The 59332-nt window shown below is 33.8% G+C and overlaps 3 protein-coding genes and 2 pseudogenes across 4 annotated transcripts; 2 read left to right on the top strand and 3 right to left on the bottom strand.

Annotated features, from left to right (window-relative positions):
- The first annotated feature begins 14833 nt into the window (after positions 1–14833).
- Positions 14834–16631, top strand: LOC120204857 (annotated as a pseudogene).
- A 15150-nt stretch (positions 16632–31781) lies between these two features.
- LOC120204805 (glycine-rich RNA-binding protein 2, mitochondrial-like) lies at positions 31782–33270 on the bottom strand. Its single transcript, XM_039204818.1, has 5 exons — positions 33181–33270; positions 32794–32926; positions 32636–32704; positions 32165–32271; positions 31782–32083 (listed from the first exon to the last, which is right to left on the bottom strand). Exons 2-5 carry the CDS (start codon positions 32912–32914, stop codon positions 31955–31957), a joined length of 426 nt encoding a protein of 141 aa, XP_039060749.1. The 5' UTR covers positions 32915–32926; positions 33181–33270; the 3' UTR covers positions 31782–31954.
- Positions 33271–39571: 6301 nt separating this feature from the next.
- On the top strand, positions 39572–44789 carry LOC120204856. 2 transcript variants are annotated; one of them, XM_039204867.1, is made up of 5 exons: positions 39572–39699; positions 40008–40916; positions 42513–42563; positions 43381–43564; positions 43803–44789. In XM_039204867.1, the coding sequence occupies exons 2-5, from the start codon at positions 40839–40841 to the stop codon at positions 44285–44287; spliced, it is 798 nt and encodes a 265-aa protein (XP_039060798.1). In that variant the 5' UTR covers positions 39572–39699; positions 40008–40838; the 3' UTR covers positions 44288–44789. The 2 variants fall into 2 exon arrangements, with proteins under 2 accessions (XP_039060798.1, XP_039060799.1); XM_039204868.1 differs by lacking the exon at positions 39572–39699 and having other exon boundaries at positions 39848–40916.
- Positions 44790–45700: 911 nt separating this feature from the next.
- On the bottom strand, positions 45701–47765 carry LOC120204855 (chaperone protein dnaJ 20, chloroplastic-like). Its single transcript, XM_039204866.1, has 2 exons — positions 47300–47765; positions 45701–45851 (listed from the first exon to the last, which is right to left on the bottom strand). Exons 1-2 carry the CDS (start codon positions 47717–47719, stop codon positions 45702–45704), a joined length of 570 nt encoding a protein of 189 aa, XP_039060797.1. The 5' UTR covers positions 47720–47765; the 3' UTR covers position 45701.
- An 8475-nt stretch (positions 47766–56240) lies between these two features.
- On the bottom strand, positions 56241–58439 carry LOC120204852 (annotated as a pseudogene).
- Positions 58440–59332: the final 893 nt, after the last annotated feature.

Here is a 59332-nt window from a genome sequence, read left to right as displayed (position 1 = left end):
TTTTTAAATAAAATTTTTAAAATTACCAGAACATGACACGTGTCACATAAATATAGAATTTAATGGATGTTACAGTTCATTCACCTAAAGTAATAACGTTTGTAACATTAGACACCTGGATGATTCAAAAAAAAAGTTTGGGTACCTTTTTGGGAAAATAATATGGTTTGGGCACTTATTTTATAATTAATCCAAATAGAACACCTATCTTTAAAATAAATAAATTCATACAAATTCTGATAATTTTAATTTTTACTTTCGCATTACATAAATATAAAAGGCAAGGTTCTGGAGTTCTGTGCTCTGCCGACAATTTGTGTGGAGGCAGAGGAAGCAAGAAATAGAAAGAATTTCAACATAATTGCGTGTCTTTTTCATAAATAAATAAAAAACTAAGGTTATAATTAAAATATAATTTTGAAAATTAATATATATATATATTATTTTTGTTAAAATTATACTGTACGAACCAAACGACTCCAGTGGTAATGAAATTATTGTTACTTTTTAAGGTCTTAAGTTCGAACATCAGGAATATCAGGGTATGAGCGTTTAATGTTAACTGATTGAGTGTTATCTTTGAACAGTTATTGTATTGTACTTACTCAAATTAATAAAAAGTAATTAAAATTATATAATTTTTAAGAAAGTTGAATTGAAATTTTATTATTTTTAAGATTAAAATGTGATTTTATCACAATTTAAATTTTATCTCTTTAAATTTTGAAGGGTTTAAATTGAAAATTCAACCATTTCAGAGGGGGAAAACACTATTAGCCCCTAGTTAAAACCAAACTAAAGCTGCTCCAAAGAAAAACAACCTAAAGTTTTAAAACATTTGAGCTAACTTTAATTTGAGGGGTATTTATGTTGTACGGCAGTTTTAATATTCGGTTAAAGAAATGAGTTACCAGAAATATTAATATTTTTTTAATATTTCTGGTAAAGTCCTACCTAAAACATTATTTTTTTACCAGAAATGTTAATTTCGCAACCTAATTTCCAGTAGAAAAAAATAATATTTTATGTAACGTTCAATATTAACATTTATGGTAAAAAAATAATGTTTTAGGCAGCGTTTTACCATAAATGTTAAACATCTTAGGTAGCGCCTATTATTAACATTTCCGGTAAAAAAATAATATTTTAGGTAGTGTTTTACTAAAAATATTAAAAAAAATATTAATATTTCATATAACACATTTCCTTAACTGTATATTAAAGTTGTCGTACCTATGTCCCGGGAAATGGAACTCACTCATTAAACTATATTGAGTTCGCTTATTAAAATAATTTTATATTATATGAATAAAATATCTTTTAATATTAATTAACCTAAAATTAATATTTCTTTTTGAGACAGTGATTGAATTTTTTGTACAATTAATCTAAAATTGACATCAATCATTATCTTGCTTTGTTGTTTTAAAAATATCTCTACGCAACTGAATTTGAAGAAAAGATGTCATGATTCGTTGGTAATGAAAAGTTTTCTCAAAATTAATTATTTTTATTAGAAAAATTTTACAAGCATCGTTGAATATCAATAATGATGAACATCGTTAAATACTATTAATTTAATTTATTAAAATTTTAAATTTTAAGAGATTTAACGTATAATTATAAATTAATTAAAAATTTATAGGTAAACTATTTAAAATAAAATATTAATTACATTATTTTTCTTAATATTTTTAACAATAATTGGATCGAATACCCACCCCTAAATTAAAAAACCTTAAACATTTTTCCTTGCCAATTATTGTTAAAAATTTATGGGAAATAATGTAATTAATATTTTACCTAATTCCAATCATTCCTTTTTAGCCATGAATCTTAACTGATCATTAATGTAAAATATTAATCATAGCTATAAATAGGAATATCATGTGAATGCATCTTAGTGTTGATGATATTTGTTGGTAGAAATTTTTCACTTGACTTTATCCATTCTTACTTAAACACAACATTAAAGAAAAGTTGAAGTTAGGTAATATATTGTCAATATCAATAAAGAGGGAAAAGGCTAGGTTTTTTTTTTTATTATTTCTTATTTACTTTTTCAAATGGAATTAAAATGACTTCACTAATTAATTATATATTTAGTATTAAATTACTGTTTCTATGAATTTTTTTTATAGAAAGTAGTTAGTTTTATTAAAAATAGAAAATATTCAGAATTACAATAAAGATTTATGAGCATAATCGTAAACTAAAATATAATTATGATATTTTCTTATAACCATTAATACAAAAATCTAACAACATAGATCACACAATGACTAAAAGAATGAAAGGTTAAAAAACCTAACCAAAAAGGTAGAGGCCCACCAACCGAAGTGGCAGAAGCTGTCGGGAGGGTGCTAGAGAGGAAAGTAGTAGAGGTAGAGGCTACTTCGAGACAAAGCAAAGAAGTGGCAGGGTCATTCGGATCTTCCCAGCAGCCGAAGAGGGGAGAGAGATTCTCAGGGGTTTTGGTGATCGATCTAGCCATCGTAGGAGACTGTTGGCCACTATATCAGTTACGAGTTCTAGAGGTTCTTCAAGGTCGTTGTCTAATATCAGTTGATTTATATGTGGTAAGAGGTATTCAGGGTTTATCGACAGGGGTCCAAGGGTTGCTATCGATGTGGTTCCCTGGACCACTTCGTTAGAGATTGCCCTGAGGCACAGGAGGTGACCCCAGCTTCGACCCAGAGATCAATATCATCGACTCAGAGGGGTAGAAGACCTCAGAGAAGTGAAAGTTTTACATCCAGTTAGACTAGTATGGGTGCAGCCCGATCTAGGGCCAGTTTTGAGCCAGAGTTATCGCTCGCCAGTATGTAGTCTGAGCTCGGGAGGATTGTGATGTCGATAACGTGATTTTAGGTACCTTTACTGTGTTTTTCCTTATGGTTACTCCTTTGATCAACCCCAGATATACTCACTCCTATATTTTCTATAACCTAGTCCAAGAAAGAAATATCCCAGTTGATAACCTTAAGATAGAAATTCGAGTGTCTAGACCCTAGGATTAGATGTCCTAGTAGATAAAGTTCAACGTAGAATCCCTATTGAAATTTAAGGTAAAACTTTCTCTGTCGATCTTATGGAGATTCCCTTTAGAGAGTTTGATCTAATTTTGGGCATGGACTGGTTGTTGGAGCACGATACTAGTTTGAGGTGCAAGTTTTGATGACTTAAAACCAGGAAGGAATATGGGACTAAGATCGTATTGCTTGACGAGAAATCCAAGGGTACAACAGTGGTGTCGATCCTTAAAGCGCAGTGAATGTTAGTTCAAGTTTGTAAAGCCTTCTTAGATCACATAGTCGATACCAGAGTTGTAGTTTCGAAGATTGAGGACATTCGAGCCGTCAAAGATTTTCCAGATGTATTTTAGGAGGAGTTGTTGGGTTTACCGCCAGACAGAGAGCTAGAATTTGGCATAAAAGTAATGTCAGAGTTCGCTCCGATGTATGTTGCTCCCTATCGTATAACATCGATGAAACTAAAAGAGTTGAAGTTGTAACTTAAGAGTTGCTTGAGAAGGGGTTTATCAGGCTAAGTATTTATCATTGGGAAGCGTCAATTATTTTTGTTAAAAAATAAGGGCGAGTTAATGAGGTTTTGCATCCATTATCGTCAGTTGAATAAATGGACAATCAATAATTGTTATCCCTTCCAATAATCGATTACCTCTTTGATTAGTTTAAAGGAACTTGTGCTTTATCCAAGATAGATATAAGATTCGGCTATTACCAGCTAAAGGTCAAAGGGGCATATATCACAAAGACGACGTTAGAAAAATATATGATCATTATGAGTTCCTTGTAGTTTGGACTCACTAATGCCCTGGAAGCATGCATGGATCTCATGAACTGAGTTTTCCACCCGTACTTAGACCAGTTCGTTGTGGTTTTCATTGATGATATATTGGTATACTCGAGATCAGAGGACGAGCATGACCAGTATCTTCATATAGTTCTTCAGACCCTTCGATATCGTCAGCTTTTCTCTAAGTTTAGAAAGTACGAGTTTTGGTTGTCTGAAGTTTCATTTTTAGAACATGTTATACTGGTAGATAGTATTCGAGTCAATCCTTAGAAAATTCGGGCGGTTCTCAAATGGAAGCCACCAAAGAGTATAACTGAAGTAAAAAGTTTCTTAGGACTTGCAGACTACTACCGTCGATTTGTAAAAGGTTTTTCGATTATAGCATCCCCAATAATTAACTTACTTCAAAATGGAGTGTCGTTTGTATGGGGTGAAAAATAACAAATCAGTTTTGAATAGTTAAAAACCTTTTAACTGAAGCCCATTTCTAACTCAACCTAAGTCAGGAAAAGAATATATTGTGTATAGCGTTACGTCGCTAAATGGCATTAGTTGTGTGTTGATGTAAGAGGGAAAGGTGGTCGCATATGCTTCTTGTTGGATTAAGCCTCACGAACGAAATTATCCTACCCATGACCTAGAGCTCGTGGTAGTAGTCTTTGCACTCAATATATAGAGACATTATCTTTATGGAGAGAAATGTCACGTTTTCACCGACCACAATAGTTTGAAGTATATGTTTACCCAGAAGGAGTTAAACCTAACGCAATGTAGATGAGTTGAGACGTTAAAGGATTATGATTGTATTATCGATTAACACCCAGGAAAAGTGAACGTTGTAGCCGATGCACTGAGCCAGAAGTCAATATCCGAGTTGAGAGCGTTCTTAGTACGAGCATATCTAATGATGGTGGACTGTTAGCGGAGGTTCGAGTAGAACTGAAAATAATAGGCAAAATCAAGAGACTATAAAGCTCAGATAGTCGTATAAGAGTTGGTGTAAAGCAAGATCACCAAGACGAGGCATCAAGGTTTGAGTTGTGCGAATGTAATGTGTTATATTTTAGAGGACAATTATGTGTGCCTAAAAAAGTGCAGTTGTGTAACAAAATTCTTCATTAGGCTCATTGTAGTCCACTTTTTGTTTACCCAAGAAGTAATAAGATATACAAAGAACTTCAACCGTTGTATTATTGGCCGAGAATGAAGAGAGATGTTTTCAAGTTTGTAATGAAGTGTCTGGTACGTCAGCAAGTTAAAGTGAAACATCATGTTCCTTCAGGGTTATCTAGCCGATCCAAATTTTGTAGTGAAAGTAATACAAAGTGATTATGGATTTCATGACCGATTCATCGATGACAAGACATAAGCATGACAAGATATGGGTGATAGTAGATAGGTTGACAAAGTTTTTACGCTTCTTACCAGATATGATGGATTTTACCTAGGAAATATTAGCACAGCTTTACATCTATGAGATAGTGAGATTGTACGAAGTCCCAAACTCAATTATATCAGACAGAGACCCTAGATTCATTTCTCGATTTTGGAAAACTCTTCACGATTCTCTAGGCACCAAGTTTCACTTTAGCATTACGTTTCGCACTCAGACATATGATCAATCAGAGTGGGTTATTCAAGTTCTTAAAGACATGCTTAGGTGCATGATTGTTGATTTTGAGGGTATTTGGGTGGATCATTTACCTTTGGTGGAGTTCTATATAATAATAGTTATTAGTCGAGTATTCATATAGCCCCGTACGAAGCTCTTTATGGATACAAGTATAGAACTCCTCTCTATTAGACCGAGCTTAGTGAAGAGAAGATAGTGGGACCAGATTTACTCCGAGAAACCAAATAAAAAGTCAAAATAATTCAGATTAGATTGAAAGAGACATCGGATAGAAAGAAATAGTATTCAGATTTGAAGCGCAAAGAAAATGAGTTTGATGTAGAAGAAAAAGAATTTCTTAAAGTGTCTCAGTGGAAGAAAGTACTTCAGTTTGGGCACAAAGGAAAGTTGACTCTACACTTCATCGGTCCTTATGAGGTACTTGAAAGAGTTGGGTAGGCAGCTTATCGAGTTTTCCGTGGGCGATAAATAATTTCTTAAAGTGTTCTTAAGGACATGTGGAACACATCCATAATGTATTCCACGTGTTCATGCTTCGATGGTATCGTTCAAACCCCTCACATGTCCTACCCTTAGAGCAAGTTGAGTTGATCCCCGATATGACCTATGAAGAGGAGCCGATCAGATATTGACTAGAGACGTAAAAGAATCGAGGAGCAAGAAGATTCCCTTAGTAAAGGTTCTTTGGAAGAATCATAGAGTCGAGGAAGCTACTTGAGAAATTGAAGAATATATGCAACTCCAGTATTCACATCATTTCTATCCAGGTAAAATTTTTGAGGATGAAATTTTTATTAGGAGAGGAGAGTTGTAACGCCCTGAAACCCAGGTCAATAGTTTGGGTTAACCCGAGACCCATTTTAGGATCCAAAAGATTTATTAAAATAGCTTGGACAAAGTTTATTTAGAATTGGGTTGTGTTGGGCCCAAAAGTTTTATGAGTGGTAATGATAATTTTATGAATTGGGAAGTGTAGGGACTTAAAGTGTAGTTTACTCATTATTTATTTTGAAAGCATCTTTTTCTTCTTCCTTATTTTTATGAATTGGGTTAACCCCTTATTTGTATGCTTTGTACGTGAACCAAACCCCATAATATTTTACCAAACATCTTCTTCTTGCTTCCATTTTATTCTCTTCCTCTTTCTTTCCAAAATCAAAACATCAAGCATATCAAATCTAGTGTGATCGATCTAAGGTAAGATTATTAATCATCATTCTTCTAGCTTCTATTTGAGGTCCATATTGTTATTTTCTCCTTCAAACCGAAAAATGGGTTTTTGGGATGTTTAATAGAATCCAAGGATTTTAGGTTATTTTTGTGAGATTCAAGTTATTTAAAGTGTTCTAATCATGATTCTCTTCATCACATGGTTAATTTAAAAACTCATTTATCTTAGCTTTGATTAGTGAAAGAAGTGGGTGAAAGCTCAAGGGTTAAGGGAAAAGAGAAAGCTTATATTGAGTGAGTTGGGATTTGCATTTAGCCAATAATCTTGAGGTAACCACACTCACAACTCTTTTATACTCTCTAGTGGGTCATTTTGGAAGTATAAATAACATAGAGACTCATATGAAAGCTTGATGAACATGATGATGGTATATGCTATGTTTTATGTTTTTAATACGTTATAAAGCCTTATTTATGACCCCTATTGATCACATAAGACATTAATAACAATTGAGAACATCATTGTAGCAATGAGGGTGAGATTAAGTGTGATATTTGAGCCTAAGTAAGGCCTTTTCGAGCAGGGTATCGATACTGTAAGAACAATAATGATATTATTCTTTAAGTAGAGTAAAATTTGGCTTAGTTTTAATTGGAATATCGATACTCCTTCAAGGGGTATTAATACTGGGGAATTTTTGAAAACATGAAAGCTAAATTTAGTATCGGTACTCATGAGAGTATCGATACCTAGGGCAGAAGTATCGATAATCCCTATAAGAGTATCGATACTGAGATTATTTTCAAAGCATTGAATCAAAATTTGGTCTCGATATCTCATTTATTATCGGTACCTTAGCTTGGAAGTATCGATACTAGATAGTGAGTATCGATACTAAAGGGTCAGTACCGATATTGAAATGTCAGTATCGATATTAAAATATCAGTATCGATACCAGCATAAACTTTAAGTTCAAGATTTTTAGGGGTTTGTAATAAGAAAATGAGGTTCCCCAAAACTCTATAATTACTCTCATATAAGACTACAAGTGGGAACAATAATAGCGCTTAATCAAACGTAGAAATGAGATAAAGTATAGACAAATAAGACTAACTTTGTTTTATACTCGGTAAACGATCCGGATACCTGAGTCCTTTTAGTTCAGGGTGTCGAAGTAGAGAATCAGTATGGATATCCTTAGGGAGTGCGCAAGGCACTTTAAACTGACTAGCTAGGGCGCAAGGTCCTACGCTCGTAAGGGGTGGGTTAGTCAGGGGTGTGGTGTTCGATATAGAGATTCATGGGGCCACATCCTCGGTAGACTAGAGGGGTGTGTGAGCTCTGAGACCCAGAGATCCCTCAGCCACACCATGATGTTTATCATAGAGTAGAGAGTGAGTATCTTAATGATTTGAGATTTGATAGATTTTTTATACCTTCTTATTAGTGGGTTGAACATGTTGTTAATAATTCATGTGAGTATGATTTAGTTGTTGGTGTGGCACTGGGCTAGTTGGCTTAACGTTTGGAATTTGTTTTCTTATTCAAATACATAGGTGAAGCACTTAAGAGTTTTGTGTTGAGTAAATCTAGACCTAGTATTTCAAAGCAAAGTATGTCTCGAATTCTTAAAGGGCATGTATATTTGAATTCCCTATTTTGTATATCGAGTCGTAACTTAGTTTAAATTATGGTCTGTATATTTTGAATTGTATTTTTGGAGCTCCCGATTGTAAACTGTTTTGTATGAATGTTATTGTATATTTTATCACAAGTAATTAATAATGAATGTTTTTTCCTTGTGTATAATAAGAAAAATTTTTTGTTAGCTACTTTGGTGGTTCTGTGTGGCGCTCTCATCGATCGACTGTATGTCGCACTATTGTAGGGTGTTACACAATGAATATGAGACTGTGCTTAAGCGATATCAAGTTGCTTACCACTTGAACCAATCCGTTTGTTTAAAATTTTATATAATAAAATAATATTAAATTGAATATTTTAATTTTTTATAAGTATTATAACGAATGTGTATACAAAATTATGGAGTAAAAAAATTAAATAATATAGAAAAGGATTTCATTTATATCTTCTCATGTGACGAAGAGACCGACGTTATCACACGGAATAAGAGGGGAGGGGTGTGACCCTAAAAAGATTTTAAGGTTGCCCTATGGATTAGGAACCTACCCATGCATATTCCCACTAGAGGGATAAGATAAGGACACTTTTGGTCTTGTTTGTAGGACCCATGGCCTACGTCAAACCTTACATTTATGACGTTTACTTTTATTTATAGGAATTAAACAATTGGAGTTATCCAAAAATAACATTTCTTTTTTATCATTTACTTAGTTCTCTCTCTTAAAACCCTACGTGAGGTAATAAGTAGGGCATATTGTCTTTTCAAATAAAGGTTTATCTAAAAAATAAGTTCGTAAATTATATTATTTGATTAAATTATTTATCTTATTTTTTATTAGATGCGATATTTGAACTATTAATTAAGAGTTATTTATGATTTAAATTTTATTTTTATTTTATTAAAAATTGGATCCCTCCATTATTAAAGAGAGATTAGATCCAGAACATTCATTAAGTTGTCAATTTCAAGCTAAGACTCAAATTATCAAATCTGTCCCCAAATATTCAAATCACAATCTAATATTAATTTATTAAAATTACATTGAATCTAGATCATGATTCACGATGAAGCCTAGGGTTTCCAAGCCACATTCATGCAGTAAATATGAAAATGAATTTAGGGTTTCAAAGTCAGTTTTATTATAATTTTTTTATTAATCTAAGGTGTTTACGAGTGGTAATACTTGTTCTAAAAAAATTTAATTGGTGTTTTAATATAATTTTCATTAATCAATTTCATATTCAATCCTATTTTAATTATTAAAGTTTTTTAAAAAAATATTTACTCATTCAACATACGATTTGTTCTTATTTTGGTCAACATACAATTAAATATTAAAGAGGTTATGACTAAACATTTTTCTTTTAAAACTCACGGGATGATCTCAATCTTTTCTTCATTTTTTGTTTGTGGAAAAATCATGCTGTTGAACTCGCCATTGATGATGAAGCATCTTCTTCCAAATCTCAATAGTGGAAAAGTGGTGAAAGAGAAAAAGAGTTGTATATCTTGATTCCATTATGATCGAATTGTGAATATTAAAATCATAGTGGTTTAAGGTTTCATGAGTTTTTAGTTCAAGGTTGAGTTTTTAAGTGATTTAGGATTTTCATGAGACGATGAGACAAGTTCATTGATATCTTGATCGGGCAGAGAATACACTGAAGAATGACTATTGTAGTGCCAACGTGACACAATGATGAAAACAACAAAAAATTTGTATACAGAGGGGAAGAAGACACATTAAAAGAGGATGAAAGAAAAAGATATCGAGGGTGATACATAGACTTCATGTCAATAAAAACAATCAATATCAACACGCGCAGAGGCGGATCCAGGACAAAAATTCAGGGGTGGCACTTTTGAGGGTGGCACTTGTATTAGGGGTAACACTTGTGGAGGGGTTGCCTGGGATACCCCGGGCACCACTGAGGTCCGCCCCTGGATGAGGGGTTGCCTAGGATACCTTGGGCACCATGGAGGTCCGCCCCTGAACACGCGCTACTTTCAACCATATTTTCATTTATGATTTAACGTTTGAGTAATCAAAATAGGAGCAAATCAAAAATTTAATAAATAAATTAAAATATTCAAACTTAGTAACGAAATTAAGAGTGACAAAAAATTGAATGATGAAAATTTTAATTTATCTTTTAATTAAATCAACAACATAAAATTAAAAATCCAACTATTTTAATAAATGAAAATTGGTCCCATCTCACCAAAAAAAGAAAAAAAAAGAAGAATAAGGGTATGTTTGTTTGGTTGTAATTGGTTTTTCGGAAAATAAATTACTGGAATTTGAATTAGTGGAACTGGAAAATGAATTACTAGAATTTGAATTCTGGAAAATGAATTACATTTCTGGAAAACGTTTTCCGGAAAATGTTTTCCGTAAAATGAATTACATTTTTCTGAAAAACATCTGGAAAAACATTTTATGATGTTTGAAATATGCTATTTAAACTTTTTTTTCACTAGTTGAAATTTTTTTAAAAATTATTTATTACAAATATTAAATATAATAAATAATATTATTATCATAAAATTTAATATTATTATTTTAAATATTAAAATAATTTATTTATTATTAAATATAATTTTTATAATTTTATTAATAAATAATAATTTTTGTATATTTTAGTGAAATAAAATATTATAAATTATATTAATTATTTATTAAAGTAATAGTGTTATATTATATTTTAAAAATATTAATTATTATATTTTAAATATCTTTATTAAAATATTATTTAAATATATAAATAAATATTCATTATTAAATATAAAAAATATTATATTATTAAAATAAAAAATATCTTATATTATTATAATATAATTGATTATTTTATAAAATATTAAAAATATATATTATATTATTATAAATATTAATAAATAAATAATATTTTGATTAAAATGATATTAAAATATTTTATTAATATTAAATTCATAAAATAAAATTATTTTGAGTATTTATTCTTTAAAGTGAAAAGTTCGAAAAATGACTTACGGAAAATGAATCCGTAAGTCATTTTACAGAAAACACAAAGGAAATTCTGTTACTAGGAAAATGAATTACATTCCGGAAAACGAATTACGTGAAACAAACACGGTAAAACATTTTTCGAAAAACGAATTACGTGAAACAAATATAAAAATTCGGAGAAAACCAATTCCGTAATTCCAATTACGACAAACAAACCCACCCTAAAACAGCATGAGTATGACCACCGACACGGCAAGTTTCTTGTCTAGCAGTAATAGAATTTAATTTATACACTTAAATTAAGGTAATTAATCAAATATAAAAATGGAATAATTAGTTTTTTTGCAAACAAAATACAAACCTTAAATTCTTGTCGGTCATAGGTTTACATCGAAAATGTAAGAAAAAAGAAAAATAAAACACAAGGGCTTTTACTAATATTTGACCAAATTTAAAAGAGGTAGACTCATGTGTCACATGATTTTAGGTAATTTTAATTATTTTTAAAATTGTAGGTTTAAATATAAACGTTCATTCACTCTACATACGTAACGCTCAACCTGTAATCTCAAGAAATAACAATAATCTTTTAACTACTAAATTCGCTTGGTTTATGTTAAAAATATATGTGATAATAAAAAAAATATCATAAACATGAATACAAACATACATATTTAAATTAAATATTCCTTACTAATTTGAGGTAATTATAATGTAATTTATGTTCATAAATTTTCTTAATAATTGACAATGTACATATATCATACATACGCAGTCGCTTAAACTTAGGACTTTAAGAAATAATAACATTCTTCTTCATAAAAAAAGTCGCTCAAATGAATTTCAAATTAAAATTTTTAAACAAAATCTAATTGTAATCAGGGATGGCAACCAATCAGGTTAGAGTTGGATTTTTGGTCAGTCCGACACGACTAAAAAAATATATATCATTCACTCAAATTTGATCCAAAAATTATATATCCTCCATCCGACCCGACCCGACAAATATATATCATCCACCATATTCTGGCCCGATCTAATTTTTTAAAGTATAAAACTGACCTGACCCGGTATAAAATAAGGACTTAATTTAAAATAATACATTTTTTTGAAAAAATTATATTATTATCCTTGGTTCAGGTCAGGTCGAAAATTTTTCACCCTCCCCACCTAACCCGTCCTTACACCTTAAAAAATCGACCCAACCCAAACACAAAATTTCTTTTTTAAAAAAAGCAACCCTATCAAATTGTGTCAGGTCAAAACCTGCCAATTTCGAATTAAATTACCATCTCTAATTAATTCTAACCAAACCATTGGACAAATCTAGCTACTAGGATATTCATATTATTATTACCGTCATTAATTTTACCGTTAGGTATGTTTTTAAACATGAAAACCCCATTCTGCTGTCGGTGGTAAAAATGAAACATTCATTTATGGTAAAAATGGATTTTCTTAAAAAATAAAGAAAAATGAAAACCATTGGTCCTGAAACGGCAACACGTATTGGGCACATGGTGAAATGGGGGGTTTTAGCTGGCAAAATGCATAAATCCCATTTGCGGGATGGGTATGAGACTCAAACTTGATAGGTTTTAATCTGACTTGGTCAAGTTGATTTTTTTTTAAAAAATTTAAGTTCAAGTCGTATCGGGTTCGGCTTAGGGTGAAAAAATGAAACCATTGATCTTGAAACGGAAACACGTATTGGGCACATGGGAAATGGGGGGTTTTAGTGGCAAAATGCACAAATCCTATTTGCACCCTGGGATGGGCATGAGACTCGAACCTGACAGGTTCTAATCTGACTTGGTCAAGTTGATTTTTTTTAAAAAAATTAAGTTCAAGTCGTATCGGGTTCGGTTTAGGGTGAAAAATGAAACCATTGGTCCTGAAACGGCAACACGTATTGAGCGCATGGGGAATGGGGGGTTTTAGCTGGCAAAATGCACAAATCCTATTTGCACCCCGGGATGGGCATGAGACTCGAACCTGACAGGTTCTAATCTGACTTGGTCAAGTTGATTTTTTTTTAAAAAAATTAAGTTCAAGTCGTATCGGGTTCGATTTAGGGTGAAAAAATGAAACCATTGGTCCTGAAACGACAACACGTGTTGGGCACATGGGAATGGGGGGTTTTAGCTGGCAAAATGCACAAATCCCATTTGCACCCTGGAATGGGTATGAGACTCGAACCTGACAGGTTCTAATCTGACTTGGTCAAGTTAATTTTTTTTTTAAAAATTTAAGTTAAAGTCGTATCAGATTCAGTTTAGGGTGAAAAAATGAAACCATTGGTCCTGAAACGGCAACACGTATTGGGCATATGGGGAATGGGGGGTTTTAGCTGGCAAAATGCACAAATCCCATTTGCACCATAAATATATGCATTTATTTATTACAAGTCATTGAAATCAAAATATACCCATTTTCATCACCTGATTTATTGCTCACTTTCCATTCCTAATTTAATGCTAGCAATTTGGTATTTATTTAGCTTAAACTTCAACCCATTTATATATTTATCTATTTGAGAATTCCGTTCCTTCACTTTACGAAAACTTTCAAGTTAGTCCCTTTGATATTTTAGAATTTAGGTGTTGTGTTTCAAGAAAATTGAAAAGTTGAATCTGGTTGTTAGTAGACACATGGACCGTTTCTAAAGATTTTGAGGGACTTGATTGCCAATTTAGCCTTTTCTTCGAGGATGGCAATGTCATTCCTTGCCCTTTAACTATTGCACCCCTATGTCCCAATTCGAAAATTGAAAACTTTCTTATAAATTTAACTCGCTCTATATTTGATAATACCCCTATGTCTCAATTTAAAAATTAAAGACTTTCATTTGGTTTTAACTCGCTCTATATTCAATAATATCTTTTTCTGGTTGCCTTCTCAAAAAAATTTAAGGGCTTTGCCCCGACTAATCCGGATCGACCTGCGTATACACTTGATTTTGATGGGTGAGTCTCCCAATGAAAATTTTATGCAGACACAATGACTCGAACTTGAGATCTTGCTTAGCCGATATCAAGCTGCTTATCACTTGAGATTTTGGATTCAGACATGACATTTACAGGAAGTGTATGAGTGTTTATTTTCAAATAATTGAGAATATGTAAAATATATATTACCTTATATTTACTCCGGATTAATAAAAAATAATGATTATTATTTAAATCAATTCAATATTTTTTATCCTAAATTAGAAATTATCCTAATCCAAGCTATTTCCTTCACGAAACTCATCTCGAACTCAAATTAAAAAATAATTTTATAAAATCAGTTCAGATCAAAATCCATCAAATCCGGGTTTTTATCACCCCTAATTTTTATATGGTACAATAACCAAAATCTAACAAACTAGAGTAACTAATTTCATAATTTTTATAAATTAGAGGGATGAAACTGAAAATTAGAAAGGGAAAGGGAAAATGATTAAAACAGCCCAAAAAAAAGGAAGTGGTTTCCAACCAATACCAACTTCCCCCCCCCCCCCCCCTTCTCTTTTTTTATTTATTTTCTCTCTTTATAATCTTCCACCCGACACTCTTTATAGTCTTCAGGGCTCACTGAAAAACAAGCTATCTTCATCCATTTTCCCTCTCAATTTTCTCCCCAGCCAAACAGCAAATTTTCTTCTGAAAGAAAAACCAAAATGCCAGTACCACCGGACACGAGCAAAACCATGAAACTGGAGAGATACAACAGCTACATCCGGAAACTCCATAGCACGAAGCTGTTGAATGCTTCGTCTAAATTCCTTTTCCGAGTGACCCTTCTCATTGCTTTAGTTTTGATCCTCTTTTTCACCATTAATTACCCTCCGCTTTCGGATAACACCCACCGTGTTCCGCCCCTCCACGGCCACAACCGCCATAGCTTCCTCTCCACTGCCCTTTTCTCCGGTAGTTCGCTCGTCGGCGGCGCTTCGTGGGAGAAGCAAGTCCGGCACTCTTCTACGCCACGTAGGCTCAATGGGTTCTCCGTTTTGGTCACCGGCGCCGCCGGGTTCGTGGGTCCCACTGTTCGCTCGCTTTGAAGAAACGCGGAGATGGGGTTCTGGGCCTTGACAACTTCAATGACTACTACGATCCTTCGTTGAAACGGGCGAGGCAGAATCTCTTGAGCAAGCACCAGATTTTCATCGTCGAGGGTGATTTGAACGACGCGCTGCTGTTGACGAAGCTGTTCGACGTCGTTCCGTTCACTCACGTTCTTCACTTGGCTGCTCAGGCCGGCGTTCGTTACGCCATGCAGAACCCACAGTCGTACGTGAGATCCAACATTGCCGGATTCGTCAACCTGCTCGAAGTAGCCAAAGCGGCGAATCCACAACCCGCCATTGTTTGGGCTTCGTCGAGCTCGGTTTACGGACTCAACACCGAAAACCCATTCTCCGAACGTGACCGTACCGACCAACCGGCGAGTCTTTACGCCGCCACCAAGAAAGCCGGCGAGGAAATCGCCCACACTTATAACCACATCTACGGCCTGTCCCTAACAGGGTTAAGATTCTTCACCGTTTACGGCCCATGGGGAAGACCCGACATGGCTTATTTCTTCTTCACCAAAGATATCCTCCAAGGCAAACCCATCGAAATCTACAAAACCCACGACCAGAAAGATGTGGCTCGTGACTTCACCTACATCGACGACGTCGTGAAGGGTTGTTTAGGCGCCTTAGACACGGCGGAGAAAAGCACCGGAAGCGGCGGAAAAAAGAAGGGACCGGCTCAATTGAGAGTTTACAACCTGGGAAACACATCCCCGGTCCCCGTCGGACGATTAGTATCGATCCTGGAAGGATTGCTCGGCACAAAAGCCAAGAAACACGTGATCACGATGCCCAGAAACGGCGACGTACCCTTCACGCACGCCAACGTAACCCTAGCTTACAAAGATTTCGGGTACAAACCCACAACCGATTTGGCTTCCGGGTTGAGAAAATTCGTGAAATGGTACGTCAATTACTTCGGGATCGAATCGAAATCGACGAAGGGAACCCAACATGCCGATGAATCCAGTTAAGAGCTTCGTGATTTTCATTTCCATGGCTGCCATTTTCTTCCTAAATTTTCTCTTCGATTTTTTTTGGTGTTTATTGTGGTGAATTATCGATGTAAAAAGAGAGAGAGAAGGGATCAAATCTGGTGCCGCTGTTGTTTTTATAGATTATTATAGAAATTTCATGAAATATAGGGGGGAAATGGTAAATTTGAAAAACTACGAGACAGGATTGAGAAAGCTGTAGATCTGTGGAGATGAGGTGTAATAATTTGGTGGGGTCTGCTAAAACAAGGACAGATCTTGACCGTTTATTTTATGAGAAGAATGAAAAAAGAAATGTTGTTATTGAACAACAATGATGACATTAAGATTCTTGTTTAATTATGAATATAGTATATATTTCAATTTATTTTTATTCATTATGATATTATTGTCGATCATCGATTCAAAAATTAAATTTTAATTTTATTTTGAAGAAAGTGTCACGTAAGACTTTCGTTAATGTCAATGTCAGTTAACGACTATATGTATGTGTAAAATCACTTTTAAACTTTAGTCCTATAAAAACAATAACGACCAGATGTATGTGTAAAATCACTTTTAGACTTTGGATCCTACAAGTACAGCGAAGTACCATGTAAAACTATCATTAACGGCTTAATAGACATTAACGATTGAGAGATTTAAACCAAATGAACCGATAATATATTGGATTAAACACGTTTAATTTCTTAATCGATGATCAAAATCGATTATATAGTAAACAAAGGGACTATTTGCATAATTTACCCTTAAAAAATTATACGTCAACCAAATATTTAACACTATTTTTATACATAAATCGAAACAATTTTGTCTAATCAAATATTTATGTGAGTGTATTTCTCATTTTTTTTTGTATTTTAATAAAAGATTAATGAAATAGATAATAATTTAAACTATTTAATAATTTAGATTTTAGTTAAATATAAAAGAATAAATTTCAATCATATTCAGTAGATTAACTAAAATAGTCACTTGATTTAAAATTATTTCGTAGTTTAAAATTATTTAAAAGCTTTCATAAATAATAATTAATCAAGAGTAATAATAAAATAAATAAAACCATATTTTTCTTTTAAAATTATAAAAATGAATTTGAATTTTTTAACTTTTATTCCTAAGTTCTTTCTTATTTCCTCATAAAATAAACTACGAACTATGAAATTTAACAAACTCTAAAAGAAAAAAATAACATCCATAAATTCCACGTCGATGAAGTTTAATGATCAAAATAAATGAAAAGAAAGTTACGTGATACAATTTGTAATTTACCCTTAATAATATCACATAAATTATTATTATTATTTAGATCCAAAATTAAAGAATCTGATAGGGTAATTATGTTGCATGACATCCTTAATATACATTTAAAGAAAGATTATTGAAAATGTTAATATTTTTTAACATTTCCTGTAAAACGCTACATAAAATATTATTTTTTACCAGAAATATTAATTTTGCTATCTAATTTCATTTAGAAAAAAATAATATTTTAGATAACGCTCAATATTAATATTTCATGTAGAAAAAATAATATTTTACGTAACAATTTACCTGAAATGTTAAACATTTTAGGTAACGCCCAATATTAACATTTTCGGTAAAAAAAATAATGTTTTAAGTAACGCTTTACCGAAAATATTAAAAAATATTAATATTTCCGATACAACTTTCATTAGCCGTATATTAAGATTACCGTACCTGAGACATCCACACTACGTTATGCTTTATTAAAAAGATATAAAGCCCCAAAAGAAGATAATAAAGCGACTTAATTAAAAGATTTTTGGAAGAACAATAATTGGATGAACTTTCCAGGGTAGAAGACTTCATGATCAAGCTCTTTACATAACTAATTTCAACCCACTTTCCCTCATTACCCTCCACACATCAAGCCATGATAATCTTGCACTGTTTTTGGATAAACGACTCGACTCGCCATCGAAGACCGAAACAGAATCATAATTTGCATCCTACAACAGGTATGTGACCGGTGATCTTACCTGTAACCGTGTTCGCGTTAACGATAAGGCAAGCAGACTCGATGAAGGTCCCTGCAATGTAAGTCGAGATAACATGCAATGAAAAGGATATGTTATATTCGTACAGAGGGATGTCGAAAATCGAAAGCAAAGCTTACCTTGCCAGCATAGACATTGTATTAGGACAAACAATGGGCAAAATTTGACCTTATAGCATAAAGTAATAATAGCATTGTAGACACCCGTTTTTGTCCGGGTTTTTTTTATCGTTATTTTTTTATTATTATTATTATTATTATCGTTATCTTATTATTTTATTATTATTTATTATTACATATTTTTTTGCAGGCCAAAGCCCAATACAACAAGGCCCAACCTAGGCTTAACCCGAGCCCATCATATGATAACCCAACAAAAATTAGGGTTTCAAAACCCTAAATAATCAGCTCAGCCGCCGCTTCTGTTGGACTTCCAGCCGCGCCGCCGTCACTGTTCCGGCCCACTCCGATGGTCCAGCCGCAGTTCCCGCGCCACCATCGTCATCTACAGTGAAAAATCAATCAAACAGCAACCCCATCAGTGACCAAATCAACCAAAAACCAAACCCCAAATTAAAATACCAATAATCCCTAAATATTCGGGATTTATATCTTACAAAATCAGAGAAGGACATGGGCTATTCTAGACATCATCATCTCACCAAACGAAAAAAATCAACATGCAAAGCAAGATAAAAGGAAGGAAGCAAAGAGAGGGAGGGGGGGTCATTCGGTTGAAAAAAAACAGAGAGAAGAACGAGAGACCATTCGGGTTCAGGGAGAAAGAAAAAAAAGAAAGGAGAAAAACCAGAAAAAAAAAACAAAAAGAGAAATGCTCGAACCAAACAAAAAAAATAAAAAAAACAAGAGGGAAATAGAGAGGGAGGAGACCATACCTTGATCGGAGAAGTCATCGAGAGGAGGAAGGGTCACCGGTTTCTTGTTTTCCCAAAAGGTATACCTTAGATTTAAGGGTTTAGGGTCGGTTTTAGGTTAGGTAGGGGTGATTTTCGGGTTGAGGGTAAAGGAGGGGGGTCTTTTGAGATGTTTACTCCCTCCGACCGCCGGGCACTGCCGTGCCGGCCGTCATGGGCCTCCGGGATGGCCGCCGGTATGAGGCGGCCCTTTCTTCCCCGATGGGAAGAAGTTGAGAGAGTTTTAAAACTCTCTCACTTCCGTCTGCTTTGGATGAGAGGCAAATGAGAGGATGGATGAATGAATGCCCGTTTTTGGGCTTATGTAATTTGACCAAACGGCGCCGTTTCAAGGGTCTGGGCACCCGTGTTTTTGCAAGCATGGGGTAACTACAGTTTAGGTCCCTTCTCATTTGTAATGCTTTATTTAAGTCATTTAATGAAATTATTATTGTTTTATTTCGAGCCTTTTAGTTTTTAATGATTGCATTTCAGTCATTAATTTGTATATTATGTTGGTTGATATTATAATTTGGTTGTGATATTTATATTTATTTCGTTTTAGTCACTGTTTCAGTTTATTGTGCATTTTCCTTTGATATTCGGATTTGGTCCTGAAATTTGCAAATGTTATATATTAGTCCCTGTTCATGTTTTATATCATATTTGTCTATATTTGATTCTGGATTTAATATTTTCAAATATTTTAATTTAATCACTGGTCCCATGCATTTTATTATCTTTACTGTTATTTGAATTTGGTCATCATATTCGTATATATTCTATTTTAGTCATTGTTTGATGTTTGGTTTAATATCTATTTTATTTTCTTTTGTTTTGGGCATCTATGTTTCCTTGTTTATATTTTAGTCCTACTAATGTATGTTATGTCATTTTTGTGGATATTTGACTTTGGTCCCAATGTTTGTAATAGTTTCATTTTAGCCCCTGAGTTTATATGTTATGTATTTTGGCTGAGTTTCGAATTTATCTCTGACATTTATAAATATTATATTTTAGTCACTGATCTTAGGTGTTGTGTACTTTCTCTGATATTCAAATTTGGCTATGATAGTTATAAATCTATTATTTTAGCCATTATCTTACTTTTGGTTTATTATGATTCGGCCTTCATGTTTTTGGTTATTGCAGTTTAGTCCTAGATGTTGTTTATGGTTTATTTTCGTTTCTAGTGCTTGTAAATGTTTATATTTTGATTTTGGCTCTGTTTTTTTATTTACCGATTAATCCCTTCATATTTCTATTTATTTCATTTTAGTCCTTTGAAATTCATGTTTGTACTATTTTGGTCCTTTGAGTTTATAGGTTGTTATTTTGGGTTTTTGTAATTCAAAGTACTTTTTTGTCATTATAGTTTGGTTTGTAATATTAATTTTCTTTTATTTTAATCCCCTATGTATGTACATTTTTCATGTTATGTATTTATTTGTACCATATGTAATTAAATATGCTTAATTTTATTTGTTGTAAATATTTATTTCACATATTCCTATTTCTATTTATTTCCATTTTTCTTTATTTAAATATTGTCCAAATACTTTTAAGAACACGTATGCGTAGAATGAGCGTGGAAAGTATCACTTGGTCGAAGTGGTGCGATCCGATACGGCATTTTAACGACATAGGAACTTGCAACAAGTCGAGTATATTTCATTAATTAATTTGTGCAAATGATGCGATGTGTGTTATTTTAAATAGTAATTTATTTTATTTTATGTAAATGTCAATCTCAAAATTTGCATTTGTATTCAATTCACATTTTAGTTAATCAATTTATTTTGTTGTATGCAAACATCAATTTTATTTATATTCGATTCACATTTTATCAAGAAGGAAATATTCTTTATGGATGAGAAATAGTCGAGTTAGCTTTCCCGATGGAGGATTGCTAATTTCGAGATTTCTTTTCGAGTTAAAGAATTTTCTCTAATTAAATAATTCGAAGCAAATTAATTAATGTTCGATAAATGGATCATAAATTAACTTTATATTCGACTCATAAATTCCACCATTTACAACGATGTGTAAGCGACACAGTACCAATTTTGGGCGTTGCGGGGGTGTTTACCCTTCCCCGCACGTAACCGACTCCCGAATCCATTTAAATGAATCTTTGGTAATGCAGACCGAATCTTGTCTTAAAAAATGATTTTTCTTAAAATTGTTTTAAAAGACGTTTTTAGGTATTCGACCTACCTAACCCAAAGGTTGATGGCGACTCTTTTTAATTTTATTCAAATCAATTCAAAATCACCCATTTTTCCAAATTAAAGTCATAATTGTTTTTAAAAATAATATTTAATTGTTTTACAAAAATGGTTATGACAGCTTGGCGACTCTGCTGGGGACATCTTTTTTTTGAGAGTCAGGCTGTATGTCGTTTACATATTGTCTTGGTGGAAATTATGATTTCTAGTTTTTAGTTAATTTATGATCCATTTATTGAAGTTTTTAATTGCTTCATTTTTAATTATCATATTAACATTTTATCTTTTTGCTTTCAGCTCAGTTCAAGTTTTTGTCGAGTTTTTTTCTTTTTTCATTTTGAGTCAAAGGTAGGTATGTTCCTCCTCACACACATCACTCGCATTGGCATAACATAAGCTCTAGACACGAGCTTCGATCCAAATTAGTTGGGGTGAATGCTTCACTCTAGTAAGAATTTATTCTTCGTGTGAGTTTTAGCAAATAACCCATGGGATACATACTTTATACCTTCGTAGGGATTTATTCCTCGTACGTATAAGACAGTGAATCCCCTCGAATTGAACTCGTTCCGTTTGAAACCTGTAATGGGTGAGGATCGAGGGTTTGGCAGCCCAAGGGGGCACCGACATCAAGGACAATTCGAGTCCCTTTTTTTCGTTAGAGCCGAAACCAAGCATATAGTGAACCGTCGAACGATTACCCTAGTATAGTCATACCGAACCTTTGTCCGTCAGTAGGTACCCAAAATAGGTGTACACGAAGGAGGAACGATTCTAAACCTTAACCTTTTAAATTTGTAGAATATATTTTTTTCCGAATAAAGCATGCGAACTAGATACCATGCGGTTAGGACCAATTTCTTGAAAATAGATCATTTTGGGGTAGATAACATGTCCGGGTAGGATTGTTATTTAATTGAAAGCATGTTTGGGTAGATATCATGACGGGGTAGGTGTTATATCCATCTCTGAATTACATTTTTATTTGTATCAATTATTTTACATGTACTAACTTATTTTCTCTTTTGTTTGTGTATACTAACTTATTTCTTCTCTTTTGTTTGTGTCATTTTGTCATTTGCATTGCATTGCATTGCATCATCATAATGTAAAAGTGTTGATCCGTAAGGGGATATTCGAGAGAAAATTTTCACAAGAAGAGATAAAACTTTTCAATCAAGCAATCGCATATACAGACATGCATCGAGGGCTAAAAAGAAGTCCATAGTACAAGAATGAGATTTTCTCGAAGATCGTGCATTATTCGAGACTGATATGATAATCCACTGATCTAAGGAGTAATCCAGCAGTAGATTCTTATCCACAATTATTCCATCGTTAACCATCAGGGAGTGAAGCACAAACTTCAGCATAGCCGAGGTATTAACGGAGTTAGTTTACAGAGCATTGAGGGGCATCGGTTCCAAGTACAAAGATCCGAGACGAAGCAGTGAGCTCGAAGATCGTGCATCATTCAATACTGAGATGATGATCCACTGATTTAAGGAGTAATCTAGCAGTGGAGTCTTATCTACAATCATTTCATCGCTAGTTATCAAAGAGCGACACACCAACCTCATTACCACCGAGGCATTAACGGAGTCAGATTACAAAGCGCTTGAGGGGCATCATTATTGAGGATGAAGATTCGATATGAAGCAGTGATCCATTCCAGGCTCACCATCTAAGCGAAGGCATATCTGTGAAGTGGATTGTTTTGTAATGTGAAGGTTTTTATTTCTGGTGAAAATTATTCTACGATATTCATCGTTGGGATCAACATTTTTGCATCTTCATTTGCATCCTTGCATTTTATGCATATGTATTTTATTTTTAAGCATTTTCATATGCATCATTCATAAAAACATGGGATCAATTTATGGAGAAGTCAGTGGAAGTGATCCTGATCACGTGACCATATTGAGAATATAAGCAAGAAGCTGAAATCAACACGATAGAAGCTTGTTCGATTGAGTCTTCCAGGATGGTTCGAGAAAAGAGTCATCGTTCCCTGAGGTCTACGATGTTGATCCAGTGCATAATTTCCATCTAAGAAGCTCCAGACATTCCACTGAGAACTGCAAGACACTAAAGCACAAAATCCATAATATGATTTATTCAGGGGTATCCTAATACTAGGCCAGAGAAGTCATTGCATCAACCACTTGCATCCATAGAGATTGTTTTGTTTGAACTCGTTTTTGTTCTTTCTTCAATATTTGCTTAAATATTTTTAATCTTTGATGACTGAAATGATGCTACCTTCTAAGGTTGAATACTTGAACAAATTTTAATTTTGAGTTCTTTGAATATCAAATGAGTTAGGAATTCTTTTAATTCTTCAAGAATTATAGATTTTTGACATATGGCAAGATTAGACCTTTTTTTATCTTGTCTAAAACCCAAAATAAAATCTCTCGATTTTTTTACCCGAAATAATTCCTGGTCACTACCAAATAACCAATTTTTGACATTCTATCTCTTTGAGACCTTGAAATATTCTTTCCACCTTGAAACACTGTATTTATTTTTTTGAGACACAAAAGTCATACACATACCTTTCTTTGAGCCAATAAAGTCATCATCGTCTTCTTAGACGTAGAACCAACATTTCCTACCAATAAAGCCTACAGACATTGAGTACAAGATGTTCAATTGAACATAAACCTTCCTACAAAGAAGACACAGTGTGGGGCATCTCGCATCAATTTTCTGAAGACGAGCATGAGCAATTGAGACATGTTGAGAGCAAGAAGCGAAGAGAAAAAATAGAATTCATTCAAAATAATTCTATCATGCATTAATTACTGTTTTCATTTAAATAAAAATTAATCCTGAAAATCTATCCCCTGGGGATACCTCTTCTGCAAGGACTTCTGTGTATGAGATGATGAACGGCTTTCTTTCTTTATCCCTTCACAAAAGGAGAAAATATATCCCTTGTGTCCCCATTTGAGCCTGAATGATATTTTCTTCTGATTCAACCCTAACCAAGGATCACCCTCCACACTGGGGGGCAAGTTGGAGGAAATCTGCGCATGAGTAAATACATTGATCCAGATGAGATACTGAAAGGTGAACCAAACATCAAGTGCGAAGATCCAATAAAAAACAAAGAAAAAATCAAAGAGAAAAGAGCAAAGAAAAAAACAAAGAGCAAAGAGAAAATCAAAGCAAAAATCAAAGAAAAAGCAAAGAACAAAAAGAGGACAAAGAACACAGACAAAGAGTCTCCTGACTCAAATGACGCATTGAGCTTCAAACCGTGAGATTAATCAAACAATAACTCTAGAATCACTTGACTCGAAGATCATAAAACATCAAGAGAAAGACATGCGAGTAGATTCAAATTGAGCAAAACAAGATCGAAGGCATCAGAGTTAATTGATCCTTGGTTCAAATACCCTTATAACACATGTTTGGGCCTTTTATCCCTTTCTTTCGTAACCCTGAGCCATGACCTACATTACGTGCCTTACAAGTCCCTTCTAATCATACATGGATTTCTAAGCGGAAGAGACTATCCTCATATTTCATCTCGCCTATCAGGATTAATATTTTACTTATAAAGATTTTCTAAAATCTTTAATGCATGATAGAGAAAAATAACAAAGGGGGGTTAAAGACGTAAAATTCTGAGTAACGTCTTGAAACCAAAGGAGGATTCGAGTTGGAAACCTGAAAGGGCGGTTCGAATATGAAGATTATTACATAGGAGACGATTGCTCAAATCCCTTGATGAGGCATCACACAACATGAATGAGAACATGAGAGTTGGGAGTCAGAGAACACTTCCAATAACTGAGTACAGAAGCTACTCCATCAGATCAGAGAACATCAAATAAATGAGAACACTATACTTTTGACCAAAAATAACCACTTGAGACTTTTTTATCCTTCCTTACTTAACCATCTCTCAAAGATAGCATTGATCTTGACACTTGTCAAATAGCTATAATTTATTGAAGGATTAAAAGAGTAATTAATTCTTTGATATCCAATGAACTCTTGTTTTATGATTTGTCAATTGTGAAACCTTGAAAAGAGCAATATTTTCAAAACTTTTGATTAAACATTTTTCAAAACTATTGATATTTTCAGACTTTTGAAAAAAAAGAAGAAGAAAAACATTTTCAAACAAGATAATCTCTCTGGAGGCGTATCTTGGAATTCAAAAATATCTATCTGAAGCTCAATATCGAAGCTGGGGCAAGAGAAAGCCAAATTTTTGGGGCAAAATTTGATGGGGCAAGGAAAACAAATTGTCTCAGGTCTAAGTTTGCAAGAGTACACCCTAGTGGAAATGCATACAAGCTGAATCAATGATAGAGTGAAGACTGCTCTCGCAACCATCCTCCTTACAGATTGAGAAACATACATCAACTCATACATACATATATACATACATCAACTCATACATACATACATCAACACATACATGCATGTTACATGATTTTGCATAGTTGCATTAAACATTTATCATCAGGTGCATTAAAGACATTTTTCTCTTGAGGACAAATTCAATAAAAAATCAAATAAATTTCATCTTGACATCCATCATAACATCCAATATAGTCAGTCAAAAATGCATCATTTTGATCTCTCAGGAAATCAAAGCTCGGAAATGACCAGATGTCTAACTTACAGAAACAATGATTTGGGCTTCCTGAAGTCAACAATCAAGACATTTCCTCAACGTGCATGAACAAACAGACTTTTTATCGCCTTTGAGGGTGTTTTTCTTGAAACAAAATTTTTGTCTCACTTGAGATATTTTTCCACAAATTTTGAGAATTTTAAAACAAATTTTTGTCTCGCTTGAGACAATTTCTTTCAAAGCAAATTTTGTCTCGCTTGAGACAGCTTTCTAAAAACAAATTTTGTCTCGTTTGAGACAAATTCTCTTAAAACAAACTTCGTCTCGCTTGAGACATTTTTCCTTTGAGATACAAATTTTGAATTTGATTCACTTAAAACAAAATTAATCTCACCTTAGATTGTTGTTTCTTTTAAAACAAATTTCGTCTCGCTTGAGACCTTTTCCCTTTGAGATCCAAATTTCGAATTTGTTTCACACTAAACAAAGTTGATCTCACTTGAGATCGTTTTCTCAAAAACAAACTTTGTCTCGCTTGAGACAATTTCTCTAAAAACAAACTTTGTCTCATTTGAGACTATATCTTAAAGCAAATTTTGTCTCGCTTGAGACATCATTTTCTCTCATAATACAAATTTCAAGGTTATTGTACTTAAAGCAAAATTAATATCACTTGAGATTTTCAAAGCTGATTTGTCTCGCACGAGACAGTTTCCCCTTTTAACAAATCCTGAAATTGTTTCATTTGAAACAAAATAAACATTTTTGAAAACACCTTTGAGATTATTTCCATATAAACAATATCGACAATCTTTGAATCTTTTTCTCTTAAAACGAATTTTGTCTCTCTGGAGACAGTTTCTCTTGAGATAAATCTTTGAGTCTGTTCCTTTTGAATAAAAATCTTTGAGTTGTTTCTTTTGAAAAATCTTTGAGTCTATTTATTTTGAAACAAAGTTTTGTCTCTCTTGAGACAATTTCGTGAAAAATCCTTGAGTCTGAAACAAAGTTTTGTCTCTCTTGAGACAATTTTGTGAAAAAAAATCTTTGAGATTGTTTCTTTTCAAAAAATCTTTGAGTTTGTTTCTTTGGAAACAAAATTTTGTCTCTCTTAAGATAGTTTCTTTTGAAACAAAAATCTTTGAGTTTGTTTCTTTGGAAACAAAATTTTGTCTCTCTTAAGATAATTTCTTTTGAAAAAAAATCTTTGAATCTGTTTCTCTTAAAATGAATTTTGTATCTCTTGAGACAGTCTCTTTTGAAGTAAATCCTTAAATATGTTCATTTTGAAAATCTTTGAGTTTGTTTCTCTTAACAAAATCATCTGTGAGTCTATTTCTTTAAAAAATGAATGTTGTCTCTCTTGAGACAGTTTCTAATTAAAAACTAACTTTTGAGATTGTTTCATTTGAAACAAATTTGGTCTTACTTAAGATGTAATCCATCTTTGAGTCTCTTTCTTTGGAAACAAAATTTTATCTCTTAAAGACAATTTCTTTTGAAAAAATCTTTGAGTTTGTTTCCTTTGAAATAAAATTTTGTCTCTCGAGACAACTTCTTTTGAAAATACCCACATTTGAGATCATTTAGACAATTTCTTTTAAAACTACCCACCTTGGAGATTGTTTTTATTAAAACAAATTTTGACTCCCTTGAGGCAGTTTCTCTAGAAATACAAAATCTTTGAGTTTGTTTCAATTGAAATAAAACCATTTTTGAGTCGTTTCACTTGAAACATTTTCTCTTGAAACATTTTCTCTTGAAACATTTTCTCTTAAAACAAGATCATCTTTGAGTTTGTTTCTCTGGAAACAATGTTTTATCCCTTAAAACAATTTCTTTGAAAAAAAATCATTGAATCTCTTTCTTTGGAAACAAAATTTTGTGTCCCTCGATACAGTTTCTTTGAGAAAAATCTTCGAGTTTGTTTATTTGGAAAACAAAATTTACCATCTTTGAATTTGTTCCCCTTGAAACAAAACAAACATCTTTGAGATCAATTCCCTTTAAACGAATTTTGTCTCATTTGAGACAGTTTCCCTTTAAACGTCATCTTTGAGTCGTTTCCCTTAAAACGAATTTGGTCTTTTTTGAGACAGTTGCTTTTAAAAATATCATCTTTGAGTTTATTTTTCTTGAAACAAATCTTTGGGTTTGTTTCTTTTGAAACAAATATTTAATTTGGTTTCTCTTGAAACCATAACTCCTAAAGATGGCCAGCCGTCCTCATTATGTAGGAACCGTGTCATCCCCAGACCAGATCTCTTCATCACGTATGAGCCGTGTCAACCATAGATAACCAGCCGTCCTCATCACGTAGGAACCGTGTTATCACCTTTAGATGGCCAGAACTCTTCATCACGTATGAGCCGTGTCATTCCCCAGACCAGATCTCTTCATCACGTAGGAGCTGTGTCAACCGTAGATAACCAGCCGTCCTCATTATGTAGGAACCGTGTTATCACCTTAAGATGGCCAAGAACTCTTCATCACGTATGAGCAGTGTCAACCCTTGACCAGATTTCCTCATCACGTAGGAACCATGTCACCCTTAGACGACCCGAACTCTTCATCACGTATGAGCAGTGTCGTCCCCAACAACCAACATTATCCAATTTCTAAGTTTAAGAAGGAGGAGAACCAGACAAAAACGTGTTTTCTTGTCGTCTTTGCCCTATTCTTGTTAACACAAGAATGTGCAAAGAGGGGCAGCTGTAGACACCCGTTTTTGTCCGGGTTTTTTTTATCGTTATTTTATTATTATTATTATTATTATTATCGTTATCTTATTATTTTATTATTATTTATTATTACATATTTTTTGCAGGCCAAAGCCCAATACAACAAGGCCCAACCTAGGCTTAACCCGAGCCCATCATATGATAACCCAACAAAAATTAGGGTTTCAAAACCCTAAATAATCAGCTCAGCCGCCGCTTCTGTTGGACTTCCAGCCGCGCCGCCGTCACTGTTCCGGCCCACTCCGATGGTCCAGCCGCCGTTCCCGCGCCACCATCGTCATCTACAGTGAAAAATCAATCAAACAACAACCCCATCAGTGACCAAATCAACCAAAAACCAAACCCCAAATTAAAATACCAATAAATCCCTAAATATTCGGGATTTATATCTTACAAAATCAGAGAAGGACATGGGCTATTCTAGACATCATCATCTCACCAAACGAAAAAAATCAACATGCAAAGCAAGATAAAAGGAAGGAAGCAAAGAGAGGGAGGGGGGGTCATTCGGTTGAAAAAAAAACAGAGAGAAGAACGAGAGACCATTCGGGTTCAGGGAGAAAGAAAAAAAAGAAAGGAGAAAAACCAGGAAAAAAAAACAAAAAGAGAAATGCTCGAACCAAAAAAAAAAAAAAAAAAAAACAAGAGGGAAATAGAGAGGGAGGAGACCATACCTTGATCGGAGAAGTCATCGAGAGGAGGAAGGGTCACCGGTTTCTTGTTTTCCCAAAAGGTATACCTTAGATTTAAGGGTTTAGGGTCGGTTTTAGGTTAGGTAGGGGTGATTTTCGGGTTGAGGGTAAAGGAGGGGGGTCTTTTGAGATGTTTACTCCCTCCGACCGCCGGGCACTGCCGTGCCGGCCGTCATGGGCCTCCGGGATGGCCGCCGGTATGAGGCGGCCCTTTCTTCCCCGATGGGAAGAAGTTGAGAGAGTTTTAAAACTCTCTCACTTCCGTCTGCTTTGGATGAGAGGCAAATGAGAGGATGGATGAATGAATGCCCGTTTTTGGGCTTATGTAATTTGACCAAACGGCGCCGTTTCAAGGGTCTGGGCACCCGTGTTTTTGCAAGCATGGGGTAACTACAGTTTAGGTCCCTTCTCATTTGTAATGCTTTATTTAAGTCATTTAATGAAATTATTATTGTTTTATTTCGAGCCTTTTAGTTTTTAATGATTGCATTTCAGTCATTAATTTGTATATTATGTTGGTTGATATTATAATTTGGTTGTGATATTTATATTTATTTCGTTTTAGTCACTGTTTCAGTTTATTGTGCATTTTCCTTTGATATTCGGATTTGGTCCTGAAATTTGCAAATGTTATATATTAGTCCCTGTTCATGTTTTATATCATATTTGTCTATATTTGATTCTGGATTTAATATTTTCAAATATTTTAATTTAATCACTGGTCCCATGCATTTTATTATCTTTACTGTTATTTGAATTTGGTCATCATATTCGTATATATTCTATTTTAGTCATTGTTTGATGTTTGGTTTAATATCTATTTTATTTTCTTTTGTTTTGGGCATCTATGTTTCCTTGTTTATATTTTAGTCCTACTAATGTATGTCATGTCATTTTTGTGGATATTTGACTTTGGTCCCAATGTTTGTAATAGTTTCATTTTAGCCCCTGAGTTTATATGTTATGTATTTTGGCTGAGTTTCGAATTTATCTCTGACATTTATAAATATTATATTTTAGTCACTGATCTTAGGTGTTGTGTACTTTCTCTGATATTCAAATTTGGCTATGATAGTTATAAATCTATTATTTTAGCCATTATCTTACTTTTGGTTTATTATGATTCGGCCTTCATGTTTTTGGTTATTGCAGTTTAGTCCTAGATGTTGTTTATGGTTTATTTTCGTTTCTAGTGCTTGTAAATGTTTAATATTTTGATTTTGGCTCTGTTTTTTTTATTTACCGATTAATCCCTTCATATTTCTATTTATTTCATTTTAGTCCTTTGAAATTCATGTTTGTACTATTTTGGTCCTTTGAGTTTATAGGTTGTTATTTTGGGTTTTTGTAATTCAAAGTACTTTTTTGTCATTATAGTTTGGTTTGTAATATTAATTTTCTTTTATTTTAATCCCCTATGTATGTACATTTTTCATGTTATGTATTTATTTGTACCATATGTAATTAAATATGCTTAATTTTATTTGTTGTAAATATTTATTTCACATATTCCTATTTCTATTTATTTCCATTTTTCTTTATTTAAATATTGTCCAAATACTTTTAAGAACACGTATGCGTAGAATGAGCGTGGAAAGTATCACTTGGTCGAAGTGGTACGATCCGATACGGCATTTTAACGACATAGGAACTTGCAACAAGTCGAGTATATTTCATTAATTAATTTGTGCAAATGATGCGATGTGTGTTATTTTAAATAGTAATTTATTTTATTTTATGTAAATGTCAATCTCAAAATTTGCATTTGTATTCAATTCACATTTTAGTTAATCAATTTATTTTGTTGTATGCAAACATCAATTTTATTTATATTCGATTCACATTTTATCAAGAAGGAAATATTCTTTATGGATGAGAAATAGTCGAGTTAGCTTTCCCGATGGAGGATTGCTAATTTCGAGATTTCTTTTCGAGTTAAAAAATTTTCTCTAATTAAATAATTCGAAGCAAATTAATTAATGTTCGATAAATGGATCATAAATTAACTTTATATTCGACTCATAAATTCCACCATTTACAACGATGTGTAAGCGACACAGTACCAATTTTGGGCGTTGCGGGGGTGTTTACCCTTCCCCGCACGTAACCGACTCCCGAATCCATTTAAATGAATCTTTGATAATGCAGACCGAATCTTGTCTTAAAAAATGATTTTTCTTAAAATTGTTTTAAAAGACGTTTTTAGGTATTCGACCTACCTAACCCAAAGGTTGATGGCGACTCTTTTTAATTTTATTCAAATCAATTCAAAATCACCCATTTTTCCAAATTAAAGTCATAATTGTTTTTAAAAATAATATTTAATTGTTTTACAAAAAATGGTTATGACAAGCATAAGTTCAGCAATCCTTGAAAATAAATACACACATCCTTGAATCTTAATAACTACTTGCTAAAGAAGCGAGTCCTTGGACAAGTTCCGATACGAGGGCCTAGAATTCCGAATCCCCTCCAAAGCCGCCTCTTCCACCACGATATCCACCGCTGTTGCCACCAAAAGAACGAGGGCCACTAGGCCTTTCAGTGGCGTAGCTAACCCGAATATTTCTCCCATGGAGTTCCTGCAATTTCAGTGAAAAATTATTACTTTGTGATTTCATCAAAAAAATCTTGCATATATCGGTAAATTTTGTTTTCCTCACTTGTCCGTCCATGGCTGACAAGGCATTGTTGGCACCTTCATCATTAGCATAGTTAACAAAACCAAAGCCCCTGGACCTCCCAGTCTCTCTATCAACGATAACTCGAGCTGATAATTACGGATCAGATAGTCAGAACGAGAATATCTATCAACATCGATTGGTACATGAAAAATAAAAAATCAAATGATCGAAATCATTAACAAGCCATGCGAGACAAACTAGTTACAACTTCGATTAAAACAAAAAGCAACACACTAACTCGCACTCATCATTAATCAACATCTACAAGAAAACTACGAGAGAGACAGAGATATATTATGCAACAATCCGCAACAAATAATCATATAATGCAACATCGTTCACCTGTTTCATGTTAAATGCTAGCTTCTATTTCATACAATAGACTAAAACGGTCGATAATAATACCGAAAACTTAACAACGCCGCCAATAGAACTACCAATACAACTCACCTTCAGAAACCTCGCCGAATCCAGAAAACGCTTCCTTGAGAGTTTGGTCATCAGTTCCATATGAAAGACCTAAGAACCAAACATTCAATTCAAGTCAAACCACAAAGCAAAAGACACCAAAATTTAGTTTCAACCAACAAACAAACATGTATAAGTACCTCCGATGAAAAGCTTTTTGCTCGAAGTCGACATGCAACGAAGAGAGTTCAGCATCGAAGACATCATTGGGGTTTGTCCATTTTGTCTCAAAAGGCTTCCAAGTTTGCTAGAAAGTGCCATTATAATGCTCGACTGTACCATTTTTTTTTCATATCAACACCATCAAATGGAACAAAAACAAATTAATATGTTAGTTTAGATATAAATAGTTCAACTAGTAACCAAAACAAACAGAAAACATGATGATTAACAAGTCCCTAAAACAAATCTTTTTAAATTAAGTACAAAAAAGCAAAAGATATACAAAAACAAAGACAAAACCCACAAATAAAATCAACGAAACAAGGCAAAAGGCTAAAATAGCATAACAAATAAGAACCAACAGCCCAAATAACATCAAAATTGAGAAGACGGGTAAGTATAATCAAGACCAAATTATCAAAAGCAAAGATTTTCACCTTAAAGGAGATAAATTCAAGGCGGAATTATGAGAGTGATGTAGAGACTGGGGAATCGGCTTTAAGGGTTTTGAAGCAAAGGAAGCAAGCAAGCGGCTAGGGTTTAAGGGTCAGACAGTTATTTATATGCTTTATCTGTTGTTTTATATAAAATTTGCTTTATCATAAAGGGTTAAAGCAGCTATTAGCCCCTGAACTCGGAACTGTTCCCAATTTAATCCCTAATTTTTTCCACATTAGCCCCTAGATTTGTGCTTCTTGTTTTGGAAAAGAAAAATTATTTTGGAATTTGGAAAAGGTTTTTATTAATCGATGAATTGAAAGATGAGAATAAGTAAGGATAGACATGAGACCTGAACTCGACGATTCCGACTTGACCTAAAGATTGGAATTTGGAAAAGGTTTTTATTAATTGATGAATTGAAAGATGAGAATAAGTAGGAATGTGCATGAGACCCGAACTCGATGATTCCGACTTGACCCGGCCTGTTTTAAAAAAAATCGGGTTTGGATCGGGTTGGGTCAATTTTTTTAAAGGTGATGTTCGGGTCGGGTCGGATCAGATTAAGTGTGAAAAATACCTAACCAGACCCGACCCCCAAAAAAATATAATTTTACCTTATATTTAGGAATAATTACAATAATACCCCTCTATATATTATTTTTTTCCAATTAAATCACCATTTTTATTGAATGAAAAAAATATTTTTTATTATTTCGGGTCAGGTGGGATCGAATTCGAATTTTCTCTTAAAAAAATCGGATCGAGTTCGAGTCGAGTAGAGGGTATATATTTTTCGAGTCGAGTCGGATCGGGTTAGATTGATCAAAACCCAAACCAAACTCGATCCATGCCCATTCCTAGGAATAAGGTGAATTTTATAATAAATTTCAAGATCCATCCATCATGGTATACAATGATCGGCAACAATTAACGTCACGAAATATGATTGATTATTAAAAGTAATTAATTGAACGACTTGATTATAACTATAAATATAATATTTCACGACATAAATCATGTGATATTTAATGATAAGCTGACCTATTATTTAACAATGGGTTAATTTAATAACTCGTCTTCAAAATTTTAAAACAAAATAACCAATTTATAATTAAGAAATTGTTTTGAGCAGAATCTGCTCTCCTGTTTTCTGACCTATCATCGATTAAAAATTCATATATTTTTATACACCTCGAAATCAGTAGCCGTTTGTTTTAAACAAAACTAGGCTGATATAAAATCCAACTGTAAAAATATCATCCTCTAATTACTTTTGTTTAATTTATGATAATTTTCTAAACTTACTGTTCAAATCATAATTTTAGGCAACTTTCACTAATTTACATCCTTAGCTTATTTCATAATTCTATTGGCTTACCAAATGAACATTTATATATGAATCACAAATCACATAATATTTAGGTGTTACCATAGTAATTCCATCATAGGCTCAAAGCAAACTAATGTTTGTTCGATAACATAAATATACATTAAACATGCACTCACTTGTGTCCTTAGCTTGCAATATTCCTTAGAAATTCATATTTCATCCGTAAGCTTCTCCTTAGCTTATTTATTGTTTGATCTTGATTCAATCATAATCTAAATAAACACCATTTCCAAAACATATACGATTCAAACCACATGTTAAAATCTTACTAACACAGGCACACATTAGAAAATAAATTCCTAAAAATCTTTCGATGCTCATTCGATACAAATTCCATGTCACAACATAAATGTTGACCTTAACACTTCTAATTGACCATTCAGGTCCATTTTTTTTCTAAATTCGTCAAAACTCCACATAACATTTTCATTTAAGTTTCCAAGTTTTCCATATTTTTTATTTGATCCTCAACTTTTACTAATTTTCCAAAATCAAACCTCTAGCTATGAATTCTTTTTAGAATTTATATCAACTTTTCCGTTTAATTCATGATGATCCTTCATCCTTAATCTAACTTAAAATTCTAGCACTTCAACATTAAAATTCAACATTGAACACCTCAATTAAGACATTTATATAATAAAGTCCCCCAATTCTCAAAACTTGTAAAGTAACCCTTTTTCTATTTTAAGCTTCCAAATTGATCCAAATCAATCTCCAAATCACATAAAATATTTTAATATCAATTCTAGATCATAAGAGATTTTTCAACATTTTTCCTCAAATTTCCCTTTATGGCCGAAAATCACAAAGTAGTTTGGGTAACTTTCCATTCAATTTCAAGCATGAATTCAACCTTCTTACATAAAATTCAAGCCATTCCAATCATCACAACATCAAATTGAATCAAAATTCCACCAACCTCAATAAACCTTGACCATGGCTAACATAGTTTAAGCTTCTACACTTGATTTTAATCATCACTCATGCTTTAGAATTATTCAACAACTTCAATATAGTTGAATATAAAATTCAATGAGAAATCCCAAAATTGTCATTAATGAATCATGATAATTACCAATTGTCATTGATGATAATTACCAATTGCCATTGTGAATATCTTCCATTAAAATATCTCATAGTCAAAGATGAACCAATTTGAAGTTGATTTTTCTACTCTGGCCTTGCAATTTTTGAAAATTGCAATTCACCAATTTTTCCCAATTTCAGATAAATAAGGAATATTAACTTTAATTCCATTTATCCATGATAAATTTCACTGTTCTAAAATATGGAAATAATATTTCCAAACTTTATCCAGTTTTCTTCAAATTTTTGTGAAATTCCGATTCAATTCGATTATCCGATTTCTTATCGAACTTTAATGTTTTAAAGCTTTTAGTACAAATCACGAATCAAGATTCTGATTCCCATTAAAACATTTATTTCAGGACAAACTATTCATTTACATGTCAAACTATATAACTTTTAAAAATACATTTTCCCCCTAAACTTTTATAAATTCATATTTTGGCCACTAAATTTTCAAGCTTACATTTTAGTCACTAACCAAAATTTTGGGTATTACACATCCCACATGAAAATGTGGAATATAAAGAGGTTTTAATTTAAGTTGTTTAATGAATAACCCCTTGTTTTAGATAAATGAATTTTGATAATGAAGGCAACCATTGAAAACCCACTAGGCAATGGTACCTCTTCAAGAACTGTATTCAAATTTTTTAGGGTTCTTATTCTTTGGGTTTAGGATTCTTATTTCATAGGTTTAGTGTTCTTATTTTTACAGGTAGTTCTTCATAAATCAACCCCTAAATCAACATCATTCATGATAATTTTGAGTAAACTTGGCTGCATCTCCTTGATCCTTAAATCAATATTTCCTAAACCCAAAGAATGCTACATAAGATAAAAGACCAATAAAGAAGATCCAAATAATCCATTCTTTCATCATTGCATTTTCCAAAGCCCTCTTCAATTTTAATATACCAACAATAAAAGCTTTTGGATGGGTGGGTATTTTTGCATCACACCACTTGAAGAAAACAATATTTTTCATTCTTTTCCCCAAATTTTGGGCACCCAAAAAACTTTCTATCCGAATTACCTATTATCCAAGATGTTTTCAACACAGTTGGATAGTCACAATGACAAAACGACGAGATACTAAAATGAAATAAAAATTAAATTTTAGGTATGATTTTAAAAAAAATCAAAAGTTCAAATATTAAAACGGGCCAAAATTAAAAGTTTGGTACTACATGGGTAGTTTACCCTTTGTTGTATATTATTTATAGTTAAAGATATTATTTTATAGTATAATTATTAAAAAAAATACATAACCCTAGTTGAATAGTATTAACCATTTAATTATTGAAAATGTGATTGAAGGAAGCAAGTTCACATGGGGAAATGATAGGATTACATGTGTATAGACAGATGGGTGATTTGATAGCCTGGGGTGTTGCCACGTGGTTATTCTCCACCGCTATGAGAAAATGGCAGCCTGCCAAGGTAAATATTCTTTGATACTGCATGATTTGCTCACAACCACGGGAGTTTATCCGAAATATCACTTTAATCTTATATATTTTTATGTTAGACACCGTTTAAATTATATTTTCTGACCTAACATCCTTTGCAGGAAGGTGCGCTCCTACATCGTGCTTTACGTCACGTGGTCGAAGGCGCGTCCTGGGGGCGCGCCTTACCAAATGTGTAAAACATTTAGATGTTAATTTTATAAATATTTTAAAACGGGTGTCAAATATATCATTAATTTCTATTATGGTGACATTTGTGTAAAAAAGTCAATAAAATTGTGCAGGATGTGAACTGGCTGAGGTTTTAATGAAGTGAGCAATGTGTGTAGTGATTGAGTTTATTATTTTAGTGTCACAAGTTTATTTTTTATAGTAATAATTTTTTTTATAATTTTAAAAATTATAAATTTCATATATTTTGAAAAAAATATTGAATAATAATTTATTTGATCCCTCAATTATAATTAAAAATTTATTTTAATATTTTTTATATTTTTAAACAATTAATTTTAAAAGGTAATAATTTTTTCAAAAATATATGAAATTTATAATTTTTTAAATTTTAAAATATTTATCATCATCATCATTTTGTAAAAGAAATAATAGTTATAAAATTTTTATAAAATTATTCATATTTTAAAATACTTACCCTCAAAATTTTTATATACTAGATTATATATATTGTGTAATTTTAATGCAAAAATTTAAATAATTTTATTAAAATGAATAAACATTATTAACTGTTGTTAAGAATTAAAAATTAATGAATAATAATTCATTTGATCCATCAATTGTAATTAAAAAATAAAGTTGTGACACTAAAATACTAATAAACTCAACCACTATACACACTGCCCACTTTATTAACTTGTGACAAGACCTCAGCACAAATCGTGCGGTGTGGGGTGTCTGCAAATTCAAAATGCTGACATTTTTACACAAATGTCACCATAATAGAAATTAATGATGTATTTGACATCTGTTTAAAAATATTTACAAAATTAGCACTCGGATTTTTTACGGGGCGCGCCTTCGACCACGTGTCGTAAAACGCGGTGCAGGGGGCGCGAATTCATGCAAAGGGTGTTAAATCAAGAAATATAATCTGAACGATGCCTGATCAAAAATATTAAATGAAAAAGGTGATTTTTCGGGATAAACGCCCACAACCACGTAAATGTTTTAATTTGTTTCAATAAAATATCGGTATTTTTTATTTATTGATAAATTAATTTAAAATGAGTATTACAAAAATAAATTATGATAATTTTTATTTTATTTTCAGTCATTGAAACTTTTAAAATTATATTATAAAAAAATCACTGCGATCTTGTAACAGTTGTTAATTTTTGATAAATTTAATAATTATTTATAATATTGAATATTATTTTTGAAAATTAAAATATTCAATTAATTTTATATTAAATAATTTTATAAACAATACAAAAAAACAACAAAATCTTAATCTAATTCATATATTTAAATTCCTAAATTAATATATGAAATAAAAATAAAGATTAAACTCGTTAAATAATCTCGATGATAAATGAGTGCGTTGTTTTATTTAGAGATTTCATGTTTAGGTAGTTATGTTTGTAGAAGTTTATCTATTGTTAATGATTAATAAATGTTTTAAACATATATCATATTGTAATTACTTAAATTAAAAATAAAAATAAAAATAAAGATTAAATTAAAAAAAATATAAAGTGAAGGATTAAAAGCTACTTAATGGTATAAAGGTAAACTACACATTTAATACCTAAACTATCATTTTTGATTCATTTTAGTATTTAAATTTTTAAATTTTTTCAAAATCATATCTAATGTTTAGTTTTCATTTCATTGTAGTACATGCCATTAAAAACTTAATACATTTAGTACCTAAACTATCATTTTTTGATCAGTTTTAGTACCTAAACTTTTAATTTTTTCAAAACTTAACGTTAAATTTTGAACGAAGTACTAAAATGAAAAAAAAATTAATGGCAGTACTAAAATAAAAAAATTAAACTTTATGTATAGTTTTAAAAAAATTTAAATACTAAAACGAATAAAAAATAATAGTTTAAATACTAACGCGTAATTTACCCATTTATGCAGTATTTTGGGCCATTTCGGCTTTCTTCTTCGGCCTCTCTTAATTAATTAATTAATTTTGGTTTTGTTTGGATTAAATTTTCTTCCAATTTCCTCTCGCGCAAATAATAATAATAATAATAATAATAAGACCTTCTTCTAACAAAGAAGAGCTCTTTATCTTTCTCCAAATACCCCCAAAAAAAATACTAACAAAAAAAAAAAAAAAAAGCAGAGAAAAACAACCACAACAGGTAGAGAGAAACTGGGGATTGAACTTTTGTTTACTTCTTCTACTCATCTCTGTAATTTTTGATTTTATAATCTAATTTTTTTTATTAATTCGAGGGCAATAATAAAGGGGAAAAAACGATCTTGTTCATTGCTAAAATGCCCAATTTGTTGCGGGCAAGGTATTAATCTAATCTAATCTAATCTTCCTTATTACCTTCAAAATTTGTTTTATTTTATGAACTGATTTTTGTTTAACATTTACGCTTTGAACCAAAGCTTTCCTTTTTGGCTTTTGATAGATACCCATGTACTCTCATGGTACTCGGAAAAACGAAAGTTTATTTTTTAAACGTTTTTAGGGTTTTTCTTTTGATTATTTGTTGGATGAAAAATGAGGCTTTCCTCAAAGTTTTCCTTCTTTTATTTAATGGGTACTTGATATTTGCTCAGTTGAAGTTTTGTTTGATTGGATTTTTTTTCTTTCTAGGGGTTTCTTCCGGATCAACAAATTGGGGGGAATTTCCCGAATTGGGAACTGATTAGGGTTTTGATCAGTGTATAAATGAGCTCAGCCTCTTGTTTTTGCAGTACTGGATTGGGAGCTCTCTCTCTCTATCAGTTTAGTTTCAAACAGACTGCTTAAGGGAAATGGTGATTGAAAAGCTCTTGGACAAGGAAGAAGATTGCTCTCGTAATTAATCCCGTAGATAGTGATTCAAAAGCTTGAGGATTTAGTTGTTTGCTGTTTGGGTTTTTAGTGATTTTTATGTGGTTGATCTCAATTGGTGGATGGTTTTGGCATTGGGTTATTGTTGGGAGGAGGAGGTGATGATTCTTTATTATGCTGCAGATAACAGAGAGGCTCAGATTGTACTGGACTGTTTTAGTTTCTTAAAAACCCATTTGGTTTAACCTAGTGTTCGAGCTACAATTCTTGATCAACAGAGCATTTCTTTTTGGGGCATACTTGAAGTAGCTTAGGGTAAGACAACAGTAGGTTTAGGAGTGATTGAAGGTTTGTTGCGGTGATTTTTGTCATTTGAAGTGGTTTGTTTAGTGTTAGATAGTTGAAGTGGGGTTACATTTGAGGTTAGGGAGATTAAAGAGCTTGGTGGGTTTAGGGCTTATTTTTAGCTATCAAGAGTGGCGGCGGAGTTCATGGGGGAACATTGAAGCTGGAAATGTATGCAGGGATATGGTTCATGGATAGGAGCATAGTTACTGATTGTTCCCTTTCTGGAACATTGCTACTGGAAGATAATCCAAGCGTTTTTGCGTTCGGAAGGTATTCTCGTTTTGTGTTCTGAACTTCTGTGAAATGTCGCGTTGCTTTCCTTTCCCACCACCAGGATATGAAAAGAAGGCTAGGACTGATAATGTTGACTTGCTAAATAAGGTTAACACCATTAACTTGTAATCTGTTCTATTTTTTATGGTAGAATCAGCATTCATTAGTATCATTACGAGAACGAATTCCCTGATATCTGAATTGGATTTTAGTTTGTGCTGTTAAGTTTTTATTTCCAAGCCACGTTAAATAAATTCTCTACAAAAGTGTTTGATGTCTTCTCTCAAAATTTATTTTATGTATGCATAATGTTATGTGATTTGTTTTACTAGTAATTTTGTAATGCCATCCCTTGCTGATTGAAGCTTGTATATAATTTCATAAATTAGGTTGATAGACTGTGTATTATGAACATATCATATAGAAATACCTCTCAATATATATATAGGAATAAGTGGTTGAATTGGAGCCTTAGTTGAAATGGCATATCGTATATACTCACCATTAGGCACTGATGGTGATATTTATGACTGAACGAACATCTCATGTGTTTTGATAGTCTTATATTGTATATAAGAATATATGTCATGCTTTTCTATTATATCTCTGATGATACATTTAGATGCTTATAACCTCTAAATATGCATGGCATGAAATTTGTCAATATCCTGTTGAATGAAAGGTTAACTTGGGTCAACATCTCTCACCTTCTGTTTCACTTCACCGGAGAAAAGATTATACTAAATGGTGTTAGGCTTGGTCTAGGGATCACATGACAAAGAATTTGATTTTTTTTTTCATTAGGATTTCGAGGATTTGTCAGCCATCTTTCTGAATGTATAACTTTTAACTTCTGTTCTTACTGAGGGTGACGATCTTGTTGCCTTTGATAAGTGAGGAGTTGAGTGTGTAGTCGTGCTTGTCCTAGGGTTCAGCTCCCCTCCGCTACTTTTATGTCTGTTACTATTCAATTCAAGTTTGATCACCATTTACAAGCATGACTTTCACAATTAATGAATGGTACACGTTAATGATTTCAATTAATGTATTGGAAAGTAATGAATGGAAAAATATTGGATATGATATCAACCCCTTGTCCGATTGGTTTGAGCATAAAGTTATTAATGAAGAATGCATGAATTAATTAATTTGGTGTCTGTTTTTACCATATCTGGAAGAATCGGTTTCTTACCAAGTTTTGACATTCTTAATATCTGTTAGAATAGTTGAATCATATGGCACTTGTGTTTGATGTTCTTAAGACACGTTAATGTTTTTATCATATACCTTCAATTTCCACTGTCATAAAGACAGAAAACAAAGGGTTTTTTTGAGATAATTATCTTCAACGGTGACCTTTAAGTAATCCTGTAAAAAATTTCTTGTTACATTAGTGGTGTGTAAGTTTTTGAGTAAGGTATTTTCATCGGCATCTTTATTTTTGGACTGATTGTAACTTGGTGCATAATTTATCTTTGGCTTATATATAAAAGTCTCCTCTAATTGGACTCTAATCAAGTGAGCCCCTGTTTTGAACCATGGATCAAATGATCCCTTATATGAGAAACCGTGATCAAGTGAGGCCTTATTTGAAAAATCGTGAAGGGGCCTATTACATATAAGCCTTTATCTTTAGTAATTATTTTCAACTTTTGCATTTGATTTATGAATCCATTTTTTGTTAACATTATTCTCGATTTTCAGGAGAAGCAAAAAGAGAAGAGTCATAAGGAGGAGAAGAAGGACAAGGAGAAGGGGAAGAGAGAAAAGAAAGGGAAAGAAAAAGATGGAAGCGATGGAAAGCACAAGGACAAGGAAAAGAAAGACAAAAAGGAAAAACACAAAGATAGAGACAAAAAGAAGGAAAAGGGACGAGATAAAGAAAAAGATAGAAGTAATAATTCAGAGGAAAAGAAATTTCCTGGTCATCCCGATGGTCAAAATGGGGAGAGGATCTCAGATAAAAAAATTCCGGGAAAATCTAACTGTCACAGTGGGGAGAAGTTTATCCAGAAAGGGAAGGGTAGGGATAAAGATCGAAGCCGTTTTTCAGGTGAGAAGAAACTCGCTGGGCACATTTCGGGTTATAATGGGGAGAAGATTGGCCAGAATAGTCATCTGGTCGAAGATTTTCGGGATTCTAAATTTGTGCAGGAGTTAGCAGGGAGGTTCAGAGATGAAGGTGCAGGAGCTGGAAGCCATTTGGTGGATAAGTTTATGGGCAGTGACTGGAAAAAAGATGAGGGAATGGTTAGGTTTGTGGCTAAGACTGCTAATAAATTGGCTGACGAGGAGGAGACAATCAAGAAAAGCGACGATAGGAAGTTCAATGTTCAAGGAATCAAGGAGGAGACGAGGGTGGGTGGAAATGCTATGGTTCCAAACCTTGCTGGAGCAGCTAAAGCTAGAGTTGAAGGGATCCCCAAACAAGTGGAGAATAATGCCGAGAGGCCGGGGAAGAGAAAGAAAAAATCAAAGAAAAAGGTGATGATAAAATCAGGGATAAGCACAAGGGGAAAGACAAGAGAAGAAAAGTCACGGGAAAGATAAAGATAGGGACAAGGCGAAGGAGGAGAAGGCGAAAGGTGAACATAGGAATTTGGAGCTGGATAACTTAAAAGGAAGCAACAAAGATGACCCTCTGAATAATTTTAATATGAAAACATCACATCCTTCTAAGGAGGGAAACAAGGGTGCTTTTGCTGAGGAAAATCTCCGCAAGTGGAAGGACATGGAGAAAAATGGATTTCTTCATGGTGAGTTTTATACCATGATTGTATATACAATCCCATTGATCACTTGAAAACATTTTTGGTGTTAGTTTAGGTAGGTGATCACATGAACCTTTGGTGCCTTTTATCTGTTAGAAAACCTGTGCAATTGCATTAATAGCTATAATTTTATTATCATTTTTTTCTTAGAAGGGGATGGAGTTCGAAAACTCTCTGACCATCATGGTGACAAGTTCTGCTTTCTTTTCTTTTTCTCTTACAGTTGATGATTTTAAACCCCATAAGTTGCCCAAAATTTCTTCCTCTCAATCGTTGATGGGTATTGGAAAGACATTGGAGTATTGTCAAGCTCCCATTCCACTTACTTTAGATAGCAAGGGACCACGAACCAGTCTTAGAGTCGAGAATAAAGAATGCAAGTTTAATGATATTTTTGAAGCTCAGCTGTCATCTGTCACCCCAACAAAGCATTTATCATCAAGTGCACGAGCTAGTCAAATCGATGAAGTGTCTATCAAGCCACCTCATCCGGATTCGAAGTATTTGAACCAGGTACTTTCTGTGCTCGAAATGGAAGAATGGTCTGATGTTGATCACCAATCATGGCTATTTCACAGTATTGAACTTCAATCAAAGAAACCCAAGGTGGGATTTTCAGAGATTGATGAGTCACCGCAAGTATGGGCAGAGGCTCTGCAGATAGAGTCGAATGATATTTATGCTCTTCCATACGTTATTCCATACTGATTGACTTTATTAGTGGGCACATGGTTAACCTTTCTACACTGCAGCTGGGTTTTCCCCTTTGGGGGGTTGATTCTTTGGTTTTCTATTCAGCATTCTTTTGTTGTCGATCGCGATTGTTGCAGTGAATGTTTTTGAACGACTGGCAGCCAAACTGCTCTGGCACGGCAACCATCACTTTGCTCTATCAGGTCATTCCACCTCCTGGAACTGTAGGCTGTGTATTTGCATCCTGGTACGAGACAACTAATTCATTCAAATCTCACGAAGCAATGAAAGCAACCGAATGACGGTGCCTTAGGAAAAGGTAATGTATAAGCTTGTGCATTCTTATCTGAATTGCTTAAAGCTAAGATGCTCTTTCTAATTGAGATGGTGAGAGAAACTAGCTGTGGGCCCTTGCAATTCCACTGCAATTTTGATTTGTAACATAGAACTCTTATATTTACAATAAATGTAAGATAGGGGGAAAGGAAAGTAGTGGCATTCATTTATTCACCTCTCCTGTTAGTGTTTATGTTACCACCGTTTGCTTTACGTACAGGGTTATCGGATTTTTTTATCAGATTCGAGTTCTGTGTTCCTTTGCACCTTGTTTCCTTGCTCATCTCAAAGCTTTGTCTAGGCCTTGAAATTAACCACACCATTTTTCTGTCTGAAACATCCTGTTCTCAAATCTTTCTTATATGACATCCTCCGCTTTTTCAAAGAATCCTCCATATTAGCAGGTATATACTCGTATCTTAAGGAACAGCATCCGGGTATATTATCGTCTTCTTTTGATCATGTCAACGTTTCTCATTTACACTGATGTTGGAAAATCAAGTATGGCAAAGCATTTTTGGAGAAATTATTTGTATGCATGCAATAAGTTATAAAGTTTGTAAATCTTTATCCCACACTCCTTGTGTAAGCATTTGAGGCATAGGGGGTTAATCAGAGTTCTGATTGGGAGGAATGACTATTGCATTGTCTCCCATGGGGCATTTTAATGGAATGTGATTGATGGGAATGCTATTATTAAGAATGTTGTTTCACATCGTTTGGTATCCGTTTAAAAGTATGATTAAATTCTCGGGAAAGTTAGTCGTCGACCTTGTTCGAATCGCCGGCCGATGAACTATCTGGTTTTATTGAACTATGAATCTATGGAATGACAAAAAAAGGAATGAAAATCAAAGAGGCTCCAAGACAAAAATATGTACATGAAAACAGTCAAATTTCACAAGTAAAAAGTGAATGGATTCATGTACAACGTTGAGAGATGGTAGTAGCATTTGGTTCTCAGATTAGCACTTGAGCAATTATGATCAAATCACCATTGTATAAATAGAGACGAGGAAGATTTATATGCAAAAGACCAAAAAAAGCTACCAGATTTGTGTGTATACATTTGAGGGTGAAAGGGAAGTCTTGTTTATAGTTCTTTAGACATTTCTTCCCTTTGCCTCCGCATTCGAGCTCCCCATGACATTGTTCCTCCGGCATCATTGTTCATGCTTCTTTTCTTCAGCTCTGATAGCTGAGATTGCCATTGATTTCTCCACTCGCTCCGATCCTCTAGATCCTGGATGTGAAGAGAAATGTAAGAACTCAAAGCAAACATAACGGATTCTGTCAACAGACCAGTAAGTACAACATATGGTAGGGATGAAGGAATGCCGACGAGTCTTAACTGGATTACTAGGCATATTTCCCATCACAAAACAAACTACTGTCTGCTCAGAATTGAAAGGGAAAGCAACCTTCATTGGAAAAGAAAGCAATCCAGAAGTAAAAGATTCGGAATAAAGATTTTGCCGAATTAAGAGGCCAGACAAACCTAATGATCTCATCATTAGCATTACTAAATCATTACAGGCAAATCCTATTTGCAAGAGCAGTAACAAACAAGGGCCTCTTTGTCTCCCTAATAACCATGGCAAATCGGGATCTTAAGCATACAAGTGCAGCGATTAATCGGTGAATCATGGAACAACTAAGAAGTTCCATAGCAAAGAAGGATGACTAACAACTAATTATATCCATTCGCAAACAAAACAAGAAAAGCCAGTTTCACCATATTTTGAAGGCACACAGAAAAACTCACTTCAACCAATTAATAAAGAGAATCTAGTGAATGAAGTAGATTGCTTATTGTTTCCCGTACCGGTAACTACACATGAACTTAATATGGATTCAAGAAGGAAACAGAACTCGAGCAGACAGCTGAGCTACTTGTATGCATCTTAGACTCAATGATATAATCTACAGGTGAAGACAATAAGTTCATCCATTCTGCAGAAAACGGTCCCTCGAGAATGATTCCTGTATTTACTTGTATTTCTTTCACAAGAAATAACTTGGTCAATGAAAAATTATCCTTTTTCTTCTTTCTGTGTATGAATATGTGTTGCACTTTTGAAAATCATGCTGAAGCAAAGCAGAAAAAGGGAAGATCCCCTACATGCAGGGACCGATCTCTTCTAAAATCAAAGCAACAAAGGATCAATCATTGAATCCAAGCTTTCGGGGACGAAAACAAACAACAACAAAATATTGATCTTCACAGAAAAATCTTTTGTTTGGAAAATTCAATTTCCTCAAAACAAACGGGAAAGTAAGTCACGGGATGAAGTACTGAGTCAACACCTTTCATATCCTTGAAGCTTAGCAGATACAATATGTTGTCTATGTTTTAGTCAACACAGATAAGAAGCAAAAGAAGATCAAAGAAACTCATGTGAACCTCAATACTTGACCATCAGTTTTGACCTTAGCTTTCTTCAACAACAGTCAAAACAATATAGCTTGAGAAATTCGGCAAAGCATCAATCCAGTCCCCCAAATAGTCACCCAAATGATCAAAATTTTGAAATTCCAACTTAAAAGTTACGAAAGTTGAATTCTTGAAGAAAGAAATTCGATTTAAGCCAAACAAACAAAACACGAATATGAAATACTCCCAAAAAGGAAACAAAAAAACCCAAAGCTAAAGGTTAATACAAAAAAGGAAACAAAAAGTATAAAAAATACCTCATCGTATTGATAACGCCGTCTAGCAGAGAAAGCAAGGTGAAGCCCGAAAGCCAAATCCTTATCATACAAAGCTCTCCTCCTCGGATCCGACAAAGTCTCATAAGCTTCCTGGACCCGAATAAATCGCTCCGTATACTCCTCGATCCGATCCGGCGGCGACACATCCGGGTGGTACTTCCTAGCCAGCTGCTTATACGCCTGCTTTATCTCCAGCAAAGTACCCTTCTCGGGAATGCCCAGCAGCTCGTAAAAACTCACGCCTTTCCTCGCTTCATCGATCTTCGCCCTGATTTTGAACGGCCCAAATTTTATCCGGGTCGGATGGACCGTTCTCGGTAGTCTGAGGAAGGAAGTTTCCGGCGAAAAGAAACGGGGGTCGGTACCCGGTAACGCCGCCAATCCATAACTGCAACGCATCTTAGGAAAAACTGGAAACGAATTACTTGCCCCCTTACCTTTTTCCCTTACCCCCTATATATTTACTTATATTTACACCACGAATCGGAGGCGGCTTTTAAATATGACAGTGTGCTTTATATTATATAATATAATTGTTAATTCTACTTTGTAAGTCACAATCAACTAAACAACACGATTAGGAGGAAATTCTGCAGTCTAATATACAATTAATTAAAGAAGATGATACTGATTTTGTTATTATTTTTTCAATTATTTTTCTTAAATAACTCTAAATTTAACAAATTACACCAACTTTTGAATGATTTAACAAACTACTGCGAGAGCTACTTTATAAAAAATAGCGGCAGTTTAAGTTGTACGTTAATTTCTTAGTTGGGATATGATGAGATAAAATCTCAAAATCTCAAATGGTTATTATATTCTAATCAGACTGTTAATGTTTAACTTAGACGATCATCAATTTTTACATATGTATTAATACCAAAAAAATTTCGTATGAGATGGGTATTAATAAAATTTTAAGATGAATATTTTCAATAAAATAAACAATTAACGTAAAAAAATTTAGATTTCGAGACGAACACGATCCACCCCGAATTCTACTTATACGTGTATCTGCCACTGAATTCATATGTTAATGGTGGAGCCTGTAACATGGCAACTTGTTCTTAAATCTCACATTCACATTGACCGAAAACAATTTACTAATCCAAAGTCAATCGATCCACACACCTGGTTTCCTATAAATTCGAAACCCAGAAACAAAAACTCCTCAACCCCTTCATTTTCTCACTTCATCTCCTTCAAAATCAACACCAGAAGATGGCAAACCCTATATCCATCAAACACTTCTCTGCTCATATCCATGGTTTTCTACGCCCACTCAGTAGTTCTCATCTGTCAATCTATCGGCCTCCCGTACAATTCCACATTTGTGGCATCATTCGTATTAGTTTTTTCATAACCATTTTTTTAAAAAATAATTAAATATTATTAAAAAAATAATTCTGATTTTATTTGGGAAATTTGGCGATTTTTGAATTGATTTGAATTAATTTGGATGAGACCGAATGCGAGTCGCCATCGACTTTTGTGTTAGGTAGGTCGAATACAAAAAAACGTCTTTTAAAACAATATTAAGAAAAATCGTCTTGTAAGACAACAAATTGGTCTCTGTTTACCAAAAATCTGATTTAACTAGTCCGGGAGTCGATTACACGTAGGGAATGATTAACACCCCCACATCACCCATAATTGGTACTCAATCGCTTACACATTGTCGTAAATAGTGAAAATTGTGAATTGGATATATATTTAGAAAATGATCCATTTATTAAAGTTTAATTAATTTGCTTCGAATTATTTTTTAGGAAAAATTCTTTAACTTGAAAAGAAATCTCGAGATTAACAATCCTCCACCGAGAAAGCTATATTGCCTATTTCTTATCTGTAAAGAATATTTCATCCTCGATAAAAAATGCATATCAAATGTAAACTAAAAATCGACATTTGCGTAAAATAACATAAATTGTCATTTAAAGAAAAATACATTGCATTATTTGATAAAAATAAACTTAATTAGTAAAATAAACTAAATTTATTTCAAGTTCTCATTTCGTTAAAATGTTGTATCGATCACATCACTTTGACCAAGTGATGCTTTCCACGCTCATTCTACAAATAAATGTTCTTGAAAAAATTCAAATAAAATTGATATATAAAGGAAAATGATGAAAACAAATACAATTTGAAATCTATAAAAATAAAATATTTTCAACACATAAAACTAATAATGTCTATCTAAAATAATACAGAGAGTCGTAATATATAAAATATACATATATATGAAGGACTAGAACAAAATAAAATAAAAATTACAGCTCTAAACACAAATAACATAAATAATCACATTGATGATTTTAAGGGACCAAAATAGTATTAACATAAATTTGAGAGGTTGAACAACAAATACAAACAAACCAGGGTCAAGATCGAAAATATTAAACAACACATGTACTGGAATTGAAAATAACCCATAGACAAAGTTTAGGGACTAAAATAAACTAAACCAGAAAATGAAGGAGTAATTGATAATTAAACCATATGCAAATTAGTGACTAAAATAAAAGATTTGCAAATATCGTGACCAAAATCAAACATTAACCAGGATAACATAATATATAAGAACATGACTAAAACATAAATACTGAAATATAAGTGCTCGAAACCAAATAAAGTAAAACTTCATTAAATAGTTGAAAAGTAATATTACAAAGCTAAAGGGACCTACAATGTGATTTACCCCAAAAAATATGAAAAGAACGGGTGATATTACAAAGGGCAAGGACCAAACACGCTATTAGCCCAAACGTTAAAACACGCAGAACCCCCTTCCTCAAAACGACGTTGTTCCTTACGTAATATATATGTAAAATAAGGCCGAAAATCAACCATCTCTCATTCATTTGCTTTGTTTCTCAATTAAGGGAAGAGAGAGAGTTTTGAAAACTCTCTCAACTCTCTCATCGGGAGGGGAAGAATCGTCGTTCACGGCGGTTCATGGTGACCGGAGAGAGGCAACCACCCCAAAAGACGCCTCTCCTCACCCTCCAGTAGAAAACCGAACCCTACTCCTCTAAAACAAAGTCTTTCTCCCTAGATCTAAAAAGTCATTGGTAATTACCTCGAAAATGAAGGCTTAGTGCTAACAGGGGTCATAATTTCGGCTGAGAAAAGGGTAAGTATTTTCCTTGGTTGTTGTTTTTTCGAATGGGCTTTTTGTTCTTTTAAAGCTCTTTTTTTTTCTTTCGAAAACCCTCCTCTGTTTTTTACTTTTGTTTTTTCTTTTCAATCGGTTCCCCACGAATGTTCTCGCTACCTATTCTCTCTCTTTTTTTCTCCCTATTTATCTTTGTTTCCTTATATATTTTTCTACTGGCTTGTTGTTTTTCCCAGACAATAGGATTTGATTGCCCTATTTTAGATTGTGACATGGTCAGATTTCCTCGGGATATTGCCTTGGATTTGTTTTCATTTTCTAATTGATTTTGTGCAGAAATCGATCACTGTTTGATGGATGGCTGAAACGGCGGCTCAAGAAGTCATCGATGGTGGCTCACTCGGCTGGGAAGTAGACCAGTGAGGTGCACGCGTCGACTGGGAGCTGAAGAGTCTGGCGGCGACGGCTGCTGAATAGGATTTAGGATTAAAAACCATATTGCTACTGTTTATGGGCCGTTGAATTTTGATTAGATCCAACGATTGAGATTAAGAGGCGATTGGGGGAGATTGGGTGAAAACCCTATTCTTTTGGGCTTCGAGTCAGATCCTGGGTTGGGTCTGGATCTAGATTTGGGCTTCGAGTCAGAGCTGGGTTGAGTGTTGGGTTGGATCTTGGTGGGCTTGGTCTTGTATTTGCTTAGGGCATGGTTGATACTGTAATTTGGGCTCCATTTTCAAGTCTACAAAATGTAATTAATTAATAATAATAATAAGATAAGACTCAAACAAAAACAGGTGTCTACAAGTTCCATGATGTTTCTTGGTCATCGATAGTTCCCTGCAAATGGAGCAATCGTTCGGAAATCATTACCATAACTATTTACTGCTCGTAGCCGCTCATCTTTCGGCTGTTTGCAACTTAAACAACCAGTACTTAGCGAGAGGGAAGGTGTTGTCGTTCATGGGGATCTTGTTTTAGTACATTACCTTTAAAACTAAATAATCTGTCATTAATGAGTATTTTTTTGTTACTCTTTCGGTTTTTAAGGTTTTGCTCTGATTAAACTGGATCGATTCGGATCACATATCTGGTTTTGGTGGGTGAGTCTCCCAACAAGGATTTTCTACATAAACAAAAACTCGAACTCGAAAATTGCTTGAGCGATATCAAGTTGCTTACCACTTGAATCAACCCTTGTTACTAATTAATGAGTAATTTTGATATAGCTCAGTATACTTTCTACCAATGCATGTCATAATTGTAGTTATTATTTATCAATATAATAGACCTTAATTAACTCGGCATTTTTCCCGAAAAATCACCGGTGACCGGTATATTTACCGATCTAACACCGGTCAGACTATATTTCCCGATCTAACACCCTTAGCAGTAAAGCACGCCCCTTGCACCGCGGTATATGCTAATTTGGCGCCACGTGGGGTAAGGCGCGCCCCCTGAAGCGCGTCTTATGATGACATGGATACGTGTGTAAAGCGCGGGGTATGTGTGTAATTACACATAAGGCGCGGGGCAGGGGCCGCACCTTACCTGTGAATCTGACACGCGTTAGGAGGCGCGCCCCCTGCCTCGCGCTATATACCCATAATTACCCCCATACCCCCGATGCTTCGCCCGCAAATCTTGAAGCATTGATTCAAATGTTCGAGGAATTAGTTCGTAACCTAATAAAAAAATGTATAACTTACTAACCTGTTTTCTTTGCAAAATTAAAATGATCGAAAGAAAACAAACTACACCAGTTTCACTTACCCATGCGCACAATTAATTGACGCTCATCATTCTTCTTGTACCTTCCATGGTAGTTCATAGCAATGTGTCGGAGACAACCTATGTTGGACAAAGGGTGGTTGCCACATTGGACCCAAAGACTCCATTGCTGCTTTGATCCCAGCTCCGTGATCTGAAATGACACAAATGTTTTCCCTCGTGATAACATGTGCACGTAAATTTCGGAGGAAAAAAGCCCAAGAATATGTATCTTCTCCTTCGACAAGAGCAAAAGCAACTGGAAGAATGTTGTGATTGCCATCTTGGACAACTGTCAATAATAAAACTTGCTTGTATTTTCCATACAAGAAAGTCTCGTCGATCTGGACCACATGCTTGCAGTATTTGACAACATTAACGCATTGTGGGTAACTCCAAAAAAACCCGGTAGAATTGGCATCGATCGCGAAGAACTCGATCATTATGGTATGCATAGGAGGTTTCGAAGTCTATAATTGTCTCAGGATTCAACGTCCACACCACCTAAACCAACCTGGAAGTTCGTTGTAAGATGCATCCCATTCGCCATGAAGTTTGACAATGACAATCCATTCGAGATGAGGCATATCTGCAAATTCTGGATCGTACATTGCACCATAATCAGCTTCATACATGTGTGCAAGAGGGTCAGTTTGTGCTACATTTCCTGGAACTTCATCATCATCGGAGTTGAATTGCGGTGATTCTGGGTGAATGAATAGTCCAGTCTCAGTACCATCCACACCAGGCTCACGAAGCGGTTCTTCTAGTGGAGATGATGGTTCCTCCATGCGCTCCACATTTAGGTCGAAGAACCTACTACTTGCACGCCTTCCCCTTCAACTAGAAGGCATATCGACATTAGATCGAAAAAGCTCGCAGTCGAGTGCCTCCCCTGGAGCTTGAAGTCATCGTGTCAAATGGAAACTGCACAGATGGTTGCGTCGATGACATCTCCATATTAAGGTCAAACAGATTTGTAAATGAATACCTTCCCCTTGAACTGGACGCGATGTTGCCATACGGATTGTTCGTGGACCCACCTCGGTACATATCGTAAGGAGTTGCAGATGAATGTCTCCCTATTATGGCATTAAAATCATTACACATTACTGTAGTCGGACTGTCAACTTGATCAACTTGTTCAGCCAGCCCATAGTGGGAGCTTAATGATTGACCCCGAACAGCACGCACTTGAACAAAGTGTGCATACATCTCAATATCAGCGTCTGAATAATTACTTTGAGCTTCAACCATCATTTCAACATCATCATTGTTCGAAAGTTCAAACGCTTATAAGTTAATGGCAACAATGATGTTGGAAATCTGTACTGCAACGACGATATTCTTCTACTACTTCCAACATGAATCTTCCTCGTTATCAGCTCCTCAAGAGTTATGTTTCTCTTGAATGATATTTTAACACGCTCATTTGATACGAAAACAACACCAATTTCATCCTCTCGAATTTCACCATCATAAAAACAATAACTGAAAGTCGCATTCTTTGAGTTTAAAAGTACGGCAATATTATATCTGCAAAAAATAACTGAAACAAACCTGATTAAATAAATAATATGAACGAAAATAAACATAATAAAATTTTACACATTAACGTAATAATTTAAATAATATAATTTTATATTATTTCCTGCACCGCAAAACTATTTCGACGTATGCTCCTGCTTTCCAATTTTACAAACACAAAATTAATTGAAAAATAATTAGTATAAATTTTTTTTCAAATAATCATAATAAACAATAAGTATAATAAAAAATTTATAACAAAATTATCTTATAAAAAATCACGAACTTCTAAATCAAATATGAGAAGATTGTCAGAATTATTGACTCGTTGACAAAATTGTTGTATTAATTATAAGTTGAGTGGAGATATGTGAGGAACTTAACGGGGGAGAAGGGTATTTATAGCCGAAGTCGTTATACAAGGCGCGATACCTGCACCGCGCCTTATATAATTATATAAAGGTATGGCGCGGCCCCTGCCCCGCGCTATATATAATTCAGAATTAAAGGTAAGGCATGGCCCCTGCCCCGCGCTATACCTCTACGTGGCGTAAGGAGCCCCCAGGGGACGCGCTATACCCACAAATATACCGTCACTGGTAATATTTCGGGAAAAATGCCAATTAACTCAATATGAATTCATATCATTTCTTCATATGACAATGATAGAAGGTATAAACTTAGTGAGGGCATGAGCCAGATTAAGTCAGATTTCAGTTCACCTGACCCTACTCGATTTTTTGAAATAAAATTTAAAACCGACGTGATTTAACTCGAAATAATATATTTATCAAAAAAATTATTTTATTCATAAAAGTAGGGATTTAATTGAAAGAAAATAATATATAGAGAGATATTATTTTATTATCTCTAAATATTAGGTAAATTATATAAAAATTCAGTTCGAGTCGGGTATTTTTCACACTAAACCCAAATATGACCTGACCTAAACATAACCTTAAAAAAATTCGACCCGACTCGATCTGAACCCAAATTTTTTTAATAAAATCCGACCTGATCGGGGTCTGATTCCATGCCCATCCCTAATTAGACTATCTTTCTATAATATGAGAGCAAAGTTGAAGAGTGCTCATTATTATTAATTCATTATATTTCTCCCTAACAAAAAAATTATTATAATCATCCACGTCAGATTTAATTTCTATCCAAATCAAAATAAATGAAAACTCTCTTTATAGATGAAAACTCTTTATAGATGAAAACTATTAGTTAACACCATTAACGCTCTAGGAGCCATTTTAACCTAAAATGAAACATTGAGGGCTAAAATGCCCCTTAAAAAATAAGGGAAAAGTGATTATTCTGTCAAATTTTAGGGGCTTTTTTGCTATAAAATGAAACGTTAAGGGCTAACATTAAAAATAAAATAAAGGGCAAAATGAATTTAAGTAAATGCTGGAGGTTAATTTTGACATTATGCCTTTTTTTATAATTTCTACTTCAAAATATTTGTTCATAATGAATATAGATGATATTACATTACATTATCCAAAGTGTAATATAATTTATTATTTTTATTAATTTAATATAAATATATAAAATAAAGGGCAAAATGAATATTTAAGTAAATGCTGGAGGTTAATTGACATTATGCCTTTTTTTATAATTTCTACTTCAAAATATTTGTTCATAATGAATATAGATGATATTACATTACATTATCCAAAGTGTAATATAATTTATTATTTTTTTAATTAATATAAATATACTTAGTTTTATTCAAAGAATTCACATTCATTTAACATTGACTGATCACACCCATTGCATCTGGTGTACAAATCTGAGAATAAGAATAACAACAATTCATTTACTACTGAGGACGCTTGGTTGGTGTTGCATATAAAATTAATTCAAAATAATGAAACAAATCTATTTTATCAAAAAGATACACAACTTTAGGGTAAACTACATGTTTAGTATCTCAACTATCGTTATTGTTCCGTTTTGGTCATCGCACAATTTTTTTCAAATCATATTTAATATTTAGTTTTAATTTCATTTTGGACCCATTGTTAAAAAATTAACATAAATTACTCAAATACCATACAATCATTGATGCTCAAACTCATGACCTCTAAAGATAACAATTATCCATTAATTGAGGTAGCATAATTCGTGTCTTTCAAAGAATTTATTAAAATAAGCAAGGGTATTTTAGAGATTATAAGAAAATGATTATGATCCTTTGAAATTCTTTTCAAATTTTACTTTTACAAGTATTAATATCACTCGATTAGGAATGATCATTTTATTCGGATATGACGAGTTCTGACTTGATTTAATTTGGATAAGTTGATTTTTTTTTATTTTAAAATTTGGATTTAGATTGAGTTGAATTAAATTTTGTTTAAGTAGTTATCTAATCAAATTTAAAATAAAAAATCTGTCTCAATATATTATAATTATTATATAATAAATTTAATTAAACTATAATTATTCTTTTAAATGAGATAGGTTAGTTCGTACAATAAACAAATATAGTTAGATATGATTATTTAGATTCATATCTTTCGACATTTTAAGTACTATAATTTCACACGTTGTCACGAGAATCATCTGGTTTGATTATCCTTTGCCCTACCATGGGATGATTTCTTCATGGCCAAACTGGTTTTAGAGATGCCTAAATCCAAATATCTGAAGTGCAATCACCACCCGGGTATCTCATCTCATGAGCCAGGCAAGGTCCATCGGGTTCGGCTCCGAATCGACGAAAAATCCGGGTTTATCTTAAGACCGCCTTTCTCGGTATCGACATCGATCAGCAGCATGTGGGAAACCCTTCTCTATGACATCCGGATAGAACTGCCGATCCCATGTGCTGAACAAGAGTTCGTCACATATAGCCTTTACCATCCAAGCAACTGTGTCATAACAGGTCCCCCTCTTAACTTATGTCCCTACGAACAAAGTTATGAATGATCAATCCGACAAGTTAACATCGATGTTTTGTCATGACGGTAAAAATTCGGGATTCGAGTCTCGTCGGTAGTCGTATGAGACCGGTTACATACCTGGCTAGTTGGAACATCGGCTTGCCATGTTGTACCATCTTCTGCAACGGCTACTATAGGGTTCCCTTTTGAAGCAATCCTCCAACATATACTTGTCCGACCAAGAGCGGGTTTTTAGGGTCTTGATGTTGTATTGCCGGACATCTCCGTGAAACCAGTTAACAAATACAGGAACCGGTCGTCGAGAGAGAGATCAAAAGTCCCGTTATAAGTCCGGGCATTTGGGGGATCCAATTCTCCACTTCTAATGGTTCCACTTGGATAGCCACCTCGTGGCCCCATGATCCATCTTGGGTCTTGAAGAACCGTACCACGTTGCTTGTTAAGATACACTCGAGTACCCGTGTCTTTGGATGGTTCATGCAAGAATCTTAACTGCAAAGAAACACAGCACAAAACCATGCGTCTGTCCTTACAATAAAGTATCATTGTAACATAAACACGAGCAAAATCTAGCTTCGAAAACGAAGATTTAAACCTCTCCGGGGATGAGACAGTTGTCACCGAGATCCAATGTTGTTTGAGATAACCATTAGGCCAGTCATAAACAAAGAGTTGTCTTCCATAGACCTTCTTCGACATGTTTAAGGTTGAAACCTTGTGTGAAAGCATAGGGTGCCCCAAATGATGAACAGATCATTGTTTTATGTCGAGGTTGGTACCAAAAATCATAGCTAAACTCAGCTTTAGGCCCCGGTTTCTCCCATCTGAAGACAACGACAAGCGAAGGTTATTCAGATATTCGTCGATCGAACTAAGACTCAATCGATGATATCTGTTGTTCGGGGTTCATTGCTTTTTTACCTTCCTTTGATGTTGAATTGGAATCGAGGAGGAGAAATCCATTGCCTTTGGAGCGTCCATCTCTGTCTCCTAGAAACGAAATCATTACGTCTCCATTGGCAAGGCAGTGAGATGTGTGGGGATATGCTAAGCCGGTTTTCTCGACGATGTCTTCCGGCTCCACCACTTTGTGCAACGACGGAGCCTTCGGACTCTTCTGTGTGTCGATCACATAGACACGACCAGATCTGATCATATATATACGAGAATATGACACTCTAAGAATGTGACACGTCCAAATACGAATATAAAGATATATATACATTTTAACTTATGATACAGAGTATGTTATCTTACAGCAATCCGGGCAAGATGAGGAAACGTCGAGTTGCAGAGTGATCACCATGGAAGAACCGCAATGAATTCCACCGTGATGAAGTTCATCGCCGGTATACGGCAAAGACAGCCTGTGTATAACTTTCGAATAAGTGGGTGAGTTCGGATCGACGTCGACCGTTGCCAGAAAATCAGGCTTCTCCCTTCCGGTTCCTGCAGTCATACAAATTCCATCGCAAAAAGAAAACTCGTTTACCAACTCCAGAACAACCACATGCATGATAAAAAAAAAAATCAAGATGAACGTAAATAATAAAATAGATAACGAACAGAAGAAAATTTAGATTTCGGGATGGATTCGTCACCAATCGAGAACGTAAAGGCAAGTACCGTTGTAGACACAAGTAACATAGAGAAGAGCTTCTGTAGGACCAGACATGGCTTCCAATGGAGTGCATATCCTGGTCCTCGGGCTCTCTTGCAACACCACCTTCCTTCACCCATCCTCTGGTTTTCTCTTTTTTTTTCTTACAAAAGGTCCTCTAATGGCGATTGCGTGAAAAACATTGAGAACATCAAGTGTGATATATAGGCCTTGGGAACAAGTGTAGCTGAGAGTGACATGCAGAAAGCCGCCCCCTCTTTTCAATACTTTAAAAAAGTTGTACACGATTCATTTATCGATCGATTAATTTTAAAAAGATAATATTTAAATAAGTTATCTTTTGATCTACATTTTAACATTTGAAAGTATTTGGACATGTCCTACTCAGACTTACAAGCACCGATAATCATCAAGCAGCAATACTGTAGTTTAATTGATAGTTTTGTCGTGTAGAAATCAAATTTGATCCTTGCTACTAATGAAATCATGATAGGCTTTAACAGAGGATTAAAGTAGGATTAAAAAATGATGAGATATTATTCTATCTACGTTATATTGAGAATAAAGACCAACATCAATAGAATTTAATAACCTTTATAAAAACTGTCTCTAAGCGAACAAAACAATCTGACAGGTTGTTTCACTACACATTATATTGACAACAACATTTTACCAAAGAGAGATCTGACTATATGTGATCACGAAAAAAAATCAGAAAATAAAATGTTATGATGTTTTTTTGAGAGCGTCAACAACCGCAAAGGCATGCGAAAAACGTACCAACAACCACAAGGATTGTGTCACAAAAGCGGAGAAACGTGCCACAAGAGAGAAAAAGTGTCATAAGGACATAAATTTTTATCAAAACTAGAAAGGCTCAAGAAATAAATAAAATAAAATAAAATAAAAGACGGTATAAAAAAAATAAGAGAACTAATAATCATCGGTGATCGACAATCAACATTAAGATTAATACCTCATAGTGTTCTTGTTGCTGCAAAAAGAAAAAAGAATACCATAGAGTGCTCTTGGATGCTGATGAGACCAGACATGGC

The sequence above is a fragment of the Hibiscus syriacus genome, unplaced genomic scaffold, assembly GCF_006381635.1.
Source record: "Hibiscus syriacus cultivar Baekdansim isolate YM2019G1 unplaced genomic scaffold, ASM638163v2 tig00011718_pilon, whole genome shotgun sequence".
Taxonomy (NCBI): Eukaryota; Viridiplantae; Streptophyta; class Magnoliopsida; order Malvales; family Malvaceae; genus Hibiscus; species Hibiscus syriacus.
Note: the sequence above shows the minus strand (reverse complement) of the source record. Positions and strands in the feature narration are given on the sequence as shown.

Bases quoted from the DNA above. Each gene is read 5' to 3' on its own strand.
- LOC120204856 (XM_039204867.1), top strand. From the start codon at position 40,839: ATGTCGCGTTGCTTTCCTTTCCCACCACCAGGATATGAAAAGAAGGCT. The intron at 42,564-43,380 runs GGGAAGAGAGAA...AAGGCGAAGGAG, and splicing joins AGAAGAAGGACAAGGAGAAG to GAGAAGGCGAAAGGTGAACA. The intron at 43,565-43,802 runs GTGAGTTTTATA...TTTCTCTTACAG, and splicing joins GAAAAATGGATTTCTTCATG to TTGATGATTTTAAACCCCAT.
- LOC120204805 (XM_039204818.1), bottom strand. From the start codon at position 32,914: ATGGCACTTTCTAGCAAACTTGGAAGCCTTTTGAGACAAAATGGACAA. The intron at 32,272-32,635 runs GTGAGTTGTATT...CGTAATTATCAG, and splicing joins ATTCGGCGAGGTTTCTGAAG to CTCGAGTTATCGTTGATAGA. The intron at 32,084-32,164 runs GTGAGGAAAACA...CTGAAATTGCAG, and splicing joins TGTCAGCCATGGACGGACAA to GAACTCCATGGGAGAAATAT.
- LOC120204855 (XM_039204866.1), bottom strand. From the start codon at position 47,719: ATGCGTTGCAGTTATGGATTGGCGGCGTTACCGGGTACCGACCCCCGT. The intron at 45,852-47,299 runs GTATTTTTTATA...CTTCACATCCAG, and splicing joins GGCGTTATCAATACGATGAG to GATCTAGAGGATCGGAGCGA.